The following is a 69,945-nucleotide window of genomic DNA, read 5'->3' as shown; positions in this document are numbered from 1 at the left end:
TATCATGGCCTTTATGTTCATCCATTGTACACAGATAACAGATACACTGCTGATCGGTACGACAGTAAACCTCCAGCAGTTTGTCATGATGAGAGCAGATCTTCTCCTGTAGTTGTGCGGTGGCTTTGACCAGCTTGTGCTTCTTGAAACCAGGAAATTCATAGTGAGGTTGGAGGTGAGTGTCACAGTAAGAGGCCAGACACACCAGACAGGACATGAGGGCTTTCTGCTTTCTGGTCCCAGTGCAGAAATCACACACCACATCTCCAGGTCCAGCATAGCACAGAGCAGGAGGGGGAGCAGCCTGGAGTCCTGTCTTCCTCAGTTTCTCCACCACCTCAGCCAACATGTTATTTTTCCTCAGATTAGGCCTTGAAGTGAAGGTCTCTCTGCACTGAGGACAGCTATAGACCCCTTTCAGAACATCCTGATCCCAGCAGCCCTCAATACAGCTCCTACAGTAACTGTGTCCACAGGGAATAACCACCGGCTCCTTCAGTAGATCCAGACAGACAGAACAACAGAACTGGTCCTGGTCCAGCAGAACTCCCTGTTGAGCCATTTAGACGGTTGTTCACTCTCACACAGACAGACGAGACAGAGACTCAGATCAGTTTCGTTTCCTCAGAAGAGAGTTTGTGGGAAGGGGAGGGACTTCCTGGTTCTGCCAGAGGGGTGGGGTTAGAAGGAGGGAGGGGTTAGAGGAATGGAGGAAGAGAGAGAGGAACTGCATGCAACAGCAAGAGGGAGACAAATAGTTGTGTTCCAAGGTTAGAGCCCTTAACATGGAACAAATGACATAATGAATCTTAAAATGTGAGTTGTTAGAATATATGAAGGGTAACAGTTTCTATGAAGTACGTATGTATCATTATTTTAATGACCTTTATAATGCCTTATAATACACCTATGTGTTGTAATTAATCAATAAGGACTGAGGAGGTGTGGTATATAGTTAATATACAGTACCACAGATAAGGACTGAGGAGGTGTGGTATATAGTTAATATACAGTACCACAGATAAGGCCTGAGGAGGTGTGGTATATAGTTAATATACAGTACCACGGATAAGGACTGAGGAGGTGTGGTATATAGTTAATATACAGTACCACGGATAAGGACTGTTCTTAGAAAAGACACAACGCAGATTGAGAATTATCTAACACTTTCAAAAATACAATCAAACTTTAAAAATAGCCATAAGGGATACAAGATACAGTGGGGCAAAAAATTATTTAGTCAGCCACCATTTGTGCAAGTTCTCCCACTTAAAAAGATGAGAGAGGCCTGTAATTTTCATCATACGTACACTTCAACTATGACAGACAAAATGAGAAAAAAATCCAGAAAATCACATTTAATCACATTTAATGAAGTTATTTGCAAATTATGGTGTAAAATAAGTATTTGGTCAATAACAAAAGTTTGAAGTGTACGTATGATGAAAATTACAGGCCTCAGTATAGTGATAGTGGTAGTGGGGTGGTAGATGTCTAGTCTCCCTTATGGCTCTAATCTGATAGTAGTAGTGGGGTGGTAGATGTCTAGTCTCCCTGTTGGCTCTAATCTGATAGTTGTAGTGGGGTGGTAGATGTCTAGTCTCCCTTATGGCTCTAATCTGATAGTGGTAGTGGGGTGGTAGATGTCTAGTCTCCCTTATGGCTCTAATCTGATAGTGGTAGTGGGGTGGTAGATGTCTCGTCTCCATTATGGCTCTAATCTGATAGTGGTAGTGGGGTGGTAGATGTCTAGTCTCCCTGTTGGCTCTAATCTGATAGTTGTAGTGGGGTGGTAGATGTCTAGTCTCCTTGATGGCTCTAATCTGATAGTTGTAGTGGGTGGTAGATGTCTAGTCTCCCTTATTGCTCTAATCTGTTAGTGGTAGTGGGGTGGTAGATGTCTAGTCTCCCTTATGGCTCTAATCTGATAGTGGTAGTGGGGTGGTAGATGTCTCGTCTCCATTATGGCTCTAATCTGATAGTGGTAGTGGGGTGGTAGATGTCTAGACTCCCTTATGGCTCTAATCTGATAGTGGTAGATGTCTAGTCTCCTTTATGGCTCTAATCTGATAGTTGTAGTGGGGTGGTAGATGTCTAGTCTCCCTTATGGCTCTAATCTGATAGTGGTAGTGGGGTGGTAGATGTCTAGTCTCCTTTATGGCTCTAATCTGATAGTGGTAGTGGGGTGGTAGATGTCTAGTCTCCCTTATGGCTCTAATCTGATAGTGGTAGTGGGGTGGTAGATGTCTCGTCTCCCTTATGGCTCTAATCTGATAGTGGTAGATGTCTAGTCTCCTTTATGGCTCTAATCTGATAGTTGTAGTGGGGTGGAAGATGTCTAGTCTCCCTGTTGGCTCTAATCTGATAGTGGTAGATGTCTAGTCTCCCTTATGGCTCTAATCTGATATGGCTCTTATCTGATACGTCTCTAATCTGATAGTGGTAGATGTCTCTTATTTTTTGGTGCACAAACACTCTTTCATATCTATAAGGTAAATACACTTGATTGTAAAAGTGTTGTATATTTTGGTTTGGTCCATCGCGGGTTTCTGTATTTCTGTTCACCCTTATTGTTCTCTCTTGCCTGACCTTTGTTGGATTCTGTATTTTACATTATAGCCATTAGCATATATATGATTAAATATTATCGGATGTTGGTTGAACAGTCAGGATCTATACATCGACGGAGGGAGGAAGAAGCGCCAAGAGGCGCGGACCCGCCTGAGCGCCTGCGATAGGCTGGGCAAGTTTAAACCACGCCCAGTCTCTACTGTGATAGGCCAACAGACGGGCTTGAACTCCGTCTATCATAATGTGTATCAGAACAATGTTTACGTACATCCTGTCAGTTCTCTGTTCTGCCCTGCGTGGTATTACAGTGAGCCCGTATATACGAACGTTGCATTTGCCATTTATGACTTAGCTAATAAAAAATACATAGTATAAAATCGGTGACTCATTGTTATATTTATCCTGATACCAGATTCGAATTTACGCAACTCTAACATTACCATGAAGAAGATGCCAGACACAGAGACCATGAGTCTGCTGAGTTTGTCAGTGAAGGGCTGGAAGGGCTCCGGCTTGCCAGAGATGGGGTTTACTCTCTCTACTCGGGAGTACTTGGCTTCGAACTGGGGCCGCAGATTCTCCTGGGACAAACACATACACTCCAGTATATCATACCAATAACTCTATTTCTGACTGGTCCAATCATAGATACCCCTGATCCAGTCAATACTAGGACCGTATCCTAACTACAGTACGTGCTCATGACATATCAAATGGATCAACCAGACATTGCTGACTGAGTAATGTCTGAATACTAGTGTTCATACAGTACCAGTCAACAGATTGTACACACCCTAGTCATTCCAGGAGTTTACTTCATAAGGACTATTTTCTACATTGTAGAATAACAGTGAAGACATCAAAAATAACACATATGGAACCATGTACTAACCAAAAAAGTGTTTTTACATTTTTTTTTATTATAAAATAAAAAATATCAAAATATGAAATTAAAAAGCCTAAAATTAAAAAAACATGGAAAGGATATATATATATAAAATATATGTAGCAACTATTCAATGCCTCCTCAAAACTAATGAAATATCTACTTACAATCTACTTACAAGCCCTTAACCAACAATTCAGTTTTAAGAAAATAGAGTTAAGAAAATATTTACTAAATTAAGTAATGTAAAAAAATAAGAACAAGGTAACATGATAAAATATGGTAGGAGTCAATGTGCAGGGGTTTAGGTTCGTTAGGTTGGTTTAACATGATAAAATAACAGATATGGTAGCAGTCAATGTGCAGGGGTTTAGGTTCGTTAGGTTAGTTTAACATGATAAAATAACAGATATGGTAGCAGTCAATGTGCAGGGGTTTAGGTTCGTTAGGTTAGTTTAACATGATAAAATAACAGATATGGTAGGAGTCAATGTGCAGGGGTTTAGGTTCGTTAGGTTGGTTTAACATGATAAAATAACAGATATGGTAGGAGTCAATGTGCAGGGGTTTAGGTTCGTTAGGTTAGTTTAACATGATAAAATAACAGATATTGTAGGAGTCAATGTGCAGGGTTTAGGTTTGTTAGGTTGGTTTGTACATGTAGGTAGGGGGGAAGTGACTTTGCATAGATAATAAACAGTTTGTAGCAGCAGTGTACAAAACACTGCAAACAGCAAACTCAATGATGGTGTTGGAGTCGTGCCACGCAGTTGTGGGTGAACAGGGAGTACAGGAGGGGACTGAGCACGCACCCCTTAGGCTTCAGATTCTTTCAAACAATTAATTATAAGATTTACAACAATGGAGTAGTTAACCGATCCGAATCCTTTTCTAGAAACTACTTCCTCTCCTCTATGTGACAGTTAGTGTGTAGAAACTGAGTATAGAAAAGCTTGTCTGTTCAGATTGCACACTCTTCTCTGTTACTTCCTGCCCGTTTCTATAGAGATGACTTCCTTCAGATAGAACTGAAACGGGATGTGTCACACCCTGCGGTCGTAACCCAAACGGCTCTGAGCTGTACGGCCTTGTGACTAAGTCACACAAAGACAAGCCTGAATCAGCGAAGTAATACGAGCACATAACAAGAGACAATTCTCTAGGGTTAACTCAACATAGCATGTCTAATCTACATATCATTTTGTCCACCATTGCTGCCCATCAGGAAGTCCATGATCCAGTTGCAGAGGGAGGTGTTTAGTCCCAGGCTCCTTAGCTTAGCTTAGCATTCTCATGTAACTGATCCTGTTGTCCAGGTGGGAAAGGGCAGTGTAGAGTGCCATTGGGATTGCGTCATCTGTGGATCTGTTGGGGCGGTATGTGAATTGGAGTGGGTCTAGGGTTTCCAGGATGATGCTGTTGATGTCTGATTTGATTTCAATAGGGGCACCTACAGTGGGGAGAACAATTATTTGATACACTGCAGATTTTGCAGGTTTTCCTACTTACAAAGCATGTAGAGGTCTGTAATTTTTATCATAGGTACACTTCAACTGTGAGAGACGGAATCTAAAACAAAAATCCGGAAATCCCATTGTATGATTTTAAGTAATTAATTTGCATTCTCCAATCACATCCATTAAACTCTTAAGTGTTCTAACCTTTTTTTAACTTGACAAGTCAGTTAAGAACAAATTCTTATTTACAATGACGGCCTACCCCGGACAACGCTGGGACAATTGTGCTCCACCCTATGGGACTCCCAATCACGGCCGGTTGTGATACAGCCTGGATTCAAACCAGGGACTGTAGTGACACCTCTTGTACTGAGATGCAGTGCCTTTGACCACTGTGATACAGCCTGGATTCAAACCAGGGACTGTAGTGACACCTCTTGCACTGAGATGCAGTGCCTTAGACCGCTATGATACAGCCTGGATTCAAACCAGGGACTGTAGTGACACCTATTGTACTGAGATGCAGTGCCTTAGACCCCTGTGATACAGCCTGGATTCAAACCAGGGACTGTAGTGACACCTATTGTACTGAGATGCAGTGCCTTAGGCCCCTGTGATACAGCCTGGATTCAAACCAGGGACTGTAGTGACACCTATTGTACTGAGATGCAGTGCCTTAGGCCCCTGCGCCACTCAGGAGCAGCGATCTAAGACTGAGCCGTTGAGGCGTTGGAAAACCTCCCGGCTCTTTGTGGTTGAATCTGTGTTTGAATTCCACGGAGGGACCTCACAGATACACTATATATACAGCAGTATGTGGACACCCCTTACAGATACACTATATATACAGCAGTATGTGGACACCCCTTACAGATACACTATATATACAGCAGTATGTGGACACCCCTTACAGAAGTGAAACTTCAGAAAAAAACAAAACAATAAAGAAACCAACGACCGAATAGCTTTCTTCAACTACCTGCACACAAACAACGAACAAGATCCCACACAGAAGGAGGGAAAAGGGCTGCCTAAGTATGATGCCCAATCAGAGACAACGATAGACAGCTGTCCCTGATTGGGAACCATACCCGGCCAAAACATAGAAACACAAATCATGTGTAAATATTTGTATGAACAGAACAAGATTCAACAACTGAGACGTAAACTGAACAAGTTCCAAAGACATGTAACAGAAATGGAATAATGTGTCCCTGGACAAAGGGGGGTCAAAATCAAAAGTAACGGTCAGTATCTGGTGTGGCCACCAGCTGCATTAAGTACTGCAGTGCATCTACTCCTCATGGACTGCACCAGATTTCCCAGTTCTTGCTGTGAGATGTTACCCCACTCTTCCACCAAGGCATCTGCAAACCCTCCGGTCCAACAGGTCCCAGACGTGCTCAATGTTATTGTCTTTTTATTTTTATTTCACCTTTATTTAACCAGGTAGGCTAGTTGAGAACAAGTTCTCATTTACAACTGCAACCTGGCCAAGATAAATCATAGCAGTGTGAACAGACAACACAGAGTTACACATGGAGTAAACAATTAACAAGTCAATAACACAGTAGAAAAAAAGAGAGTCTATATACATTGTGTGCAAAAGTTAACACTGGAGTGATAAATGATCAGATGGTCATGTGCAGGTAGAGATACTTGTGTGCAAAAGAGCAGAAAAGTAAATAAACAAAAACAGTATGGGGATGAGTTAGGTAAATTGGGTGGGCTATTTACCGATGTACTATGTACAGCTGCAGCGATCGGTTAGCTGCTCAGATAGCAGATGTTTAAAGTTGGTGAGTGAGATAAAAGTTCCAGTCACAGGCAGCAGAGAACTGGAAGGAAAGGCAGCCAAAGGAGGTGTTGGCTTTAGGGATGATCAGTGAGATACACCTGCTGGAGCGCGTGCTACGGATGGGTGTTGCCGAGAATGAAGCAAGGGCCAACCAACAAGAGCATACAGGTCGCAGTGGTGGGTGGTATAGGGTGCTTTAGTAACAAAACGGATGGCACTATGATAAACTGTATCAGTTTGCTGAGTAGAGTATTGGAAGCCATTTTGTAGATGACATCGCCGAAGTCGAGGATTGGTAGGATAGTCAGTTTGGCGGCGTGAGTGAAGGAGGCTTTGTTGCGAAATAGAAAGCCGATTCTAGATTTGATTTTGGATTGGAGATGTTTGATATGAGTCTGGAAGGAAAGTTTACAGTCTAGCCAGACACCTAGGCACTTATAGATGTCCACATATTCTAGGTCGGAACCATCCAGGGTGGTGATGCTAGTCGGGCGTCGGGTGCAGGCAGGGAACGGTTGAACACTATCTAGAAGACAGAGACATATCATTACATACAGTATAGAACACCATCTAGAAGACATATCATTACATACAGTATAGAACACCATCTAGAAGACATATCATTGCATACAGTATAGAACACCATCTAGAAGACATATCATTGCATACAGTACAAAACACCATCTAGAAGACATGTCATTACATACAGTACAGAGCACCATCTAGAAGACATGTCATTACATACAGTACAGAACACCATCTAGAAGACATATCATTGCATACAGTACAAAACACCATCTAGTAGACATATCATTACATACAGTATAGAACACCATCTAGTAGACATATCATTACATACAGTATAGAACACCATCTAGTAGACATATCATTACATACAGCATAGAACACCATCTAGAAGACATATCATTACATACAGTATAGAACACCATCTAGAAGACATATCATTACATACAGTATAGAACACCATCTAGAAGACAGAGACATATCATTACATACAGTATAGAACACCATCTAGTAGACATATCATTACATACAGTATAGAACACCATCTAGAAGACATATCATTACATACAGCATAGAACACCACAGCATAGAACACCATCTAGAAGACATATCATTACATACAGTATAGAACACCATCTAGAAGACATATCATTACATACAGTATAGAACACCATCTAGTAGACATATCATTACATACAGTATAGAACACCATCTAGAAGACATATCATTACATACAGTATAGAACACCATCTAGAAGACATATCATTACATACAGTATAGAACACCATCTAGTAGACATATCATTACATACAGTATAGAACACCATCTAGAAGACATATCATTACATACAGTATAGAACACCATCTAGTAGACATATCATTACATACAGTATAGAACACCATCTAGTAGACATATCATTACATACAGTGTAGAACACCATCTAGTAGACATATCATTACATACAGTATAGAACACCATCTAGTAGACATATCATTACATACAGTATAGAACACCATCTAGTAGACATATCATTACATACAGTATAGAACACCATCTAGTAGACATATCATTACATACAGTATAGAACACCATCTAGTAGACATATCATTACATACAGTATAGAACACCATCTAGTAGACATATCATTACATACAGTATAGAACACCATCTAGTAGACATATCATTACATACAGTATAGAACACCATCTCGAAGACATATCATTACATACAGTATAGAACACCATCTAGAAGACATATCATTACATACAGTATAGAACACCATCTAGAAGACATATCATTACATACAGTATAGAACACCATCTAGTAGACATATCATTACATACAGTATAGAACACCATCTAGTAGACATATCATTACATACAGTATAGAACACCATCTAGTAGACATATCATTACATACAGTATAGAACACCATCTAGTAGACATATCATTACATACAGTATATCATAGATGTATAGATCCTTTATATTTCCTGTACCTCTTTCCATGACAGTAGCCTTATTACTGGTTTGGGTTACTGCTGCTGGTACAGTGGAGGAATGAGGCATCACAGTACCTGTTACACCACTGTACCACCAGGACCAATTACACACCAATAAACACACTGTAATGTAAAGTGTCACATCATTCTCAATGATCAGTCTGTACATACAGTATTCATTTCACCTACAGTACATTGTATCCATTTCAAGTCCCCCCTCACCCCATTGTAGCTAATTATCTACAACACATTGTACACTTTTACAACCACGTATGAGTTATTATGGACGCTTATAGTTAGTATCACAGCACATCAGTTTAAGACTTTACAACATTCATTAAAAGCATTATAGATATGTACTTCATAGAAACTGTTACCCTTTATATATTCTAACCACTCTATTTAATTTATTCCATATTAAGGGTCCTAACCTAGGAACTAAAATATTGTCTCCTTCTCAACTTTGCCTCTCTCTCTCCCTCCCGTCCTCTAACCCCTCCCTCTCTCACTCCCTCCTTCCCTCCCTCTAACCCCAGCCCTCTGGCAGAACCAGGAAGTCCCTCCCCTTCCCACAAACTCTCTTCTGAGGAAACGAAACTGATCTGAGTCTCTCTGTCGTCTGTCTGTGTGAGAGTGAACAACCGTCCAAATGGCTCAACAGGGAGATCTGCTGGACCAGGACATGTTCTGTTGTTCTGTCTGTCTGGATCTACTGAAGGAGCCGGTCACTGTTCCCTGTGGACACAGTTACTGTAGGAGCTGTATTGAGGGCTGCTGGGATCAGGATGATCTGAAAGGGGTCTATAGCTGTCCTCAGTGCAGAGAGACCTTCACTCCAAGGCCTAATCTGAGGAAAAATAACATGTTGGCTGAGCTGGTGGAGAAACTGAGGAAGACAGGACTCCAGGCTGCTCCCCCTCCTGCTCTGTGCTATGCTGGACCTGGAGATGTGGCGTGTGATTTCTGCACAGGGACCAGAAAGCAGAAAGCCCTCATGTCCTGTCTGGTGTGTCTGGCCTCTTACTGTGAGACTCACCTCCAACCTCACTATGAATTTCCTGCTTTGAAGAAGCACAAGCTGGTCAAAGCCACCGCACAACTACAGGAGAAGATCTGCTCTCATCATGACAAACTGCTGGAGGTTTACTGTCGTACCGATCAGCAGTGTATCTGTCTGCTGTGTACAATGGATGAACATAAAGGCCATGATACAGTGTCAGCTGCAGCAGAGAGGACTGAGAAACAGGTAAGACCAGAACAACTTGTTGGTGGCTGTCTGATAAACAAAGAATTAAAAATACAGTAGGAACTAAATCTGTTTGAACATGAGATCATTATATTATATACAATATGAAATGGATCCACAAATATGAACACAAACCTTGAGTATATAGATATGTTAACCCAGATTCTCCAAATGTATCACCATTTTCTAAAGTCAAACACTATTATCATTCTGAATAGCGTTTTTTGAGTCCAAAGTTCCGTCTCAACCCCTTGATACATGAAATCCTGCCATAAAAACTAGAATCATTCACATAGCAACATAATATAATATTGTAAAGGGACTTCCTCAGGATTGTAGACCTTCCTCTCTATGGGTCCTATGTCACATTACTATACTATTGATCTACTGGACTAATAAAGCTGGATAGCTCATTGAAGAGTGATTCTCCACAGAGGCAGCTGGGGATGAGTCAGCAGAAGGTCCAGCAGAGATTCCAGGAGAGAGAGAAGGAGCTGAAGGAGCTCAAACAGGCTGTGGAGTCTTTCAAGGTGAGTATTGTTGACCAGAGGAGACACACCATTTCACTTCTCTCCTCCAGTCAGAGAGAGAGAGAGAGGGGCCCCTATTCAATCCCACTGACCCCACTGTTGGGAACAGGCTGTCTGGACCCCTTTCAGAGAATAGACTGGTTCATTTAACCAACTGGGCTGCATCATCACATAACTATGAGTAACCATGACGACTCATGTCCCCTATACATTAAAATGGAACTGTCTCTCTCTCAATTGAATTAAATTCATAGGGCTTTATTGGCATGGAAATATATGTTTACATTGCCAAAGCAAGTGAAATAGACAATAAACAAAAGTGAAATAAACAATCAGAAATGAACAGTAAACATTACACTTGGAAGTGATTTGGGGGATGGGAGAGGGTCTATTAGAAGTTAGTAGGACTCTTATTTTCTCAGAAGTACTGAGTTTGGTTGGAGGATTTAGAGGTGTAAACCGTGATTGAACACACTCCAGAACAGTAGGTGGCGCCATGCACCTTTAACGTTGGTTTGTGGACCACACCTCTTAAAGGATAGGGTGCAGCATTTCTACCTTTTGATAAAAAGCACGTTATGTTATGGAAGAGAGAAAACCGTGCATGTATTGTTGACTTGCTGTTATTGAATACAGATCGCCCCGTCAACAATTTGATCGATTATTAACGTTTAAAAATACCTAAAGTTGGATTACAAAAGTAGTTTGAAGTATTTTGGCATAGTTTTAAGCAACTTTTGAAATGTTTTGTCATGACGTTGCGTTTTGGAAAGCTGTTTTTTTTCTGGATCAAAACGGGCTTTATAAATGGACATTTTGGGTAAACATGGACGGAATTAATCGAAAAAAAGGACCAATTGTGATGTTTATGGGACATATTGGAGTGCCAACAAAGAAGCTCGTCAAAGGTAATGCATGTTTTATATTTTATTTCAGCGTTTTGTGTAGCTCCGGCGACGCTAATTCATTTGTTTACATCTCGTTCAGGTGGTTCGGGGGGGTGCATGCTATCAGATAATAGCTTCTCATGCTTTCGCCGAAAAGCATTTTTAAAATCTGACATAATGGCTGGATTCACAACGAGTGTAGCTTTAATTGAGTACCCTGCATGTGTGATTTAATGAAAGTTTGAGTTTTATCGCGTATTATTTGAATTTGGCGCTATGCATTTCCCCAGGCTATTGGCCACACGAGACGCCTCCATATCCCCAAAATAAGATTTGAGGACCTCCATTATAGATAATAAACAATCATGAATAAACATTAAACAACATTTATTTTCAAAAGAATAGAGACATTTCAAATGTTATAATAATTCAAGTGCAAACAGAGTGAGTCGTGCCCCAGACTGAGTCCTGGAGGTGAAATGGAAATGAATGAGGGAGGTAGAAGGTGTGGAGAAGAGTTCAGAACCAGAGAAGTTTATTTGAAGTGTATTTATTTATTTATTATTTATTGTATGTGTTGTGATATTGTTATAAGGATGTTGAAGAGAGGGAAAGATTGAAGTGTCATTGGGGTTGGACAGGGTTGGGAGAGTTTGGAAGGGATTTGGGGGATGGGGAGGGTCTATTAGAAGTTAGTAGGACTCTTTTATTTTCTCAGAAGTACTGAGTTCCGTAGGAGGATTTAGAGGTGTAAACCGTGATTGAACACACTCCACCACAGTAGGTGGCGCCATGCACCTTTAACGTTGGTTTGAGAACCTCCATTATATCATAGAAGAAGAAGTTGGTCTGTGAGGGTTTTGTTGTTCCTGAGGAGGGCTACTATTATTTTTATTTTCAAGTATTTTCAGAATGTATTAAAGCCAAAGCTAAAGCTTCCCTAAACAATTCAATATATCAGTCAATATATTTTCTCTGTGATTTATTTTCTCTCCGTCAACCGTTCCATCGCATCTTAACCGTCTTACCGGGCGGGCACTAGGACCCGGGGGAGGCTGCTGCTGCAGAGGCTGCTGCACCGCTCGTGACTGTCAGTCCTCCTTGTAGCTCATTGGTTAAGCTGTGGCTCGAGACTGTTAACAGTTAACGGACAGGAAACGGCTCTGACAGGACACATTCATGTCGAGGCAGTGATGTGAATGTGTGGTAAGTTAGAATAGAGAGAGAGAGTTTTCACTACTATAGACTTTGGTCATAATCAAAGCTTTGTTAACCAATAGGTTTTTATGTGAGGCTGCCTGTAAGTTACAGTGTAACAGACGTTACTAACGGTAACGGTGTCTTTTAAATTCAACATAAGTTATGTGGCGATGATATCTAGTTAACGTTGTATTTAATGTAGTGTAATGACCTGACTCGATCATAAAGGAACAATTGTCCAGACAGAGGATTGAGTTACGAATTGACGGTTTATTAGCAACTTTACACAGGCTACTGTTTGGCCTGAGCTCACGCCAAATAAATGAAAGATACCCCACAAGCCAATCGGGACCTTCTCTTGTGAAGCCCAGACGTCAGAGAGAGAACAAAGGCTGAAGCTTAACTTCCAATGCCCCGCCCCCTCCACGCCACTCCGCCAACCACCAGGATGCCCGGCATCAGAACATCCCAGGCATTCCTGTGATTGGCAGATAGCAGGTTGATTGGCATGTCGGACCCCGCGAACACTGGGAACTGGTAAGTACAACACAACCAGCTACTAGCCGAACACATAACACACAGCTGTCTGTGCGGGTCGCTACAGTAGTTTTACTATCTGTGCCAGGCTATAAATGACACAGATAATATCTAGTTAACGTTGTATTTAATGTAGTTTTACTATCTGTGCCAGGCTATAAATGACACAGATAATATCTAGCTAACGTTGTATTTAATTGATCACAGCTTTCTGCTGTCCATGTAGAGTTTTTGGTAAAAAACATTACATTTGATTATTTTGTAAACAAAGATTTTTTTCCAATTTTTGCTTATCTTTGTCAAACAGGCTGGACCTCCTCCCAAAGATATGCTTAAAGTTCTGAATGATGATATGAGATATATATGATATACCAAGAGGTGTTCTGTACCTGTCTGTCCAGGAGGGAGGAGAGTAGAGCAGGACCAAGAGGTGTTCTGTACCTGTCTGTCCAGGAGGGAGGAGAGTAGAGCAGGACCAAGAGGTGTTCTGTACCTGTCTGTCCAGGAGGGAGGAGAGTAGAGCAGGACCAAGAGGTGTTCTGTACCTGTCTGTCCAGGAGGGAGGAGAGTAGAGCAGGACCAAGAGGTGTTCTGTACCTGTCTGTCCAGGAGGGAGGAGAGTAGAGCAGGACCAAGAGGTGTTCTGTACCTGTCTGTCCAGGAGGGAGGAGAGTAGAGCAGGACCAAGAGGTGTTCTGTACCTGTCTGTCCAGGAGGGAGGAGAGTAGAGCAGGACCAAGAGGTGTTCTGTACCTGTCTGTCCAGGAGGGAGAACAAGGCCTGGTGGACCTGGAGAGCAGAGTTCTGACTGAACCTGTCTCTCTGCCTCTCTGCCTCTCTGTCTCTCTGTCTCTCTGTCTCTCTGTCTCTCTCTCTGTCTCTCTCTGTCTCTCTCTGTCTCTCTCTGTCTCTCTCTGTCTCTCTCTGTCTCTCTCTGTCTCTCTCGGTCTCTCTCTGTCTCTCTCTGTCTCTCTCTCTCTCCAGCGCTCTGCACAGTCAGCAGTGGAGGACAGTGATCAGATCTTTACTGAGCTGATCCGCTCCATTGAGAGAAGGAGCTCTGAGGTGAAGGAGCTGATCAGAGCCCAAGAGAAGGCTCAAGTGAGTCAAGCTGAAGGACTCCTGGAGCAACTGAAGCAGGAGATCGCTGAGCTGAGGAAGAGAAGCACTGAGCTGGAGCAGCTCTCACACACAGAGGATCACATCCATTTCCTCCAGGTAACTAAACTGTCTTGTTACATGTGATATGAAATTAACTTAATGGGAAATGTCTCTCTGTCCGTCCCCCTCTCTCTCTCTGTCCGTCCCCCTCTCTCTCTCTGTCCGTCCCTCTCTCTCTCTCTGTCCGTCCCTCTCTCTCTGTCTGTCCGTCCCTCTCTCTCTGTCTGTCTGTCTGTCCATCCCTCTCTGTCTGTCTGTCTGTCAGTCCCTCTGTCTCTCCGTCCCTCTGTCTCTGTCTGTCAGTCCCTCTCTGTCGGTCTGTCCGTCCCTCTGTCTGTCTGTCTGTCCGTCCCTCTCTGTCTGTCCGTCCCTCTCTCTCTGTCTGTCTGTCTGTCTGTCTGTCTGTCCGTCCCTCTGTCTGTCCGTCCCTCTGTCTGTCCGTCCCTCTGTCTGTCCGTCCCTCTGTCTGTCCGTCCCTCTGTCTGTCCGTCCCTCTGTCTGTCCGTCCCTCTGTCTGTCCGTCCCTCTGTCTGTCCGTCCCTCTGTCTGTCCGTCCCTCTGTCTGTCCGTCCCTCTGTCTGTCCTGTCCCTCTGTCTGTCCTGTCCCTCTGTCTGTCTGTCCCTCTCTGTCTGTCTGTCCGTCCCCCTCTCTCTCTCTCTGTCCGTCCCCTCTCTCTCTCTCTGTCCGTCCCTCTCTCTCTCTCTCTGTCCGTCCCTCTCTCTCTCTCTCTGTCCGTCCCTCTCTCTCTCTCTCTCTCTCTCTCTGTCCGTCCCTCTCTCTCTCTCTCTCTCTCTGTCCGTCCCCCTCTCTCTCTGTCCGTCCCCCTCTCTCTCTGTCCGTCCCCCTCTCTCTCTCTGTCCGTCCCCTCTCTCTCTCTCTGTCCGTCCCCCTCTCTCTCTCTGTCCGTCCCCCTCTCTCTCTCTGTCCGTCCCCTCTCTCTCTCTCTGTCCGTCCCCCTCTCTCTCTCTGTCCGTCCCCCCCTCTCTCTCTGTCCGTCCCCCTCTCTCTCTCTGTCCGTCCCCCTCTCTCTCTCTCTGTCCTCTCTCTCTGTCCGTCCCCCTCTCTCTCTCTCTCTGTCCGTCCCCCTCTCTCTCTCTGTCCGTCCCCCTCTCTCTCTCTGTCCGTCCCCTCTCTCTCTGTCCGTCCCCTCTCTCTCTGTCCGTCCCCCTCTCTCTCTGTCCGTCCCCCTCTCTCTCTCTGTCCGTCCCCCTCTGTCCGTCCCTCTCTCTCTGTCCGTCTCTCTCTCTCTCTCTGTCCGTCTCTCTCTGTCCCCCTCTCTCTCTCTGTCCGTCCCCCTCTCTCTCTCTCTGTCCCTCTCTCTCTCTCTGTCCGTCCTCTCTCTGTCCTCTCTCTGTCCGTCCCCCTCTCTCTCTCTGTCCGTCCCCTCTCTCTCTCTCTCTCTCTCTATGTCCGTCTCTCTCTCTCTCTCTCTCTCTCTCTCTCTCTCTCTCTCTCTCTCTGTCCGTCCCTCTCTCTCTCTTTGTCCGTCCCTCTCTCTCTCTCTGTCCGTCCCTCTCGCTCTCTTTGTCCGTCCCTCTCTCTCTCTCTCTCTCTCTCTCCAGAGGTATCAGTGTCTCTCTCTCTCTCTCTCCAGAGGTATCAGTCTCTCTCTCTCTCTCTCTCCAGAGGTATCAGTCTCTCTCTCTCTCTCTCTCCAGAGGTATCAGTCTCTCTCTCTCTCTCTCTCTCTCTCCAGAGGTATCAGTCTCTCTCTCTCTCTCTCCAGAGGTATCAGTCTCTCTCCAGTATCAGTGTATCTTCAGACTTACCCAGCATCGTTGTCCGTCCTCTTCAGTACTTTGGAGATGTGAGTCAGACTGTGTCTGAACTGAGAGAGAAACTAGAAGACTTCCTTAAAGGAGAATGGACCAAGATCTCCACTACAGGTGTGTTGAAAACAATAAGAACATCAACTTTAGACCATTGAAAGTTCCCTACTAGTCATATACATGTGGAATATGGTCTGATGATAACATTCCCTCTCTCTGTCAATGTGTTTGTGTGTCTGTAGTGAATGTAGTGGATGTTGTACTGCCTCCAGAGCCCAAGACCAGAGAACAGTTGTTACAATGTGAGTCTCTTTATTGTGAAGTAACTAACAGTCTCTTTTTACTGACACTCCTAACAATCCCTCTAGAAATATATAGCAATAGTAGATCTAATCAAAGACTGGGTCTCTATCTGACTCCTCATATTTCTCTGATTTGATCTCTGCTGTGCTCTAATCAAAGACAGGGGAGATACAGTATCTGACTTAACTTATTGTTCTGACTCCCCTCGTTGGTCTCTGCTCTTCTCCCAGATTCCTGTCAGCTCACACTGGACCCAAACACAGCACGCACACACCTCTCTCTGTCTGAAGGGAACAGAAAGGTGACCAGTACAGACCAAGTCCAACCATATCCTGACCATCCAGACAGATTCACCTACTGGTGGCAGGTTCTGTGTAGAGAGGGTCTGTCTGGACGCTGTTACTGGGAGGTGGAGAGGACTGGTGGTGTTGCTACAGCAGTCTCATATAAAGACATCAGCAGAACAGAGAGAGATGGTAGATTTGGATACAATAACAAGTCCTGGAGTTTAAAGTGCTCTAGTGATGGTTATTGTTTCAGACACAATAATGTTGAGACTAAAGTATCAGGCCCTCAGTCCTCCAGAGTAGGAGTGTACCTGGATCACAAGGCAGGTACTCTGTCCTTCTACAGTGTCTCTGACACAATGACCCTCCTCCACAGAGTCCAGACCACATTCACTCAGCCCCTCTATCCTGGGTTTGGTCTCACTGGTTCTGCTGAGCTGGTTAAACTGTAAACTGATTTGTTATTAATTAAAATTCAATGCAATGTTTTAATCTTGTACATTTCCATGAATCATGATGTCTGGTGTTGATGTATATTGGTTGTCATTCAGAACCATTGATATGTTTTCTCAGTTGGTTCTCTGTCTCTATGTAATTCTCCTCAGTATCATTGATCAGCTTGTTGGCTCGGTCCTAATTGATGTGTTCTCTGTCACCTGGAGCTGCATGGAAAATGGTCCAGGAACTAAAGGACAATTCAGGACTAGTCAGCCCACTACAAGCTGGTATCACTTCCTTTCTACTAAACTATATGGTCTGGTTTCCCAGACACAGATGAATCCTAGTCCTGGACTAAACAGTATGTTCAATGTAGATGTCCAGGAAACCGGCCCTAAATGTGTCATCTTTCATCCTCCCATACTGCTCAGTCCAGCAACATTAAACCTGTCCAGCAGGTGGTGCTGTTGACCAAACAATAAAACCAGCAGATATCTTGACTTGCCACTCAGTATATCAGTAATGTTCAGAATAGTACTTTAATATCATTGGAGATTGATGGTCTTTTTAATCCACTATCCAGAGTCAGGAACAGATGAAGTTAGGTCTGCTACTGTTCAGTGATTAAATATGATTTATGGTGATGGGAAATAATAAAAAACACTCAACTTCATCTAGTAATAGTTTTCCTTTGTTATTTATTCCAAGGTGTGTCTTTAACTTGTAAATGTATTGTGTGGAGGTGAGCTAGTGGTGTGGCTGATAGAATAGAATGAAGAGGGAGGAGGGGAGGAAGAGGGGAGGAGTGAAGGGCTGTTCAAGAAACCAGATGAGGAAGAGGAAGATGTTCAGGGGAATTACTGTCTCTGTTCCAAATGGTTCCCTATTCCCTACGTAGTGCACTACGGTGCTTCTGACCAGGTCTAAAGTAGTGTTCTACGTAGGGAATAGGGTGTAGATTTATTACAATATCATGCTTTAGTGTTTGGCACAAAAATATATTAGATCTCCACCCCCCACTTCCTGTCTGTCATCCCCCAGTTCTGTTAAGACTTCCTCTCATTGAACTGGGCCTCATTCTAAATGGTCACTTTGTATTGATAGTCCATACTGGTCTTTACTATGGTTCTACATACAGTACCTGTATTGATAGTCCATACTGGTCTTTACTATGGTTCTACATACAGTACCTGTATTGATAGTCCATACTGGTCTTTACTATGGTTCTACATACAGTATCTGTATTGATAGTCCATACTGGTCTTTACTATGGTTCTACATACAGTACCTGTATTGATAGTCCATACTGGTCTTTACTATGGTTCTACATACAGTACCTGTATTGATAGTCCATACTGGTCTTTACTATGGTTCTACATACAGTACCTGTATTGATAGTCCATACTGGTCTTTACTATGGTTCTACATACAGTACCTGTATTGATAGTCCATACTGGTCTTTACTATGGTTCTACATACAGTACCTGTATTGATAGTCCATACTGGTCTTTACTATGGTTCTACATACAGTATCTGTATTGATAGTCCATACTGGTCTTTACTATGGTTCTACATACAGTACCTGTATTGATAGTCCATACTGGTCTTTACTATGGTTCTACATACAGTACCTGTATTGATAGTCCATACTGGTCTTTACTATGGTTCTACATACAGTACCTGTATTGATAGTCCATACTGGTCTTTACTATGGTTCTACATACAGTACCTGTATTGATAGTCCATACTGGTCTTTACTATGGTTCTACATACAGTACCTGTATTGATAGTCCATACTGGTCTTTACTATGGTTCTACATACAGTATCTGTATTGATAGTCCATACTGGTCTTTACTATGGTTCTACATACAGTACCTGTATTGATAGTCCATACTGGTCTTTACTATGGTTCTACATACAGTATCTGTATTGATTTTTTATTATAGTTTTTATTTAACACAACATTAAACAACACTATAAACACACATACAGTACAACAATTACATATTACATTAAAAACACAAACATCTTGACTAAAAACAGCTGGCCTAAAAACAATAACACTCTTCTATGATATATACATCGATCAAGTGTTTAAACTCCACCAATGAAACTCGATCATCACATTTTAAAATGTTCAGGAGAGAATTCCAGAACCTCGTTGCTTAGTAACTGAAACTATTTCCACCAGGACCTGTTCTACTTCTTGGTTCTGTTAGAAGCAAATCAGAATGGGACCGTAATTTATATTTATTTACTGACCTGACTAAAAAATAACTATGGCATTTTACCCAATATAAATCAGTGTATACCAGTGTTTAAACCTACAATATGGCCTTATAAATCAGTGTATACCAGTGTTTAAACCTACAATATGACCTTATAAATCAGTGTTTAAACCTACAATATGGCCTTATAAATCAGTGTTTAAACCTACAATATGACCTTATAAATCAGTGTTTAAACCTACAATATGACCTTATAAATCAGTGTTTAAACCTACAATATGGCCTTATAAATCAGTGTATACCAGTGTTTAAACCTACAATATGACCTTATAAATCGGTGTTTAAACCTACAATATGACCTTATAAATCAGTGTATACCAGTGTTTAAACCTACAATATGGCCTTATAAATCAGTGTATACCAGTGTTTAAACCTACAATATGGCCTTATAAATCAGTGTTTAAACCTACAATATGGCCTTATAAATCAGTGTATACCAGTGTTTAAGCCTACAATATGACCTTATAAATCCGTGTATACCAGTGTTTAAGCCTACAATATGACCTTATAAATCCGTGTATACCAGTGTTTAAGCCTACAATATGGCCTTATAAATCAGTGTATACCAGTGTTTAAACCTACAATATGACCTTATAAATCAGTGTTTAAACCTACAATATGGCCTTATAAATCAGTGTTTAAACCTACAATATGACCTTATAAATCAGTGTTTAAACCTACAATATGACCTTATAAATCAGTGTATACCAGTGTTTAAGCCTACAATATGACCTTATAAATCCGTGTATACCAGTGTTTAAACCTACAATATGACCTTATAAATCAGTGTATACCAGTGTTTAAACCTACAATATGGCCTTATAAATCAGTGTATACCAGTGTTTAAACCTACAATATGGCCTTATAAATCAGTGTTTAAACCTACAATATGGCCTTATAAATCAGTGTTTAAACCTACAATATGGCCTTATAAATCAGTGTTTAAACCTACAATATGACCTTATAAATCAGTGTTTAAGCCTACAATATGGCCTATGGCCTTATAAATCAGTGTATACCAGTGTTTAAACCTACGCAAGGTAGATGACCACCAGCCAACAGCGCTGTAGAGATCACAATGATGTGTTAGACGTTTCTGATTGGTAATGAACCTGAGGGCTGCATGATACACTGAATCAAGTTCTCTCAGGGTCGTGGTTGAGGCCTGCATATATATAACATCACTACAATCTACAACCGCCAGTAATGTACATCCTACCAGCTCCTTCCTGGCCTCCAGAGAACAACAAGCCTGATGCCAGTAATGTACATCATACCAGCTCCTTCCTGGCCTCCAGAGAACAACAAGCCTGATGCCGGTAATGTACATCCTACCAGCTCCTTCCTGGCCTCCAGAGAACAACAAGCCTGATGCCAGTACTGTACATCCTACCAGCTCCTTCCTGGCCTCCAGAGAACAACAGGCCTGATGCCAGTACTGTACATCCTACCAGCTCCTTCCTGGCCTCCAGAGAACAACAAGCCTGATGCCGGTAATGTACATCCTACCAGCTCCTTCCTGGCCTCCAGAGAACAACAGGCCTGATGCCAGTACTGTACATCATACCAGCTCCTTCCTGGCCTCCAGAGAACAACAAGCCTGATGCCAGTACTGTACATCCTACCAGCTCCTTCCTGGCCTCCAGAGAACAACAGGCCTGATGCCAGTACTGTACATCCTACCAGCTCCTTCCTGGCCTCCAGAGAACAACAAGCCTGATGCCGGTAATGTACATCCTACCAGCTCCTTCCTGGCCTCCAGAGAACAACAAGCCTGATGCCGGTAATGTACATCCTACCAGCTCCTTCCTGGCCTCCAGAGAAAAACAAGCCTGATGCCGGTAATAAAAACCTATTTTCAGCTTGAGCTTCCTGATCAAGTTCTCCACATGAACAGTGAAGCTCAGCTTGTCATCAACCCACACACCCAAATAGTTGTACACTTTGACTTGCTGTATAATATGTCCAGCCATTGTAGAAATGACATGATTAGTAACATGCCTGGCATCTGAAATTCAGAACCAGCTTCAAATCATTCAGATTCAGTTGTATGATGTTAAATGCTCTTTGGGCATTTTCAAAAGATAAAGATAAACTACTACCACTTGAATACAGAACAGTATCATCTGTATAAAAATGAACATCCGCTGTTTCAATAAGATCCCCAGTGTTGTTGATATACAAAAGGAACAACATTGGGCCCAAAATAGAACCTTGCAGAACACATGAACACAACTCTAAGAACTCAGATTTACAACCATTCTCCATTACACATTGTGTATGATTTGATAGGTAATTTATTAACCAATCTTGATCAGGACCTGTAATTCCACAACATTTTAACCTTTGCACTAACACAGCATGGTCCACAGTGTCAAAAGCCTTCAACAAATCAATAAAGACATTCTTGTCAAGAGCACAGTGGATGGCATTTAAAACCGCCCATGTAGCTGAAACAGTGCTGTGGCCAGACCTAACGCCTGACGGTATCCATGTAAAACCGTCTATGTTGCTGAAACAGTGCTGTGTCCAGACCTAAAGCCTGACTGCATCCAACTTCAACAAGCATTTCTCAACGGCTGGCCATGCCTTCCGCCTAGCTACTCCAACCTCAGCCAACAGCTCCGCCCCCACCGCAGCTTCTCGCCCAAGCCCTTCCAGGTTCTCCTTTACCCAAATCCAGATAGCAGATGTTCTGAAAGAGCTGCAAAACCTGGACCCGTACAAATCAGCTGGGCTTGACAATCTGGACCCTCTATTTCTGAAACTATCCGCCGCCATTGTCGCAACCCCTATTACCAGCCTGTTCAACCTCTCTTTCATATCGTCTGAGATCCCCAAGGATTGGAAAGCTGCCGCAGTCATCCCCCTCTTCAAAGGGGGAGACACCCTGGACCCAAACTGTTACAGACCTATATCCATCCTGCCCTGCCTATCTAAGGTCTTCGAAAGCCAAGTCAACAAACAGGTCACTGACCATCTCGAATCCCACCGTACCTTCTCCGCTGTGCAATCTGGTTTCCGAGCCGGTGACGGGTGCACCTCAGCCACACTCAAGGTACTAAACGATATCATAACCGCCATCGATAAAAGACAGTACTGTGCAGCCGTCTTCATCGACCTTGCCAAGGCTTTCGACTCTGTCAATCACCATATTCTTATCGGCAGACTCAGTAGCCTCGGTTTTCGGATGACTGCCTTGCCTGGTTCACCAATTACTTTGCAGACAGAGTTCAGTGTGTCAAATCGGAGGGCATGCTGTCCGGTCCTCTGGCAGTCTCTATGGGGGTGCCACAGGGTTCAATTCTCGGGCCGACTCTTTTCTCTGTATATATCAATGATGTTGCTCTTGCTGCGGGCGATTCCCTGATCCACCTCTACGCAGACGACACCATTCTATATACTTCCGGCCCGTCCTTGCACACTGTGCTATCTAACCTCCAAACGAGCTTCAATGCCATACAACACTCCTTCCGTGGCCTCCAACTGCTCTTAAACGCTAGTAAAACCAAATGCATGCTTTTCAACCGATCGCTGCCTGCACCCGCATGCCCGACGAGCATCACCACACTGGATGGTTCCGACCTTGAATATGTGGACACCTATAAGTACCTAGGTGTCTGGCTAGACTGCAAACTCTCCTTCCAGACCCATATCAAACATCTCCAATCGAAAATCAAATCAAGAGTCGGCTTTCTATTCCGCAACAAAGCCTCCTTCACTCACGCCGCCAAACTTACCCTAGTAAAACTGACTATCCTACCGATCCTCGACTTCGGCGATGTCATCTACAAAATTGCCTCCAACACTCTACTCAGCAAACTGGATGCAGTTTATCACAGTGCCATCCGTTTTGTCACTAAAGCACCTTATACCACCCACCACTGCGACTTGTATGCTCTAGTCGGCTGGCCCTCGCTACATATTTGTCGCCAGACCCACTGGCTCCAGGTCATCTACAAGTCCATGCTAGGTAAAGCTCCGCCTTATCTCAGTTTACTGGTCACGATGGCAACACCCATCCGTAGCACGCGCTCCAGCAGGTGTATCTCACTGATCATCCCTAAAGCCAACACCTCATTTGGCCGCCTTTCGTTCCAGTACTCTGCTGCCTGTGACTGGAACGAATTGCAAAAATCCCTGAAGTTGGAGACTTTTACCCCCTCACCAACTTCAAACGTGCTATCTGAGCAGCTAACCGATCGCTGCAGCTGTACATAGTCTATTGGTAAATAGCCCACCCATTTTCACCTACCTCATCCCCACACTGTTTTTATTTATTTACTTTTCTGCTCTTTTGCACACCAGTATCTCTACCTGTACATGACCATCTGATCATTTATCACTCCAGTGCTAATCTGCAAAATTGTAATTATTCGCCTACCTCCTCATGCCTTTTGCACACAATGTATATAGACTCGCCTTTTTTTGTACTGTGTTATTGACTTGTTAATTGTTTACTCCATGTGTAACTCTGTGTTGTCTGTTCACACTGCTAAGCTTTATCTTGGCCAGGTCGCAGTTGCAAATGAGAACTTGTTCTCAACTAACCTACCTGGTTAAATAAAGGTAAAATAAAAAATTATCTGATAGTGGTAGATGTCTAGTCTCCTTTATAGCTCTAATCTAATCGTGGTAGTGGGGTGGTAGATGTCTAGTCTCCCTTATGGCTCTAATCTGATAGTGGTGGTAGATGTCTAGTCTCCCTTATGGCTCTAATCTGATAGTGGTGGTAGATGTCTAGTCTTCCTTATGGCTCTAATCTGATAGTGGTAGTGGGTGGTAGATGTCTAGTCTCCCTTATGGCTCTAATCTGATAGTGGTAGATGTCTTTTCAAAATTACGGCTCTAATCTGATAGGGGGTGGTAGATTCCTAGTCTCCCTTCCGGCTCTAATCTGATAGTAGTAGTGGGGTGGTAGATGTCTAGTCTCCCTGTTGGCTCTAATCTGATAGTGGTAGTGGGGTGGTAGATGTCTATTCTCCCTGTTGGCTCTAATCTGATAGTGGTAGTGGGGTGGTAGATGTCTAGTCTCCCTGTTGGCTCTAATCTGATAGTGGTAGTGGGGTGGTAGATGTCTAGTCTCCCTTACGGCTCTAATCTGATAGATGTCGTGGGGTGGTAGATGTCTAGTCTCCCTTATGGCTCTAATCTGATAGTGGTAGTGGGGTGGTAGATGTCTAGTCTCCCTTACGGCTCTAATCTGATAGATGTCGTGGGGTGGTAGATGTCTAGGGTCCCTTATGGCTCTAATCTGATAGTGGTAGATGTCTTTTCAAAATTACGGCTCTAATCTGATAGGGGGGTGGTAGATTCCTAGTCTCCCTTCCGGCTCTAATCTGATAGTAGTAGTGGGGTGGTAGATGTCTAGTCTCCTTTATAGCTCTAATCTAATAGTGGTAGTGGGTTGGTAGATGTCTAGTCTCCCTTATGGCTCTAATCTGATAGTTGTAGTGGGTTGGTAGATGTCTAGTCTCCCTTCCGGCTCTAATCTGATAGTGGTAGTGGGGTGGTAGATGTCTAGTCTCCCTGTTGGCTCTAATCTGATAGTGGTAGTGGGGTGGTAGATGTCTATTATCCCTTGTGGCTCTAATCTGATAGTGGTAGTGGGGTGGTAGATGTCTAGTCTCCTTTATGGCTCTAATCTGATTGTGGTAGATGTCTATTCTCCCTTAAGGCTCTTATCTGATAGTGGTAGATGTCTAGTCTCCCTTCCGGCTCTAATCTGATAGTGGTAGTGGGGTGGTAGATGTCTAGTCTCCTTTATGGCTCTAAACTGATAGTGGTAGATGTCTAGTCTCCCTTCCGGCTCTAATCTGATAGTTGTAGTGGGTTGGTAGATGTCTAGTCTCCCTTCCGGCTCTAATCTGATAGTGGTACGGGTCCTGTGTGGCTCAGTCGGTAGAGCATGGCGCTTGCAACGCCAAGCGTCCTGGGTTCGATTCCCGCTAGGGCCACCCATATGTAAAAGTAGTGGCCCCAGCCGACTTGTAAGTCGCTTTGGACAAAAGCGTCTGCTAAATGGGATATATTGGTAGTGGGGTGGTGGATATCTATACTCCCTTGTTGCTCTAATCTGATTGTGGTAGATGTCTAGTCTCCCTTACGGCTCTAATCTGATAGATGTCGTGGGGTGGTAGATGTCTAGTCTCCCTTATGGCTCTAATCTGATAGTGGTGGTAGATGTCTAGTCTCCCTTATGGCTCTAATATGATAGTAGTAGTGGGTGGTAGATGTCTAGTCTCCCTTATGTGGGTGGTAGATGTCTAGTCTCCCTTATGGTAGATGGGGTGGTAGATGTCTAGTCTCCCTTATGGCTCTAATCTGATAGTGGTATATGTCTAGTCTCCCTTATGGCTCTAATCTAATAGTGGTAGTGGGTTGGTAGATATCTAGTCTCCCTTATGGCTCTAATCTGATAGTGGTAGTGGGGTGGTAGATGTCTAGTCTCCTTTATAGCTCTAATCTAATAGTGGTAGTGGGTTGGTAGATATCTAGTCTCCCTTATGGCTCTAATCTGATAGTGGTAGTGGGGTGGTAGATGTCTAGTCTCCCTGTTGGCTCTAATCTGATAGTGGTAGTGGGGTGGTAGATGCCTAGTCTCCCTGTTGGTTCTAATCTGATAGTGGTAGTGGGGTGGTAGATGTCTAGTCTCCCTTATGGCTCTAATCTGATAGTGGTAGTGGGGTGGTAGATGTCTAGTCTCCCTGTTGGCTCTAATCTGATAGTGGTAGTGGGGTGGTAGATGCCTAGACTCCCTGTTGGCTCTAATCTGATAGTGGTAGTGGGGTGGTAGATGTCTAGTCTCCCTGTTGGCTCTAATCTGATAGTGGTAGTGGGGTGGTAGATGTCTAGTCTCCCTGTTGGCTCTAATCTGATAGTGGTAGTGGGGTGGTAGATGCCTAGTCTCCCTGTTGGCTCTAATCTGATAGTGGTAGTGGGGTGGTAGATGTCTAGTCTCCCTGTTGGCTCTAATCTGATAGTGGTAGATGTCTAGTCTCCCTGTTGGCTCTAATCTGATAGTGGTAGTGGGGTGGTAGATGTCTAGTCTCCCTGTTGGCTCTAATCTGATAGTGGTAGTGGGGTGGTAGATGTCTAGTCTCCCTTATGGCTCTAATCTGATAGTGGTAGATGTCTTTTCAAAATTACGGCTCTAATCTGATAGGGGGGTGGTAGATTCCTAGTCTCCCTTCCGGCTCTAATCTGATAGTAGTAGTGGGGTGGTAGATGTCTAGTCTCCTTTATAGCTCTAATCTAATAGTGGTAGTGGGTTGGTAGATGTCTAGTCTCCCTTATGGCTCTAATCTGATAGTTGTAGTGGGTTGGTAGATGTCTAGTCTCCCTTCCGGCTCTAATCTGATAGTGGTAGTGGGGTGGTAGATGTCTAGTCTCCCTGTTGGCTCTAATCTGATAGTGGTAGTGGGGTGGTAGATGTCTATTATCCCTTGTGGCTCTAATCTGATAGTGGTAGTGGGGTGGTAGATGTCTAGTCTCCTTTATGGCTCTAATCTGATTGTGGTAGATGTCTATTCTCCCTTAAGGCTCTAATCTGATAGTTGTAGTGGGTTGGTAGATGTCTAGTCTCCCTTCCGGCTCTAATCTGATAGTGGTAGTGGGGTGGTGGATATCTATACTCCCTTGTTGCTCTAATCTGATTGTGGTAGATGTCTAGTCTCCCTTACGGCTCTAATCTGATAGATGTCGTGGGGTGGTAGATGTCTAGTCTCCCTTATGGCTCTAATCTGATAGTGGTGGTAGATGTCTAGTCTCCCTTATGGCTCTAATATGATAGTAGTAGTGGGTGGTAGATGTCTAGTCTCCCTTATGGCTCTAATCTGATAGTGGTAGATGTCTTGTCAAAATTACGGCTCTAATCTGATAGGGGGGTGGTAGATTCCTAGTCTCCCTTATGGCTCTAATCTGATAGTTGTAGTGGGGTGGTAGATGTCTATTCTCCCTTCTGGCTCTAATCTGATAGTGGTAGTGGGGTGGTAGATGTCTAGTCTCCCTTATGGCTCTAATCTGATAGTGGTAGTGGGGTGGTAGATGTCTAGTCTCCCTTATGGCTCTAATCTGATAGTGGTAGTGGGGTGGTAGATGTCTAGTCTCCCTTATGGCTCTAATCTGATAGTGGTATATGTCTAGTCTCCCTTATGGCTCTAATCTAATAGTGGTAGTGGGTTGGTAGATATCTAGTCTCCCTTATGGCTCTAATCTGATAGTGGTAGTGGGGTGGTAGATGTCTAGTCTCCTTTATAGCTCTAATCTAATAGTGGTAGTGGGTTGGTAGATATCTAGTCTCCCTTATGGCTCTAATCTGATAGTGGTAGTGGGGTGGTAGATGTCTAGTCTCCCTGTTGGCTCTAATCTGATAGTGGTAGTGGGGTGGTAGATGCCTAGTCTCCCTGTTGGTTCTAATCTGATAGTGGTAGTGGGTTGGTAGATATCTAGTCTCCCTTATGGCTCTAATCTGATAGTGGTAGTGGGGTGGTAGATGTCTAGTCTCCCTGTTGGCTCTAATCTGATAGTGGTAGTGGGGTGGTAGATGCCTAGACTCCCTGTTGGCTCTAATCTGATAGTGGTAGTGGGGTGGTAGATGTCTAGTCTCCCTGTTGGCTCTAATCTGATAGTGGTAGTGGGGTGGTAGATGTCTAGTCTCCCTGTTGGCTCTAATCTGATAGTGGTAGTGGGGTGGTAGATGCCTAGTCTCCCTGTTGGCTCTAATCTGATAGTGGTAGTGGGGTGGTAGATGCCTAGACTCCCTGTTGGCTCTAATCTGATAGTGGTAGTGGGGTGGTAGATGTCTAGTCTCCCTGTTGGCTCTAATCTGATAGTGGTAGTGGGGTGGTAGATGCCTAGTCTCCCTGTTGGCTCTAATCTGATAGTGGTAGTGGGGTGGTAGATGTCTAGTCTCCATTATGGCTCTAATCTGATAGTGGTAGTGGGGTGGTAGATGTCTAGTCTCCCTTATGGCTCTAATCTGATAGTTGTAGTGGGGTGGTAGATGTCTAGTCTCCCTTATGGCTCTAATCTGATAGTGGTAGTGGGGTGGTAGATGTCTAGTCTCCCTTATGGCTCTAATCTGATAGTGGTAGTGGGGTGGTAGATGTCTAGTCTCCATTATGGCTCTAATCTGATAGTGGTAGTGGGGTGGTAGATGTCTAGTCTCCCTTCTGGCTCTAATCTGATAGTGGTAGTGGGGTGGTAGATGTCTAGTCTCCCTGTTGGCTCTAATCTGATAGTGGTAGTGGGGTGGTAGATGTCTAGTCTCCCTGTTGGCTCTAATCTGATAGTGGTAGTGGGGTGGTAGATGTCTAGTCTCCCTTCTGGCTCTAATCTGATAGTGGTAGTGGGGTGGTAGATGTCTAGTCTCCCTTCTGGCTCTAATCTGATAGTGGTAGTGGGGTGGTAGATGTCTAGTCTCCCTTCTGGCTCTAATCTGATAGTGGTAGTGGGGTGGTAGATGTCTAGTCTCCCTTATGGCTCTAATCTGATAGTGGTAGTGGGGTGGTAGATGTCTAGTCTCCTTATGGCTCTAATCTGATAGTGGTAGTGGGGTGGTAGATGTCTAGTCTCTCTTATGGCTCTAATCTGATAGTGGTAGTGGGGTGGTAGATGTCTAGTCTCCCTTATGGCTCTAATCTGATAGTGGTAGTGGGGTGGTAGATGTCTAGTCTCCTTATGGCTCTAATCTGATAGTGGTAGTGGGGTGGTAGATGTCTAGTCTCCCTTATGGCTCTAATCTGATAGTGGTAGTGGGGTGGTAGATGTCTAGTCTCCCTTATGGCTCTAATCTGATAGTGGTAGTGGGGTGGTAGATGTCTAGTCTCCCTTATGGCTCTAATCTGATAGTGGTAGTGGGGTGGTAGATGTCTAGTCTCCCTTATGGCTCTAATCTGATAGTGGTAGTGGGGTGGTAGATGTCTAGTCTCCCTTCTGGCTCTAATCTGATAGTGGTAGTGGGGTGGTAGATGTCTAGTCTCCCTTATGGCTCTAATCTGATAGTGGTAGTGGGGTGGTAGATGTCTAGTCTCCCTTCTGGCTCTAATCTGATAGTGGTAGTGGGGTGGTAGATGTCTAGTCTCCCTTATGGCTCTAATCTGATAGTGGTAGTGGGGTGGTAGATGTCTAGTCTCCTTATGGCTCTAATCTGATAGTGGTAGTGGGGTGGTAGATGTCTAGTCTCCCTTATGGCTCTAATCTGATAGTGGTAGTGGGGTGGTAGATGTCTAGTCTCCCTTATGGCTCTAATCTGATAGTGGTAGTGGGGTGGTAGATGTCTAGTCTCCCTTATGGCTCTAATCTGATAGTGGTAGTGGGGTGGTAGATGTCTAGTCTCCTTATGGCTCTAATCTGATAGTGGTAGTGGGGTGGTAGATGTCTAGTCTCCCTTATGGCTCTAATCTGATAGTGGTAAATGTCTAGTCTCCTTATGGCTCTAATCTGATAGTGGTAGTGGGGTGGTAGATGTCTAGTCTCCTTCTGGCTCTAATCTGATAGTGGTAGTGGGGTGGTAGATGTCTAGTCTCCCTTATGGCTCTAATCTGATAGTGGTAGTGGGGTGGTAGATGTCTAGTCTCCCTTATGGCTCTAATCTGATAGTGGTAAATGTCTAGTCTCCCTTATGGCTCTAATCTGATAGTGGTAGTGGGGTGGTAGATGTCTAGTCTCCCTTATGGCTCTAATCTGATAGTGGTAGTGGGGTGGTAGATGTCTAGTCTCCCTTATGGGGTGGTAAGATGTCTAGTCTCCCTTATGGCTCTAATCTGATAGTGGTAGTGGGGTGGTAGATGTCTAGTCTCCCTTATGGCTCTAATCTGATAGTGGTAGTGGGGTGGTAGATGTCTAGTCTCCATTATGGCTCTAATCTGATAGTTGTAGTGGGGTGGTAGATGTCTAGTCTCCCTTATGGCTCTAATCTGATAGTGGTAGTGGGGTGGTAGATGTCTAGTCTCCATTATGGCTCTAATCTGATAGTGGTAGTGGGGTGGTAGATGTCTAGTCTCCTTTATGGCTCTAATCTGATAGTGGTAGTGGGGTGGTAGATGTCTAGTCTCCCTTATGGCTCTAATCTGATAGTGGTAGTGGGGTGGTAGATGTCTAGTCTCCCTGTTGGCTCTAATCTGATAGTGGTAGTGGGGTGGTAGATGTCTAGTCTCCCTGTTGGCTCTAATCTGATAGTGGTAGTGGGGTGGTAGATGTCTAGTCTCCCTGTTGGCTCTAATCTGATAGTGGTAGTGGGGTGGTAGATGTCTAGTCTCCCTGTTGGCTCTAATCTGATAGTGGTAGTGGGGTGGTAGATGTCTAGTCTCCCTTATGGCTCTAATCTGATAGTGGTAGTGGGGTGGTAGATGTCTAGTCTCCCTTCTGGCTCTAATCTGATAGTGGTAGTGGGGTGGTAGATGTCTAGTCTCCCTTATGGCTCTAATCTGATAGTGGTAGTGGGGTGGTAGATGTCTAGTCTCCCTTCTGGCTCTAATCTGATAGTGGTAGTGGGGTGGTAGATGTCTAGTCTCCCTGTTGGCTCTAATCTGATAGTGGTAGTGGGGTGGTAGATGTCTAGTCTCCCTGTTGGCTCTAATCTGATAGTGGTAGTGGGGTGGTAGATGTCTAGTCTCCCTTATGGCTCTAATCTGATAGTGGTAGTGGGGTGGTAGATGCCTAGTCTCCCTGTTGGCTCTAATCTGATAGTGGTAGTGGGGTGGTAGATGTCTAGTCTCCCTTATGGCTCTAATCTGATAGTGGTAGTGGGGTGGTAGATGTCTAGTCTCCCTTCTGGCTCTAATCTGATAGTGGTAGTGGGGTGGTAGATGTCTAGTCTCCCTTCTGGCTCTAATCTGATAGTGGTAGTGGGGTGGTAGATGTCTAGTCTCCCTTATGGCTCTAATCTGATAGTGGTAGTGGGGTGGTAGATGTCTAGTCTCCCTTATGGCTCTAATCTGATAGTGGTAGTGGGGTGGTAGATGTCTAGTCTCCCTTATGGCTCTAATCTGATAGTGGTAGTGGGGTGGTAGATGTCTAGTCTCCCTTATGGCTCTAATCTGATAGTGGTAGTGGGGTGGTAGATGTCTAGTCTCCCTTATGGCTCTAATCTGATAGTGGTAGTGGGGTGGTAGATGTCTAGTCTCCCTTATGGCTCTAATCTGATAGTGGTAGTGGGGTGGTAGATGTCTAGTCTCCCTTATGGCTCTAATCTGATAGTGGTAGTGGGGTGGTAGATGTCTAGTCTCCCTTATGGCTCTAATCTGATAGTGGTAGTGGGGTGGTAGATGTCTAGTCTCCCTTATGGCTCTAATCTGATAGTGGTAGTGGGGTGGTAGATGTCTAGTCTCCCTTCTGGCTCTAATCTGATAGTGGTAGTGGGGTGGTAGATGTCTAGTCTCCCTTATGGCTCTAATCTGATAGTGGTAGTGGGGTGGTAGATGTCTAGTCTCCCTTATGGCTCTAATCTGATAGTGGTAGTGGGGTGGTAGATGTCTAGTCTCCCTTATGGCTCTAATCTGATAGTGGTAGTGGGGTGGTAGATGTCTAGTCTCCCTTATGGCTCTAATCTGATAGTGGTAGTGGGGTGGTAGATGTCTAGTCTCCCTTATGGCTCTAATCTGATAGTGGTAGTGGGGTGGTAGATGTCTAGTCTCCCTTCTGGCTCTAATCTGATAGTGGTAGTGGGGTGGTAGATGTCTAGTCTCCTTATGGCTCTAATCTGATAGTGGTAGTGGGGTGGTAGATGTCTAGTCTCCCTGATGGCTCTAATCTGATAGTGGTAGTGGGGTGGTAGATGTCTAGTCTCCCTTATGGCTCTAATCTGATAGTGGTAGTGGGGTGGTAGATGTCTAGTCTCCCTTATGGCTCTAATCTGATAGTGGTAGTGGGGTGGTAGATGTCTAGTCTCCCTTATGGCTCTAATCTGATAGTGGTAGTGGGGTGGTAGATGTCTAGTCTCCCTTATGGCTCTAATCTGATAGTGGTAGTGGGGTGGTAGATGTCTAGTCTCCCTTATGGCTCTAATCTGATAGTGGTAGTGGGGTGGTAGATGTCTATTCTCCCTTATGGCTCTAATCTGATAGTGGTAGTGGGGTGGTAGATGTCTAGTCTCCCTTATGGCTCTAATCTGATAGTGGTAGTGGGGTGGTAGATGTCTAGTCTCCCTTATGGCTCTAATCTGATAGTGGTAGTGGGGTGGTAGATGTCTAGTCTCCCTTATGGCTCTAATCTGATAGTGGTAGTGGGGTGGTAGATGTCTAGTCTCCCTTATGGCTCTAATCTGATAGTGGTAAATGTCTAGTCTCCCTTATGGCTCTAATCTGATAGTGGTAGTGGGGTGGTAGATGTCTAGTCTCCCTTATGGCTCTAATCTGATAGTGGTAGTGGGGTGGTAGATGTCTAGTCTCCCTTATGGCTCTAATCTGATAGTGGTAGTGGGGTGGTAGATGTCTAGTCTCCCTTATGGCTCTAATCTGATAGTGGTAAATGTCTAGTCTCCCTTATGACTCTAATCTGATAGTGGTAGTGGGGTGGTAGATGTCTAGTCTCCCTTCTGGCTCTAATCTGATAGTGGTAGTGGGGTGGTAGATGTCTAGTCTCCCTTATGGCTCTAATCTGATAGTGGTAAATGTCTAGTCTCCCTTATGGCTCTAATCTGATAGTGGTAGTGGGGTGGTAGATGTCTAGTCTCCCTTCTGGCTCTAATCTGATAGTGGTAGTGGGGTGGTAGATGTCTAGTCTCCTTTATGGCTCTAATCTGATAGTTGTAGTGGGGTGGTAGATGTCTAGTCTCCCTTATGGCTCTAATCTGATAGTGGTAGTGGGGTGGTAGATGTCTAGTCTCCATTATGGCTCTAATCTGATAGTGGTAGTGGGGTGGTAGATGTCTAGTCTCCTTTATGGCTCTAATCTGATAGTGGTAGTGGGGTGGTAGATGTCTAGTCTCCCTTATGGCTCTAATCTGATAGTGGTAGTGGGGTGGTAGATGTCTAGTCTCCCTTCTGGCTCTAATCTGATAGTTGTAGTGGGGTGGAAGATGTCTAGTCTCCCTTATGGCTCTAATCTGATAGTGGTAGTGGGGTGGTAGATGTCTAGTCTCCCTTATGGCTCTAATCTGATAGTTGTAGTGGGGTGGTAGATGTCTAGTCTCCCTTCTGGCTCTAATCTGATAGTTGTAGTGGGGTGGTAGATGTCTAGTCTCCCTTATGGCTCTAATCTGATAGTGGTAGTGGGGTGGTAGATGTCTAGTCTCCCTTATGGCTCTAATCTGATAGTGGTAGTGGGGTGGTAGATGTCTAGTCTCCCTTATGGCTCTAATCTGATAGTGGTAGTGGGGTGGTAGATGCCTAGTCTCCATTATGGCTCTAATCTGATAGTGGTAGTGGGGTGGTAGTTGTCTAGTCTCCCTTATGGCTCTAATCTGATAGTGGTAGTGGGGTGGTAGATGTCTAGTCTCCCTGTTGGCTCTAATCTGATAGTGGTAGTGGGGTGGTAGATGCCTAGACTCCCTGTTGGCTCTAATCTGATAGTGGTAGTGGGGTGGTAGATGTCTAGTCTCCCTGTTGGCTCTAATCTGATAGTGGTAGTGGGGTGGTAGATGTCTAGTCTCCCTGTTGGCTCTAATCTGATAGTGGTAGTGGGGTGGTAGATGTCTAGTCTCCCTTATGGCTCTAATCTGATAGTGGTAGTGGGGTGGTAGATGTCTAGTCTCCCTTCTGGCTCTAATCTGATAGTGGTAGTGGGGTGGTAGATGTCTAGTCTCCCTTATGGCTCTAATCTGATAGTGGTAGTGGGGTGGTAGATGTCTAGTCTCCCTTCTGGCTCTAATCTGATAGTGGTAGTGGGGTGGTAGATGTCTAGTCTCCCTGTTGGCTCTAATCTGATAGTGGTAGTGGGGTGGTAGATGCCTAGACTCCCTGTTGGCTCTAATCTGATAGTGGTAGTGGGGTGGTAGATGTCTAGTCTCCCTGTTGGCTCTAATCTGATAGTGGTAGTGGGGTGGTAGATGTCTAGTCTCCCTGTTGGCTCTAATCTGATAGTGGTAGTGGGGTGGTAGATGTCTAGTCTCCCTTATGGCTCTAATCTGATAGTGGTAGTGGGGTGGTAGATGTCTAGTCTCCCTTCTGGCTCTAATCTGATAGTGGTAGTGGGGTGGTAGATGTCTAGTCTCCCTTCTGGCTCTAATCTGATAGTGGTAGTGGGGTGGTAGATGTCTAGTCTCCCTGATGGCTCTAATCTGATAGTGGTAGTGGGGTGGTAGATGTCTAGTCTCCCTTATGGCTCTAATCTGATAGTGGTAGTGGGGTGGTAGATGTCTAGTCTCCCTTATGGCTCTAATCTGATAGTGGTAGTGGGGTGGTAGATGTCTAGTCTCCCTTCTGGCTCTAATCTGATAGTGGTAGTGGGGTGGTAGATGTCTATTCTCCCTTATGGCTCTAATCTGATAGTGGTAGTGGGGTGGTAGATGTCTAGTCTCCCTGATGGCTCTAATCTGATAGTGGTAGTGGGGTGGTAGATGTCTAGTCTCCCTTATGGCTCTAATCTGATAGTGGTAGTGGGGTGGTAGATGTCTAGTCTCCCTTATGGCTCTAATCTGATAGTGGTAGTGGGGTGGTAGATGTCTAGTCTCCCTTCTGGCTCTAATCTGATAGTGGTAGTGGGGTGGTAGATGTCTAGTCTCCCTTATGGCTCTAATCTGATAGTGGTAGTGGGGTGGTAGATGTCTAGTCTCCCTTATGGCTCTAATCTGATAGTGGTAAATGTCTAGTCTCCCTTATGGCTCTAATCTGATAGTGGTAGTGGGGTGATGATGTCTAGTCTCCCTTCTGGCTCTAATCTGATAGTGGTAGTGGGGTGGTAGATGTCTAGTCTCCCTTATGGCTCTAATCTGATAGTGGTAGTGGGGTGGTAGATGTCTAGTCTCCCTTATGGCTCTAATCTGATAGTGGTAAATGTCTAGTCTCCCTTATGGCTCTAATCTGATAGTGGTAGTGGGGTGGTAGATGTCTAGTCTCCCTTCTGGCTCTAATCTGATAGTGGTAGTGGGGTGGTAGATGTCTAGTCTCCCTTATGGCTCTAATCTGATAGTGGTAAATGTCTAGTCTCCCTTATGGCTCTAATCTGATAGTGGTAGTGGGGTGGTAGATGTCTAGTCTCCCTTCTGGCTCTAATCTGATAGTGGTAGTGGGGTGGTAGATGTCTAGTCTCCTTTATGGCTCTAATCTGATAGTTGTAGTGGGGTGGTAGATGTCTAGTCTCCCTTATGGCTCTAATCTGATAGTGGTAGTGGGGTGGTAGATGTCTAGTCTCCATTATGGCTCTAATCTGATAGTGGTAGTGGGGTGGTAGATGTCTAGTCTCCTTTATGGCTCTAATCTGATAGTGGTAGTGGGGTGGTAGATGTCTAGTCTCCTTATGGCTCTAATCTGATAGTGGTAGTGGGGTGGTAGATGTCTAGTCTCCCTTCTGGCTCTAATCTGATAGTTGTAGTGGGGTGGTAGATGTCTAGTCTCCCTTATGGCTCTAATCTGATAGTGGTAGTGGGGTGGTAGATGTCTAGTCTCCCTTATGGCTCTAATCTGATAGTTGTAGTGGGGTGGTAGATGTCTAGTCTCCCTTATGGCTCTAATCTGATAGTTGTAGTGGGGTGGTAGATGTCTAGTCTCCCTTATGGCTCTAATCTGATAGTGGTAGTGGGGTGGTAGATGTCTAGTCTCCCTTATGGCTCTAATCTGATAGTGGTAGTGGGGTGGTAGATGTCTAGTCTCCCTTATGGCTCTAATCTGATAGTGGTAGTGGGGTGGTAGATGCCTAGTCTCCATTATGGCTCTAATCTGATAGTGGTAGTGGGGTGGTAGATGTCTAGTCTCCCTTATGGCTCTAATCTGATAGTGGTAGTGGGGTGGTAGATGTCTAGTCTCCCTGTTGGCTCTAATCTGATAGTGGTAGTGGGGTGGTAGATGCCTAGACTCCCTGTTGGCTCTAATCTGATAGTGGTAGTGGGGTGGTAGATGTCTAGTCTCCCTGTTGGCTCTAATCTGATAGTGGTAGTGGGGTGGTAGATGTCTAGTCTCCCTGTTGGCTCTAATCTGATAGTGGTAGTGGGGTGGTAGATGTCTAGTCTCCCTTATGGCTCTAATCTGATAGTGGTAGTGGGGTGGTAGATGTCTAGTCTCCCTTCTGGCTCTAATCTGATAGTGGTAGTGGGGTGGTAGATGTCTAGTCTCCCTTATGGCTCTAATCTGATAGTGGTAGTGGGGTGGTAGATGTCTAGTCTCCCTGATGGCTCTAATCTGATAGTGGTAGTGGGGTGGTAGATGTCTAGTCTCCCTTATGGCTCTAATCTGATAGTGGTAGTGGGGTGGTAGATGTCTAGTCTCCCTTATGGCTCTAATCTGATAGTGGTAGTGGGGTGGTAGATGTCTAGTCTCCCTTATGGCTCTAATCTGATAGTGGTAGTGGGGTGGTAGATGTCTAGTCTCCCTTCTGGCTCTAATCTGATAGTGGTAGTGGGGTGGTAGATGTCTAGTCTCCTTATGGCTCTAATCTGATAGTGGTAGTGGGGTGGTAGATGTCTAGTCTCCCTGATGGCTCTAATCTGATAGTGGTAGTGGGGTGGTAGATGTCTAGTCTCCTTATGGCTCTAATCTGATAGTGGTAGTGGGGTGGTAGATGTCTAGTCTCCCTTATGGCTCTAATCTGATAGTGGTAGTGGGGTGGTAGATGTCTAGTCTCCCTTCTGGCTCTAATCTGATAGTGGTAGTGGGGTGGTAGATGTCTAGTCTCCCTTATGGCTCTAATCTGATAGTGGTAGTGGGGTGGTAGATGTCTAGTCTCCCTTATGGCTCTAATCTGATAGTGGTAGTGGGGTGGTAGATGTCTAGTCTCCCTTATGGCTCTAATCTGATAGTGGTAGTGGGGTGGTAGATGTCTAGTCTCCCTGTTGGCTCTAATCTGATAGTGGTAGTGGGGTGGTAGATGTCTAGTCTCCCTGTTGGCTCTAATCTGATAGTGGTAGTGGGGTGGTAGATGTCTAGTCTCCCTTATGGCTCTAATCTGATAGTGGTAGTGGGGTGGTAGATGTCTAGTCTCCCTTATGGCTCTAATCTGATAGTGGTAGTGGGGTGGTAGATGTCTAGTCTCCCTGTTGGCTCTAATCTGATAGTGGTAGTGGGGTGGTAGATGTCTAGTCTCCCTTATGGCTCTAATCTGATAGTGGTAGTGGGTGGTAGATGTCTAGTCTCCCTTATGGCTCTAATCTGATAGTGGTAGTGGGGTGGTAGATGTCTAGTCTCCATTATGGCTCTAATCTGATAGTGGTAGTGGGGTGGTAGATGTCTAGTCTCCATTATGGCTCTAATCTGATAGTGGTAGTGGGGTGGTAGATGTCTAGTCTCCATTATGGCTCTAATCTGATAGTGGTAGTGGGGTGGTAGATGTCTAGTCTCCCTTATGGCTCTAATCTGATAGTGGTAGTGGGGTGGTAGATGTCTAGTCTCCCTTATGGCTCTAATCTGATAGTGGTAGTGGGGTGGTAGATGTCTAGTCTCCCTTCTGGCTCTAATCTGATAGTGGTAGTGGGGTGGTAGATGTCTAGTCTCCCTTATGGCTCTAATCTGATAGTGGTAGTGGGGTGGTAGATGTCTAGTCTCCCTTATGGCTCTAATCTGATAGTGGTAGTGGGGTGGTAGATGTCTAGTCTCCCTTATGGCTCTAATCTGATAGTGGTAGTGGGGTGGTAGATGTCTAGTCTCCCTGTTGGCTCTAATCTGATAGTGGTAGTGGGGTGGTAGATGTCTAGTCTCCCTTATGGCTCTAATCTGATAGTGGTAGTGGGTGGTAGATGTCTAGTCTCCCTTATGGCTCTAATCTGATAGTGGTAGTGGGGTGGTAGATGTCTAGTCTCCCTTATGGCTCTAATCTGATAGTGGTAGTGGGGTGGTAGATGTCTAGTCTCCTTATGGCTCTAATCTGATAGTGGTAGTGGGTGGTAGATGTCTAGTCTCCCTTATGGCTCTAATCTGATAGTGGTAGTGGGGTGGTAGATGTCTAGTCTCCCTTATGGCTCTAATCTGATAGTGGTAGTGGGGTGGTAGATGTCTAGTCTCCATTATGGCTCTAATCTTATAGTGGTAGTGGGGTGGTAGATGTCTAGTCTCCATTATGGCTCTAATCTGATAGTGGTAGTGGGGTGGTAGATGTCTAGTCTCCCTTATGGCTCTAATCTGATAGTGGTAGTGGGGTGGTAGATGTCTAGTCTCCATTATGGCTCTAATCTGATAGTGGGGTGGTAGATGCCTAGTCTCCCTTCCGGCTCTAATCTGATAGTGGTAGTGGGGTGGTAGATGTCTAGTCTCCCTTATGGCTCTAATCTGATAGTGGTAGTGGGGTGGTAGATGTCTAGACTCCCTTATGGCTCTAATCTGATAGTGGTAGTGGGGTGGTAGATGTCTAGTCTCCATTATGGCTCTAATCTGATAGTGGTAGTGGGGTGGTAGATGTCTAGTCTCCCTGTTGGCTCTAATCTGATAGTGGTAGTGGGGTGGTAGATGTCTAGTCTCCTTTATAGCTCTAATCTAATAGTGGTAGTGGGGTGGTAGATGCCGAGTCTCCCTTATGGCTCTAATCTGATAGTTGTAGTGGGGTGGTAGATGTCTAGACTCCCTTCTGGCTCTAATCTGATAGTGGTAGTGGGGTGGTAGATGTCTAGACTCCCTTCTGGCTCTAATCTGATAGTGGTAGTGGGGTGGTAGATGTCTAGTCTCCCTTATGGCTCTAATCTGATAGTGGTAGTGGGGTGGTAGATGTCTAGTCTCCCTTCTGGCTCTAATCTGATAGTGGTAGTGGGGTGGTAGATGTCTAGTCTCCCTTATGGCTCTAATCTGATAGTTGTAGTGGGGTGGTAGATGTCTAGTCTCCCTTATGGCTCTAATCTGATAGTGGTAGTGGGGTGGTAGATGTCTAGTCTCCCTGATGGCTCTAATCTGATAGTTGTAGTGGGGTGGTAGATACCTAGTCTCCCTTATGGCTCTAATCTGATATGGCTCTTATCTGATACGTCTCTAATCTGATAGTGGTAGTGGGGTGGTAGATGTCTAGTCTCTCTTATGGCTCTAATCTGATAGTGGTAGTGGGGTGGTAGATGTCTAGTCTCCCTTATGGCTCTAATCTGATAGTGGTAGATGTCTAGTCTCCCTGATGGCTCTAATCTGATAGTTGTAGTGGGGTGGTAGATACCTAGTCTCCCTTATGGCTCTAATCTGATATGGCTCTTATCTGATACGTCTCTAATCTGGTAGTGGGGTGGTAGATGTCTAGTCTCCCTGATGGCTCTAATCTGATAGTTGTAGTGGGGTGGTAGATGTCTAGTCTCCCTTATGGCTCTAATCTGATATGGCTCTTATCTGTTACGTCTCTAATCTGATAGTGGTAGATGTCTCTTATTTTTTGGTGTACAAACACTTTTTCATATCTATAAGGTAAATACACTTGATTGTAAAAGTGTATTTCTGTTCACCCTTATTGTTCTCTCTTGCCTGACCTTTGTTGGATTCTGTATTTTACATTATAGCCATTAGCATATATATGATTAAATATTATCTGATGTTGGTTGAACAGTCAGGATCTATACATCGACGGAGGGAGGAAGAAGCGCCAAGAGGCGCGGACCCGCCTGAGCGCCTGCGATAGGCTGGGCAAGTTTAAACCACGCCCAGTCTCTACTGTGATAGGCCAACAGACGGGCTTGAACTCCGTCTATCATAATGTGTATCAGAACAATGTTTACGTACATCCTGTCAGTTCTCTGTTCTGCCCTGCGTGGTATTACAGTGAGCCCGTATATACGAACGTTGCATTTGCCATTTATGACTTAGCTAATAAAAAATACATAGTATAAAATCGGTGACTCATTGTTATATTTATCCTGATACCAGATTCGAATTTACGCAACTCTAACATTACCATGAAGAAGATGCCAGACACAGAGACCATGAGTCTGCTGAGTTTGTCAGTGAAGGGCTGGAAGGGCTCCGGCTTGCCAGAGATGGGGTTTACTCTCTCTACTCGGGAGTACTTGGCTTCGAACTGGGGCCGCAGATTCTCCTGGGACAAACACATACACTCCAGTATATCATACCAATAACTGATATTTCTGACTGGTCCAATCATAGATACCCCTGATCCAGTCAATACTAGGACCGTATCCTAACTACAGTACGTGCTCATGACATATCAAATGGATCAACCAGACATTGCTGACTGAGTAATGTCTGAATACTAGTGTTCATACAGTACCAGTCAACAGATTGTACACACCCTAGTCATTCCAGGAGTTTACTTTATAAGGACTATTTTCTACTTTGTAGAATAACAGTGAAGACATCAAAAATAACACATATGGAACCATGTACTAACCAAAAAAGTGTTAATACATTTATTTATTTATTATAAAATAAAAAATATCAAAATATGAAATTAAAAAGCCTAAAATTAAAAAAACATGGAAAGAATATATATATATATATAAAATATATGTAGCAACCATTCAATGCCTCCTCAAAACTAATGAAATATCTACTTACAATCTACTTACAAGCCCTTAACCAATAATTCAGTTTTAAGAAAATAGAGTTAAGAAAATATTTACTAAATTAAGTAATGTAAAAAAATAAGAACAAGGTAACATGATAAAATATGGTAGGAGTCCATGTGCAGGGGTTTAGGTTCGTTAGGTTAGTTTAACATGATAAAATAACAGATATGGTAGGAGTCAATGTGCAGGGGTTTAGGTTCGTTAGGTTAGTTTAACATGATAAAATAACAGATATGGTAGGAGTCAATGTGCAGGGGTTTAGGTTCGTTAGGTTAGTTTAACAGGATAAAATAACAGATATGGTAGGAGTCAATGTGCAGGGGTTTAGGTTTGTTAGATTGGTTTGTACATGTAGGTAGGGGGGGGAAGTGACTTTGCATAGATAATAAACAGTTTGTAGCAGCAGTGTACAAAACACTGCAAACAGCAAACTTAATGATGGTGTTGGAGTCGTGCCACGCAGTTGTGGGTGAACAGGGAGTACAGGAGGGGACTGAGCACGCACCCCTTAGGCTTCAGATTCTTTCAAACAATTAATTATAAGATTTACAACAATGGAGTAGTTAACCGATCCGAATCCTTTTCTAGAAACTACTTCCTCTCCTCTATATGACAGTTAGTGTGTAGAAACTGAGTATAGAAAAGCTTGTCTGTTCAGATTGCACACTCTTCTCTGTTACTTCCTGCCCGTTTCTATAGAGATGACTTCCTTCAGATAGAACTGAAACGGGATGTTTCACACCCTGCGGTCGTAACCCAAACGGCTCTGAGCTGTACGGCCTTGTGACTAAGTCACACAAAGACAAGCCTGAATCAGCGAAGTAATACGAGCACATAACAAGAGACAATTCTCTAAGGTTAACTCAACATAGCATGTCTAATCTACATATCATTTTGTCCACCATTGCTGCCCATCAGGAAGTCCATGATCCAGTTGCAGAGGGAGGTGTTTAGTCCCAGGCTCCTTAGCTTAGCATTCTCATGTAACTGATCCTGTTGTCCAGGTGGGAAAGGGCAGTGTAGAGTGCCATTGGGATTGCGTCATCTGTGGATCTGTTGGGGCGGTATGTGAATTGGAGTGGGTCTAGGGTTTCCAGGATGATGCTGTTGATGTCTGATTTGATTTCAATAGGGGCACCTACAGTGGGGAGAACAATTATTTGATACACTGCAGATTTTGCAGGTTTTCCTACTTACAAAGCATGTAGAGGTCTGTAATTTTTATCATAGGTACACTTCAACTGTGAGAGACGGAATCTAAAACAAAAATCAAGAAAATCACATTGTATGATTTTAAGTAATTAATTTGCATTCTCCAATCACAGCCATTAAACTCTAAGTGTTTTAACCTTTTTTTTTTAATTAGACAAGTCAGTTAAGAACAAATTCTTATTTACAATGACGGCCTACCCCGGACAATGCTGGGACAATTGTGCTCCACCCTATGGGACTCCCAATCACGGCCGGTTGTGATACAGCCTGGATTCAAACCAGGGACTGTAGTGACACCTCTTGCACTGAGATGCAGTGCCTTAGGCCCCTGTGATACAGCCTGGATTCAAACCAGGGACTGTAGTGACACCTATTGTACTGAGATGCAGTGCCTTAGGCCCCTGTGATACAGCCTGGATTCAAACCAGGGACTGTAGTGACACCTCTTGTACTGAGATGCAGTGCCTTAGACCCCTGTGATACAGCCTGGATTCAAACCAGGGACTGTAGTGACACCTATTGTACTGAGATGCAGTGCCTTAGGCCCCTGCGCCACTCAGGAGCAGCGATCTAAGACTGAGCCGTTGAGGCGTTGGAAAACCTCCCTGGTCTTTGTGGTTGAATCTGTGTTTGAATTCCACGGAGGGACCTTACAGATACACTATATATACAGCAGTATGTGGACACCCCTTACAGATACACTATATATACAGCAGTATGTGGACACCCCTTACAGATACACTATATATATAGCAGTATGTGGACACCCCTTACAGATACACTATATATACAGCAGTATGTGGACACCCCTTACAGATACACTATATATACAGCAGTATGTGGACACCTCTTACAGATACACTATATATACAGCAGTATGTGGACACCCCTTACAGATACACTATATATACAGCAGTATGTGGACACCCCTTACAGATACACTATATATACAGCAGTATGTGGACACCCCTTACAGATACACTATATATACAGCAGTATGTGGACACCCCTTACAGATACACTATATATACAGCAGTATGTGGACACCCCTTACAGATACACTATATATACAGCAGTATGTGGACACCCCTTACAGATACACTATATATACAGCAGTATGTGGACACCCCTTACAGATACACTATATATACAGCAGTATGTGGACACCCCTTACAGATACACTATATATACAGCAGTATGTGGACCCCCCTTACAGATACACTATATATATATATAGCAGTATGTGGACACCCCTTCAATTGAGTAGATTTGACTATTTCAGCTACACCCATTCCTGTCGTGTATAACACCGAGCACCTAGTCATGCAATCTCCAAACCCTGGCAGTACAACGGCCTTACTGAAGAGCACAGTGACTTTCAACGTGGTGCTGTCGTAGGATGCCACCTTTCCAACATGTCAGTTCGTAAAATGTCTGCCCAGCTAGAACTTGTAACGGGTGTCGTCAGAAGGATGAGACCGAGGCGCAGCGTTCTTTGAGTTCCACATCATTTATTATCGAAGTGAAACTTCAGAAAAAAACAAAACAATAAAGAAACCAACGACCGAATAGCTTTCTTCAACTACCTGAACACAAACAAAGAACAAGATCCCACACAGAAGGAGGGAAAAGGGCTGCCTAAGTATGATGCCCAATCAGAGACAACGATAGACAGCTGTCCCTGATTGGGAACCATACCCGGCCAAAACATAGAAACACAAATCATGTGTAAATATTTGTATGAACAGAACAAGATTCAACAACTGAGACATAAACTGAACAAGTTCCAAAGACATGTGAGTAACAGAAATTGAATGATGTGTCCCTGAACAAAGGGGGGGGGGGGTCAAAATCAAAAGTAACGGTCAGTATCTGGTGTGGCCACCAGCTGCATTAAGTACTGCAGTGCATCTACTCCTCATGGACTGCACCAGATTTTCCAGTTCTTGCTGTGAGATGTTACCCCACTCTTCCACCAAGGCATCTGCAAACCCTCCGGTCCAACAGGTCCCAGACGTGCTCAATGTTATTGTCTTTTTATTTTTATTTCACCTTTATTTAACCAGGTAGGCTAGTTGAGAACAAGTTCTCATTTACAACTGCAACCTGGCCAAGATAAATCATAGCAGTGTGAACAGACAACACAGAGTTACACATGGAGTAAACAATTAACAAGTCAATAACACAGTAGAAAAAAAGAGAGTCTATATACATTGTGTGCAAAAGGCATGAGGAGGTAGGCGAATAATTACAATTTAGCAGATTAACACTGGAGTGATAAATGATCAGATGGTCATGTACAGGTAGAGATACTTGTGTGCAAAAGAGCAGAAAAGTAAATAAACAAAAACAGTATGGGGATGAGGTAGGTAAATTGGGTGGGCTATTTACCGATGTACTATGTACAGCTGCAGCGATCGGTTAGCTGCTCAGATAGCAGATGTTTAAAGTTGGTGAGTGAGATAAAAGTTCCAGTCACAGGCAGCAGAGAACTGGAAGGAAAGGCAGCCAAATGAGGTGTTGGCTTTAGGGATGATCAGTGAGATACACCTGCTGGAGCGCGTGCTACGGATGGGTGTTGCCGAGAATGAAGCAAGGGCCAACCAACAAGAGCATACAGGTCGCAGTTGTGGGTGGTATAGGGTGCTTTAGTAACAAAACGGATGGCACTATGATAAACTGTATCAGTTTGCTGAGTAGAGTATTGGAAGCCATTTTGTAGATGACATCGCCGAAGTCGAGGATTGGTAGGATAGTCAGTTTGGCGGCGTGAGTGAAGGAGGCTTTGTTGCGAAACAGAAAGCCGATTCTAGATTTGATTTTGGATTGGAGATGTTTGATATGAGTCTGGAAGGAAAGTTTTCAGTCTAGCCAGACACCTAGGCATTTATAGATGTCCACATATTCTAGGTCGGAACCATCCAGGGTGGTGATGCAAGTCGGGTGTCGGGTGCAGGCAGCGAACGGTTGAACACTATCTAGAAGACAGAGACATATCATTACATACAGTATAGAACACCATCTAGTAGACATATCATTACATACAGTATAGAACACCATCTAGTAGACATATCATTACATACATATAGAACACCATCGAGTAGACATATCATTACATACAGTATAGAACACCATCTAGTAGACATATCATTACATACAGTATAGAACACCATCTAGTAGACATATCATTACATACAGTATAGAACACCATCTAGTAGACATATCATTACATACAGTATAGAACACCATCTAGAAGACATATCATTACATACAGTATAGAACACCACCTAGTAGACATATCATTACATACAGTATAGAACACCATCTAGTAGACATATCATTACATACAGTATAGAACACCATCTAGAAGACATATCATTACATACAGTATAGAACACCATCTAGTAGACATATCATTACATACAGTATAGAACACCATCTAGAAGACATATCATTACATACAGTATAGAAAACCATCTAGAAGACATATCATTACATACAGTATAGAACACCATCTAGTAGACATATCATTACATACAGTATAGGACACCATCTAGAAGACATATCATTACATACAGTATAGAACACCATCTAGTAGACATATCATTACATACAGTATAGAACACCATCTAGAAGACATATCATTACATACAGTATAGAACACCATCTAGTAGACATCATTACATACAGTATAGAACACCATCTAGAAGACATATCATTACATACAGTATAGAACACCATCTAGAAGACATATCATTACATACAGCATAGAACACCATCTAGTAGACATATCATTACATACAGTATAGAACACCATCTAGTAGACATATCATTACATACAGTATAGGACACCATCTAGAAGACATATCATTACATACAGTATAGAACACCATCTAGAAGACATATCATTACATACAGTATAGAACACCATCTAGTAGACATATCATTACATACAGTATAGAACACCATCTAGTAGACATATCATTACATACAGTATAGAACACCATCTAGTAGACATATCATTACATACAGTATAGAACACCATCTAGTAGACATATCATTACATACAGTATAGAACACCATCTAGTAGACATATCATTACATACAGTATAGAACACCATCTAGTAGACATATCATTACATACAGTATAGAACACCATCTAGTAGACATATCATTACATACAGTATAGAACACCATCTAGTAGACATATCATTACATACAGTATAGAACACCATCTAGAAGACATATCATTACATACAGTATAGAACACCATCTAGTAGACATATCATTACATACAGTATAGAACACCATCTAGTAGACATATCATTACATACAGTATATCATAGATGTATAGATCCTTTATATTTCCTGTACCTCTTTCCATGACAGTAGCCTTATTACTGGTTTGGGTTACTGCTGCTGGTACAGTGGAGGAATGAGGCATCACAGTACCTGTTACACCACTGTACCACCAGGACCAATTACACACCAATAAACACACTGTAATGTAAAGTGTCACATCATTCTCAATGATCAGTCTGTACATACAGTATTCATTTCACCTACAGTACATTGTATCCATTTCAAGTCCCCCCTCCCCCCATTGTAGCTAATTATCTACAACACATTGTACACTTTTACAACCACGTATGAGTTATTATGGACGCTTATAGTTAGTATCACAGCACATCAGTTTAAGACTTTACAACATTCATTAAAAGCATTATAGATATGTACTTCATAGAAACTGTTACCCTTTATATATTCTAACCACTCTATTTAATTTATTCTATATTAAGGGTCCTAACCTAGGAACTAAAATATTGTCTCCTTCTCAACTTTGCCTCTCTCTCTCCCTCCCGTCCTCTAACCCCTCCCTCTCTCACTCCTTCCTTCCCTCCCTCTAACCCCAGCCCTCTGGCAGAACCAGGAAGTCCCTCCCCTTCCCTCAAACTCTCTTCTGAGGAAACGAAACTGATCTGAGTCTCTCTGTCGTCTGTCTGTGTGAGAGTGAACAACCGTCCAAATGGCTCAACAGGGAGATCTGCTGGACCAGGACCAGTTCTGTTGTTCTGTCTGTCTGGATCTACTGAAGGAGCCGGTCACTATTCCCTGTGGACACAGTTACTGTAGGAGCTGTATTGAGGGCTGCTGGGATCAGGATGTTCTGAAAGGGGTCTATAGCTGTCCTCAGTGCAGAGAGACCTTCACTCCAAGGCCTAATCTGAGGAAAAATAACATGTTGGCTGAAGTGGTGGAGAAACTGAGGAAGACAGGACTCCAGGCTGCTCCCCCTCCTGCTCTCTGCTATGCTGGACCTGGAGATGTGGCGTGTGATTTCTGCACTGGGACCAGAAAGCAGAAAGCCCTCATGTCCTGTCTGGCGTGTCTGGCCTCTTACTGTGACACTCACCTCCAACCTCACTATGAATTTCCTGGTTTCAAGAAGCACAAGCTGGTCAAAGCCACCGCACAACTACAGGAGAAGATCTGTTCTCATCATGACAAACTGCTGGAGGTTTACTGTCGTACCGATCAGCAGTGTATCTGTTATCTGTGTACAATGGATGAACATAAAGGCCATGATACAGTGTCGGCTGCAGCAGAGAGGACTGAGAAACAGGTAAGACCAGAACAACTTGTTGGTGGCTGTCTGATAAACAAAGAATTAAAGATACAGTAGGAACTAAATCTGTTTGAATATGAGATCATTCAAATGAAATGGATCCACAGCAGAACAACTATGAACACAAACCCTGAGTATATAGATATGTTAACCCAGATTCTCCAAATGCATCACCATTTTCTAAAGTCAAACACTATTATCATTCTGAATAGCGTTTTTTGAGTCCAAAGTTCAGCCTCAACACCTTGATACATGAAATCCTGCCATAAAAACTATAATCATTCACATAGCAACATAATATAATATTGTAAAGGGACTTCCTCAGGATTGTAGACCTTCCTCTCTATGGGTCCTATGTCACATTACTATACTATTGATCTACTGGACTAATAAAGCTTGATAGCTCATTGAAGAGTGATTCTCCACAGAGGCAGCTGGGAATGAGTCAGCAGAAGGTCCAGCAGAGATTCCAGGAGAGAGAGAAGGAGCTGAAGGAGCTCCAACAAGCTGTGGAGTCTTTCAAGGTGAGTATTGTTGACCAGAGGAGACACACCATTTCACTTCTCTCCTCCAGTCAGAGAGAGAGAGAGAGGGGCCCCTATTCAATCCCACTGACCCCACTGTTCGGAACAGGCTGTCTGGACCCCTTTCAGAGAATAGACTGGTTCATGTAACCAACTGGCCTGCCTCATCACATAACCATGAGTAACCATGACGACTCATGTCCCCTATACATTAAAATGGAACTGTCTCTCTCTCAATTCAATTTAAAGGTCTTTATTGGCATGGAAATATATGTTTATATTGCCAAAGCAAGTGAAATAGACAATAAACAAAAGTGAAATATACAATCAGAAATGAACAGTAAACATTACACTTGGAAGTGATTTAGGGGATGGGGAGGGTCTATTAGAAGTTAGTAGGACTCTTTTATTTTCTCAGAAGTACTGAGTTCGGTAGGAGGATTTAGAGGTGTAAACCGTGATTGAACACACTCCACCACAGTAGGTGGCGCCATGCACCTTTAACGTTGGTTTGAGGACCTCCATTATATCATAGAAGAAGTTGGTCTGTGAGGGTTTTAATGTTGGTTTGTGGACCACACCTCTTAAAGGATAGGGTGCAGCATTTCTACTTTTTGATAAAAAGCATGTGGGTTTTGTTGTTCAACTTCCTGCTACTCATGCCAGGAATATAGTATATGCATATGATTAGTATATGTGGATAGAAAACACTCTGAAGTTTCTAAAACTGGTTCAATCATGTCTGTGACTATAACAGAACTTATGTAGCAGGCAAAAGCCCAAGGAAAAACTGTTCAGAAAAACAAAAATCCCTCTGGCAGTTCCCTGAATTGTCTTTGTCAAGGGAAATTAGATAGCGCCCAGTTTACAGTTCCTACAACTTCCACAGGATGTCACCAGTCTTTGGGTTGAAGTTAATCATTGGTGAAACGAAGAAGAGGCAGAGGTTACACTGTGGATTATGTTATGGAAGAGAGAAAACCGTGCATGTATTGTTGACTTGCTGTTATTGAATACAGATCGCCCCGTCAACAATTTGATCGATTATTAACGTTTAAAAATACCTAAAGTTGGATTACAAAAGTAGTTTGAAATATTTTGGCATAGTTTTAAGCAACTTTTGAAATGTTTTGTCATGACGTTGCGTTTTGGAAAGCTGTTTTTTTCTGGATCAAAACGGGCTTTATAAATGGACATTTGGGGTAAACATGGACAGAATTAATCGAAAAACATGACCAATTGTGATGTTTATGGGACATATTGGAGTGCCAACAAAGAAGCTCGTCAAAGGTAATGCATGTTTTATATTTTATTTCAGCGTTTTGTGTAGCGCCGGCGACGCTAATTCATTTGTTTACATCTCGTTCAGGTGGTTCAGGGGGGTGCATGCTATCAGATAATAGCTTCTCATGCTTTCGCCGAAAAGCATTTTTAAAATCTGACATAATGGCTGGATTCACAACGAGTGTAGCTTTAATTGAGTACCCTGCATGTGTGATTTAATGAAAGTTTGAGTTTTATCGCGTATTATTTGAATTTGGCGCTATGCATTTCCCCAGGCTATTGGCCACACGAGACGCCTCCATATCCCCAAAATAAGATTTGAGGACCTCCATTATAGATAATAAACAATCATGAATAAACATTAAACAACATTTATTTTCAAAAGAATAGAGACATTTCAAATGTTATAATTCAAGTGCAAACAGAGTGAGTCGTGCCCCAGACTGAGTCCTGGAGGTGAAATGGAAATGAATGAGGGAGGTAGAAGGTGTGGAGAAGAGTTCAGAACCAGAGAAGTTTATTTGAAGTGTATTTATTTATTTATTATTTATTGTATGTGTTGTGATATTGTTATAAGGATGTTGAAGAGAGGGAAAGATTGAAGTGTCATTGGGGTTGGACAGGGTTGGGAGAGTTTGGAAGGGATTTGGGGGATGGGGGAGGGTCTATTAGAAGTTAGTAGGACTCTTTTATTTTCTCAGAAGTACTGAGTTCCGTTGGAGGATTTAGAGGTGTAAACCGTGATTGAACACACTCCACCACAGTAGGTGGCGCCATGCACCTTTAACGTTGGTTTGAGGACCTCCATTATATCATAGAAGAAGAAGCTGGTCTGTGAGGGTTTTATTGTCCTGAGGAGGGCAACTATTATTTTTATTTTCAAGTATTTTCAGATTGTATTAAAGCCAAAGCTAAAGCTTCCCTAAACAATTCAATATATCAGTCAATATATTTTCTCTGTGATTTATTTTCTCTCCGTCAACCGTTCCATCGCATCTTAACCGTCTTACCGGGCGGGCACTAGGACCCGGGGGAGGCTGCTGCTGCAGAGGCTGCTGCACCGCTCGTGACTGTCAGTCCTCCTTGTAGCTCATTGGTTAAGCTGTGGCTCGAGACTGTTAACAGTTAACGGACAGGAAACGGCTCTGACAGGACACATTCATGTCGAGGCAGTGATGTGAATGTGTGGTAAATTAGAATAGAGAGAGAGAGTTTTCACTACTATAGACTTTGGTCATAATCAAAGCTTTGTTAACCAATAGGGTTTTATGTGAGGCTGCCTGTAAGTTACAGTGTAACAGACGTTACTAACGGTAACGGTGTCTTTTAAATTCGACATAAGTTATGTGGCGATGATATCTAGTTAACGTTGTATTTAATGTAGTGTAATGACCTGACTCGATCATAAAGGAACAATTGTCCAGACAGAGGATTGAGTTACGAATTGACGGTTTATTAGCAACTTTACACAGGCTACTGTTTGGCCTGAGCTCACGCCAAATAAATGAAAGATACCCCACAAGCCAATCGGGACCTTCTCTTGTGAAGCCCAGACGTCAGAGAGAGAACAAAGGCTGAAGCTTAACTTCCAATGCCCCGCCCCCTCCACGCCACTCCGCCAACCACCAGGATGCCCGGCATCAGAACATCCCAGGCATTCCTGTGATTGGCAGATAGCAGGTTGATTGGCATGTCGGACCCCGCGAACACTGGGAACTGGTAAGTACAACACAACCAGCTACTAGCCGAACACATAACACACAGCTGTCTGTGCGGGTCGCTACAGTAGTTTTACTATCTGTGCCAGGCTATAAATGACACAGATAATATCTAGTTAACGTTGTATTTAATGTAGTTTTACTATCTGTGCCAGGCTATCAATGACACAGATAATATCTAGCTAACGTTGTATTTAATTGATCACAGCTTTCTGCTGTCCATGTAGAGTTTTTGGTAAAAAACATTACATTTGATTATTTTGTAAGCAAAAATTGGAAAAAAATCTTTGTTTATCTTTGTCAAACAGGCTGGACCTCCTCCCAAAGATATGCTTAAAGTTCTGAATGATGAAATGAGATATATATGATATACCAAGAGGTGTTCTGTACCTGTCTGTCCAGGAGGGAGGAGAGTAGAGCAGGACCAAGAGGTGTTCTGTACCTGTCTGTCCAGGAGGGAGGAGAGTAGAGCAGGACCAAGAGGTGTTCTGTACCTGTCTGTCCAGGAGGGAGGAGAGTAGAGCAGGACCAAGAGGTGTTCTGTACCTGTCTGTCCAGGAGGGAGGAGAGTAGAGCAGGACCAAGAGGTGTTCTGTACCTGTCTGTCCAGGGGGGAGGAGAGTAGAGCAGGACCAAGAGGTGTTCTGTACCTGTCTGTCCAGGAGGGAGGAGAGTAGAGCAGGACCAAGAGGTGTTCTGTACCTGTCTGTCCAGGAGGGAGGACAAGGCCTGGTGGACCTGGAGAGCAGAGTTCTGACTGAACCTGTCTCTCTCTGTCTCTCTCTCTGTCTCTCTCTCCAGCGCTCTGCACAGTCAGCAGTGGAGGACAGTGATCAGATCTTTACTGAGCTGATCCGCTCCATTGAGAGAAGGAGCTCTGAGGTGAAGGAGCTGATCAGAGCCCAAGAGAAGGCTCAAGTGAGTCAAGCTGAAGGACTCCTGGAGCAACTGAAGCAGGAGATCGCTGAGCTGAGGAAGAGAAGCACTGAGCTGGAGCAGCTCTCACACACAGAGGATCACATCCATTTCCTCCAGGTAACTAAACTGTCTTGTTACATGTGGTATGAAATTAACTTCATGGGAAATGTCTCTCTGTCCGTCTCTCTCTCTCTCTCTGTCCGTCCCTCTCTCTCTCTCTGTCCGTCCCTCTCTCTCTCTCTGTCCGTCCCCCTCTCTCTCTCTGTCCGTCCCCCTCTCTCTCTCTCTGTCCGCCCCCCTCTCTCTCTCTCTGTCCGCCCCTCTCTCTCTCTCTCTGTCCGCCCCTCTCTCTCTCTCTCTGTCCGCCCCTCTCTCTCTCTCTCTGTCCGTCCCCCTCTCTCTCTCTCTGTCCCCCCCTCTCTCTCTCTGTCCGCCCCCTCTCTCTCTCTCTCTGTCCGTCCCCTCTCTCTCTCTCTGTCCGCCCCTCTCTCTCTCTCTGTCCGCCCTCTCTCTCTCTCTGTCCCCCCTCTCTCTCTCTCTGTCCGCCCCCTCTCTCTCTCTCTGTCCGCCCCCTCTCTCTCTCTCTGTCCGCCCCTCTCTCTCTCTCTGTCCGCCCCTCCCCTCTCTCTCTCTCTCTCTGTCCGCCCCTCTCTCTCTCTCTCTCTGTCCGCCCCCTCTCTCTCTCTCTCTGTCCGCCCCCCTCTCTCTCTCTCTGTCCTCTGTCCCCCCCTCTCTCTCTCTCTGTCCGCCCCCTCTCTCTCTCTCTGTCCGCCCCCCCTCTCTCTCTCTCTCTGTCCCCCTCTCTCTCTCTCTGTCCGCCCCCCCCTCTCTCTCTCTCTGTCCGCCCCTCTCTCTCTCTCTCTGTCCCGCCCCTCTCTCTCTCTCTCTGTCCGCCCCCCTCTCTCTCTGTCCGCCCCTCTCTCTCTCTCTCTGTCCGCCCCTCTCTCTCTCTCTGTCCGCCCCTCTCTCTCTCTCTCTCTGTCCGCCCCTCTCTCTCTCTCTCTCTCTGTCCGTCCCTCTCTCTCTCTCTCTCTGTCCGTCCCTCTCTCTCGTCCGTCCCTCTCTCTGTCTGCCTGTCCGTCCCTATCTCTCTGTCTGCCTGTCCGTCCCTATCTCTCTGTCTGCCTGTCCGTCCCTATCTCTCTGTTTGTCTGTCCGTCCGTCCCTCTGTCTGTCTGTCCGTCCCTCTGTCTGTCTGTCCGTCCCTCTGTCTGTCTGTCCGTCCCTCTCTCTCTCTCTGTCTGTCCGTCCCTCTCTCTCTCTCTGTCTGTCTGTCCGTCCCTCTCTCTCTGTCTCTCTCTGTCTGCCTGTCCCTCTCTCTCTGTCTCTCTCTGTCTGCCTGTCCATCCCTCTCTCTCTGTCTGTCCGTCCCTCTGTCTGTCCGTCCCTATCTCTCTCTCTCTCTGTCCGTCCCCCTCTCTCTCTCTCTCTGTCCGTCCCCCTCTCTCTCTCTCTCTGTCCGTCCCCCTCTCTCTCTCTCTCTCTGTCCGTCCCCCTCTCTCTCTCTCTCTCTGTCCGTCCCCTCCCTCTCTCTCTCTCTCTGTCCGTCCCCCCTCTCTCTCTCTCTCTGTCCGTGTCCCTCTCTCTCTCTCTCTGTCCGTGTCCCTCTCTCTCTCTCTCTGTCCGTGTCCCTCTCTCTCTCTCTCTGTCCGTGTCCCTCTCTCTCTCTCTCTGTCCGTGTCCCTCTCTCTCTCTCTCTGTCCGTGTCCCCTCTCTCTCTCTCTGTCCGTGTCTCCCTCTCTCTCTCTCTCTGTCCGTGTCCCTCTCTCTCTCTCTCTGTCCGTGTCCCTCTCTCTCTCTCTCTGTCCGTGTCCCCTCTCTCTCTCTCTGTCCGTGTCCCTCTCTCTCTCTCTCTGTCCGTGTCCCCTCTCTCTCTCTCTGTCCGTGTCCCTCTCTCTCTCTCTCTGTCCGTGTCCCTCTCTCTCTCTCTCTGTCCGTGTCCCTCTCTCTCTCTCTCTCTGTCCGTGTCCCTCTCTCTCTCTCTCTCTGTCCGTGTCCCTCTCTCTCTCTCTCTGTCCGTGTCCCTCTCTCTCTCTCTCTGTCCGTGTCCCTCTCTCTCTCTCTGTCCGTGTCCCTCTCTCTCTCTCTCTGTCCGTGTCCCTCTCTCTCTCTCTCTGTCCGTGTCCCTCTCTGTCCGTGTCCCTCTCTCTCTCTCTCTGTCCGTGTCCCTCTCTCTCTCTCTCTGTCCGTGTCCCTCTCTCTCTCTCTCTGTCCGTGTCCCTCTCTCTCTCTCTGTCCGTGTCCCTCTCTCTCTCTCTGTCCGTGTCCCTCTCTCTCTCTCTGTCCGTGTCCCTCTCTCTCTCTCTCTGTCCGTGTCCCTCTCTCTCTCTCTCTGTCCGTGTCCCTCTCTCTCTCTCTCTGTCCGTGTCCCTCTCTCTCTCTCTCTCTGTCCGTGTCCCTCTCTCTCTCTCTCTCTGTCCGTGTCCCTCTCTCTCTCTCTCTCTGTCCGTGTCCCTCTCTCTCTCTCTCTCTGTCCGTGTCCCTCTCTCTCTCTCTCTCTGTCCGTGTCTCTCTCTCTCTCTCTCTCTGTCCGTGTCCCTCTCTCTCTCTCTCTGTCCGTGTCCCTCTCTCTCTCTGTCCGTGTCCCTCTCTCTCTCTGTCCGTGTCTCTCTCTCTCTCTGTCCGTGTCCCTCTCTCTCTCTCTCTGTCCGTGTCCCTCTCTCTGTCCGTGTCCCTCTCTCTGTCCGTGTCCCTCTCTCTGTCCGTGTCCCTCTCTCTGTCCGTGTCCGTGTCTCTCTGTCCGTGTCTCTCTCTCTCTCTCTGTCCGTGTCCCTCTCTCTCTCTCTGTCCGTGTCCCTCTCTCTCTCTCTGTCCGTGTCCCTCTCTCTCTCTCTGTCCGTGTCCCTCTCTCTCTCTCTGTCCGTCCCTCTCTCTCTGTCCCTCTCTCTGTCCCTCTCTCTGTCCGTCCCTCTCTCTCTCTCTCTCTCTGTCCGTCCCTCTCTCTCTCTGTCCGTCCCTCTCTCTCTCTCTCTCTGTCCGTCCCTCTCTCTCTCTCTCTCTCTCTCTCTCTCTGTCCCTCTCTCTGTCCGCCCCTCTCTCTCTCTCTCTGTCCCTCTCTCTCTCTCTCTCTGTCCGTCCCCTCTCTCTCTGTCCGTCCCTCTCTCTCTCTGTCCGTCCCTCTCTCTCTCTCTCTGTCCGTCCCTCTCTCTCTGTCCCTCTCTCTGTCCGCCCCTCTCTCTCTCTCTCTGTCCCTCTCTCTCTCTCTGTCCGTCTCTCTCTCTCTCTCTCTCTCTCTGTCCGTCCCTCTCTCTCGTCCGTCCCTCTCTCTCGTCCGTCCCTCTCTCTCTGTCTGTCTGTCCGTCCCTCTCTCTCTGTCTGTCTGTCCGTCCCTCTGTCTGTCCGTCCCTCTGTCTGTCCGTCCCTCTCTCTCTGTCTGTCTGTCCGTCCCTCTCTCTCTGTCTGTCTGTCCGTCCCTCTCTCTCTGTCTGTCTGTCCGTCTCTGTCTGTCTGTCCGTCTCTGTCTGTCTGTCCGTCCCTCTCTCTCTGTCTGTCTGTCTGTCCGTCCCTCTCTGTCTGTCTGTCTGTCCGTCCCTCCTCTCTGTCTGTCCGTCCCTCTGTCTGTCCGTCCCTCTGTCTCTGTCTGTCTGTCCGTCCCTCTCTCTCTGTCTGTCTGTCTGTCTGCCTGTCCGTCCCTCTCTCTCTGTCTGCCTGTCCGTCCCTCTCTCTCTGTCTGCCTGTCCGTCCCTCTCTCTCTGTCTGCCTGTCCGTCCCTCTCTCTCTGTCTGTCTGTCCGTCCCTCTCTCTGTCTGTCTGTCCGTCCCTCTCTCTCTCTCTGTCTGTCTGTCCGTCCCTCTCTCTCTCTGTCTGTCTGTCCGTCCCTCTCTCTCTGTCTGTCTGTCCGTCCCTCTCTCTCTGTCTGTCTGTCCGTCCCTCTCTCTCTGTCTGTCTGTCCATCCCTCTCTCTCTTTTTGTCTGTCCGTCCCTCTGTCCGTCCCTCTGTCCGTCCCTCTGTCCGTCCCTCTGTCTGTCCGTCCCTCTGTCTGTCCGTCCCTATCTCTCTCTCTGTCCCTCTCTCTCTCTCTGTCCCTCTCTCTCTCTCTGTCCCTCTCTCTCTCTCTGTCCCCCTCTCTCTGTCTGTCTGTCCCCTCTCTCTCTGTCTGTCCCCCTCTCTCTCTGTCCCTCTCTCTCTCTCTGTCCCTCTCTCTCTCTCTGTCCCTCTCTCTCTGTCTGTCTGTCTGTCTGCCTGTCCGTCCCTCTCTCTCTGTCTGCCTGTCCGTCCCTCTCTCTCTGTCTGCCTGTCCGTCCCTCTCTCTCTGTCTGTCTGTCCGTCCCTCTCTCTGTCTGTCTGTCCGTCCCTCTCTCTCTCTGTCTGTCTGTCCGTCCCTCTCTCTCTGTCTGTCTGTCCGTCCCTCTCTCTCTGTCTGTCTGTCCGTCCCTCTCTCTCTGTCTGTCTGTCCATCCCTCTCTCTCTTTTTGTCTGTCCGTCCCTCTGTCCGTCCCTCTGTCCGTCCCTCTGTCTGTCCGTCCCTCTGTCTGTCCGTCCCTATCTCTCTCTCTGTCCCTCTCTCTCTCTCTGTCCCTCTCTCTCTCTCTGTCCCTCTCTCTCTCTCTGTCCCTCTCTCTCTCTCTGTCCCTCTCTCTCTCTCTGTCCCTCTCTCTCTCTGTCTGTCCCTCTCTCTCTCTCTGTCCCTCTCTCTCTCTCTGTCCCTCTCTCTCTCTCTGTCCCTCTCTCTCTCTCTGTCCCTCTCTCTCTCTCTGTCTGTCCTCTCTCTCTGTCCCTCTCTCTCTCTCTGTCCCTCTCTCTCTCTCTGTCCCTGTCTCTCTCTCTGTCCCTGTCTCTCTCTCTGTCCCTCTCCCTCTCTCTGTCCCTCTCCCTCTCTCTGTCCCTCTCTCTCTCTGTCCCTCTCTCTCTCTCTGTCCCTCTCTCTGTCCCTCTCTCTCTCTCTGTCCCTCTCTCTGTCCCTCTCTCTGTCCCTCTCTCTGTCCCTCTCCCTCTCTCTGTCCCTCTCCCTCTCTCTGTCCCTCTCCCTCTCTCTGTCCCTCTCTCTGTCCCTCTCTCTCTCTCTGTCCCTCTCCCTCTCTCTGTCCCTCTCCCTCTCTCTGTCCCTCTCCCTCTCTCTGTCCCTCTCTCTCTCTCTGTCCCTCTCTCTCTCTCTGTCCCTCTCTCTCTCTCTGTCCCTCTCTCTCTCTCTGTCCCTCTCCCTCTCTCTGTCTCTCTCTCTGTCCGTCCCCCTCTCTCTGTCCGTCCCCCTCTCTCTCTCTGTCCGTCCCCCTCTCTCTCTCTGTCCGTCCCCCTCTCTCTCTCTGTCCGTCCCCCTCTCTCTCTGTCCGTCTCCCCCTCTCTCTCTGTCCGTCCCCCTCTCTCTCTCTCTGTCCGTCCCCCTCTCTCTCTCTCTGTCCGTCCCCCTCCTCTCTCTCTCTGTCCGTCCCCTCTCTCTCTCTCTGTCCGTCCCCTCTCTCTCTCCGTCTCTGTCCGTCCCCCCTCTCTCTCTCTCTGTCCGTCCCCCTCTCTCTCTGTCTGTCCGTCCCCCTCTCTCTCTCTCTGTCCGTCCCCTCTCTCTCTGTCTGTCCGTCCCCACTCTCTCTCTCTCTGTCCGTCCCCCTCTCTCTCTCTCTGTCCGTCCCCCTCTCTCTCTCTCTGTCCGTCCCCCTCTCTCTCTCTCTGTCCGTCCCTCTCTCTCTCTCTCTCTCTCTCTAGAGTTGTCAGTCTCCGTCCCTCTCTCTCTCTGTCCCTCTCTCTCTCTGTCCGTCCCTCTCTCTCTCTGTCCGTCCCCTCTCTCTCTCTGTCTGTCCCCCTCTCTCTCTCTGTCCGTCCCCCTCTCTCTCTCTGTCCGTCCCCCTCTCTCTCTCTCTCTCTCTCTCTCCAGAGTTGTCAGTCTCCGTCCCTCTCTCTCTGTCCGTCCCTCTCTCTCTCTGTCCGTCCCTCTCTCTCTGTCCGTCCTCTCCTCTCTCTCTGTCCGTCCCTCTCTCTCTCTCTGTCCGTCCCCCCTCTCTCTCTCTGTCCGTCCCCTCTCTCTCTCTGTCCGTCCCTCTCTCTCTCTCTGTCCGTCCCCCTCTCTCTCTCTGTCCGTCCCCCTCTCTCTCTCTGTCCGTCCCCCTCTCTCTCTCTCTGTCCGTCCCCCTCTCTCTCTCTCTGTCCGTCCCCCCCTCTCTCTCTCTGTCCGTCCCCCTCTCTCTCTCTGTCCGTCCCCCTCTCTCTCTGTCCTCTGTCCGTCCCCCTCTCTCTCTCTGTCCGTCCCCTCTCTCTCTCTCTGTCCGTCCCCCCTCTCTCTCTCTGTCCGTCCCCTCTCTCTCTCTCTGTCCGTCCCCCTCTCTCTCTCTCTGTCCGTCCCCCCCTCTCTCTCTGTCCGTCCCCCTCTCTCTCTCTCTGTCCGTCCCCTCTCTCTCTCTCTCTCTGTCCGTCCCCCTCTCTCTCTCTCTCTGTCCTTCCCCCTCTCTCTCTCTCTCTCTGTCCGTCCCCCTCTCTCTCTCTCTCTCTCTCTGTCCGTCCCCCCCTCTCTCTCTCTCTCTCTGTCCGTCTCTCTCTCTCTCTCTCTCTGTCCGCCCCTCTCTCTCTCTCTCTCTCTGTCCGTCCCCCTCTCTCTCTCTCTCTCTCTCTCCCCCCCGCCCTCTCTCTCTCTCTCTCTCTGTCCGTCCCCCTCTCTCTCTCTCTCTCTCTGTCCGTCCCTCTCTCTCTCTCTGTCCGTCCTCTCTCTCTCTCTGTCCGTCCCCTCTCTCTCTCTCTCTCTGTCCGTCCCCCTCTCTCTCTCTGTCCGTCCCTCTCTCTCTCTCTGTCCGTCCCCCTCTCTCTCTCTCTGTCCGTCCCCCTCTCTCTCTCTCTCTGTCCGTCCCCCTCTCTCTCTCTCTCTGTCCGTCTCCCCCCCTCTCTCTCTTTCTCTCTCTCTGTCCCTCCAGAGGTATCAGTCTCTCTCTCTCTCTCTCTCTCTCTCTCTCTCCAGAGGTATCAGTCTCTCTCTCTCTCTCTCTCTCCAGAGGTATCAGTCTCTCTCTCTCTCTCTCTCTCTCCAGAGGTATCAGTCTCTCTCTCTCTCTCTCTCTCTCCAGAGGTATCAGTCTCTCTCCAGTATCAGTGTATCTTCAGACTTACCCAGCATCATTGTCCGTCCTCTTCAGTCCTTTGGAGATGTGAGTCAGACTGTGTCTGAACTGAGAGAGAAACTAGAAGACTTCCTTAAAGGAGAATGGACCAAGATCTCCACTACAGGTGTGTTGAAAACAATAAGAACATCAACTTTAGACCATTGAAAGTTCCCTACTAGTCATATACATGTGGAATATGGTCTGATGATAACATTCCCTCTCTCTGTCAATGTGTTTGTGTGTCTGTAGTGAATATAGTGGATGTTGTACTGCCTCCAGAGCCCAAGACCAGAGAACAGTTGTTACAATGTGAGTCTCTTTATTGTGAAGTAACTAACAGTCTCTTTTTACTGACACTCCTAACAATCCCTCTAGAAATATATAGCAATAGTAGATCTAATCAAAGACTGGGTCTCTATCTGACTCATCATATTTCTCTGATTTGATCTCTGCTGTGCTCTAATCAAAGACAGGGGAGATACAGTATCTGACTTAACTTATTGTTCTGACTCCCCTCATTGGTCTCTGCTCTTCTCCCAGATTCCTGTCAGCTCACACTGGACCCAAACACAGCATACACAGACCTCTCTCTGTCTGAAGGGAACAGAAAGGTGACCTGTACACGCCAAGTCCAACCATATCCTGACCATCCAGACAGATTCACCTACTGGTGGCAGGTTCTGTGTAGAGAGGGTCTGTCTGGACGCTGTTACTGGGAGGTGGAGTGGACTGGTGATGTTGTTCATACAGCAGTCTCATATAAAGACATCAGCAGAACAGGGACATATAGTGGATTTGGAGACAATAACAAGTCCTGGAGTTTAAAGTGCTCTAGAGGTGGTTATTGTTTCATACACAATAATGTTGAGACTAAAGTATCAGGCCCTCAGTCCTCCAGAGTAGGAGTGTACCTGGATCACAAGGCAGGTACTCTGTCCTTCTACAGTGTCTCTGACACAATGACCCTCCTCCAGAGTCCAGACCACATTCACTCAGCCCCTCTATCCTGGGTTTGGTCTCTATGATTATAATTATACTGCTGAGCTGGTTAAACTGTAAACTGATTGTTATTAATTAAAATTCAATACAATGTTTTAATCCTGTACATTTCCATGAATCATGATGTCTGGTGTTGATGTATATTGGTTATATTGGTTGTCATCTTTTTATGAGAAGGAATTACAGGTTCCGTTGGGTAAAGACAAAGTCTTTTACGTGGAGGAGATTCTAGATCAAAAGAGAGAAAAGGGTCAAAAATGTGCTGGTCCGCTGGAAAAACTGGCCCCAAAAGTTCAACAGTTGGGTATTAGAGCAGGACGTGGTGGAAGCATCAGGGGTGAATTTAAACACACATGCATGAAACAATACATCATCATTCATGTACACAGGAGTGCATCATGGAACACAGCGGCTTCTACCTGACTCCCCCCAGTAATGCGCCCACACATATATATTGTAATAATCAGAGTTCGAATTATACAACCAATTTTCCACAGCCTAAAGAGTTATCAGTGGCCTGGGAAGTAGGTCTCAGCGAGATTACATACCCCCATAGCTGGTATAATATCAAAGATAAGGATCGTGATTTTTATTGCAAAAAGTTATCGGAACCTGCGAAACTTATTAAGGTTAAAAAAGGGTTCTATAGAACCGTCGACAGGATCGTCTCCGAGTTGAATGAACTCCTAACACTGAATTATATATTTTATATACATAGTACAAATAAATGAAAAAGGGTTATGGAACACCGACATCTCGACCGTTATGTCTCATACTATGTTGATCAAGTGGGTAATGGGTTACCCGGCTATTATGGATCCCCAACCATGTACGGTTCGGGGATAGGAGGTATATTTCGTAACCTCTTTAGGATGGTTTTACCGTTTATGAAGAGAGGCCTCAGCATAGCCAAACCGCATTTAAAATCAGCAGCAAAAAATATAGTAAGTGAGGTTGTAGCCAATGCTATGACCAGAAGGGCGTCACCAGACGTCGAGCGTCAAGAAGGCTCGGGGCTGATGATGTTGTCTCGAAGACCCAAAAAGAGACCTCCGGGTAAAAAACGGATGTCAATGGTCACGTCAAACGTTTCAAGAATGCCACAAATTGCTTAATTTTTAAAATAAAATTGATTGAATTAAATCATAGCTATTCAAAAGTCATCCAAAATTCTAACCACCCAGAGAGATCGGGAATATGGAAAGGTCCGGAGGCGTTCAGGGGTGTAAATGGGTTATCATCATTCATTTCTTAGGGATACAGGGTTGTTGGGGCATCTTTAGGGGTGCTGTATCTCGTTGAAGGTTTTTGTTTTAAAGAGTGAATCTGTTGACGAGGCTTATAGTTGGGTACACCCGAGAGGGGAATGTTGAGGATGGCCAGGGCCTTAAGAAACTGAAGCCACCCTGGAGGTCTGTCATCAGCAACCTTGTGGGCTGATGTGGTACTTTCAAGCAAGTCAAGCATATGTGAACCCTTGACAACAGAACCCTGAAGGATAAACTCTCCTTTGTCGTTCCAAGTAGCTGCCCCATTTGAGTCTTATCTTGTTCATAATGTATCTAACATTTTTCCTGTTACGTGCCGGAACATGGGTTAACAAGTCATGCATAACTTTATCTTCAACAGGCATTTGATCTTCAGACGGTAAGCTCACAGGTACAGGCATTACAGGGGCTCGTCATCTTTTAAAGGGTCCGGTAGGGAAATAGTGAAATGGCCGGTCTCTCTCTCCCCTTGTTTCACCAAGGACAAGTACCTTTGCAAGAGGTTTGTTTATTTTTGGACCTTATCATAGGGGTTCAATCCTTTTTGATTCAAAATATCCTTCATGGCCGTATCCAAATCATTTTTCGCTGTTTGTCTGATATTTTCGGGACCCTGCACTTGTTTTTTAAGTCTATCCAACTTTTGTTGTGGCACCAGATACATTTTATTGGCCATCACCCTCTTTGTTCAACCCCACGTCTGGCAGCAATAAGGCTGGTGATGAAGGGCACGGCTGTACTTAGTAAAGATAGAATACGTTAACTATTCATAAAAATATTAAAAAATCGCAAATAAAATGAAATAAATATATTTGCTCTCAAGCTTAGCCTTTTGTTAACAACACTGTCATCTCAGATTTTCAAAATATGCTATTGAATTATAGCTAAACAAGCATTTGTGTAAGAGTATTGATAGCTAGCATAGCTATAAGCCTAGAATTCAGTCGGCAACATTTTCACAAAAACAAGAAAAGCATTCAAATAAAATCATTTACCTTTGAAGAACTTCAGATGTTTTCAATGAGGAGACTCTCAGTTAGATAGCAAATGTTCCGTTTTTCAAAGAAGATTATTTGTGTAGTACAAATCGTTCCGTTTTGTCCATCACGTTTGGGTAAAAAAAAAAAACGAAAATTAAGTCATTACAACGCAAACCTTTTCCCAAATTAACTCCATAATATCGACAGAAACATGGCAAATGTTGTTTAGAATCAATCCTCAAGGTGTTTTTCACATATCTATCGATGATAAATCATTCGTGGCAGTTGGCTTTCTCCTCTGAAGCAAATGCAAACGCGCATGGAGCTGGAGATTACGCAATAATTTCGGAGGAGGACACCGGGCGGACACCTGGTAAATGTGGTCTCTTATAGTCAATCTTCCAATGATATGCCTACAAATACGTCACAATGCTGCAGACACCTTGGGGAAACGACAGAAAGAGCAGGCTCATTCCTTGCGCATTCACAGCCATATAAGGAGACATTGGAACACAGCGCATTCAAAATCTGGACCATTTCCTGTACGAAATTTCATCTTGGTTTCGCCTGTAGCATTAGTTCTCGGGCACTCACAGATAATATCTTTGCAGTTTTGGAAACGTCAGAGTGTTTTCTTTCCAAAGCTGTCAATTACATGCATAGTCGAGCATCTTTTCGTGACAAAATATCTTGTTTAAAACGGGAACGATTTTTATCCAAAAATTAAAAGAGCGCCCCCTATCTCGAAGAAGTTAATGACATGCTGTGGCTTGTAGCCATTTGCTTGCATCTCAAGAAGGCCTTGATGTACTCTTTAAAAAGAGTGTCTGATTTCTTGGAAAAGTTCCACACTTCAAAGATTTTGGCCACACGATACCCCATCTCTAAAGCCTTAGAGTATTCAACTGTGACCCACACCCCTGTCAGGGCTCTTTCTTGATCTGAGTGATCACATGGGGTTTGTTGTTTGTTTTCACTGCAGGTGCGACAAATGGGAAAGAAAAGTTTTCCTTGAGGGCCCTTGTAAGGCAACACTGGTATAAACAAACCCCTAGGAGGGTAGACAGTTGCTTTGATGAGACCAAAATAGTTTTGAGGTAAGTCAAAATCATGATGAATAATTTCCGGATGCCCCATAGGATAGCATGAGGAAGGCTTACAAGAATTTGTGAAATCAATGGGCTTTTAATACAAGAGTATAGCAAGCCAGAGTGGTCCGCGGAACACACACTTTTTCAGAGCACTGGCTCTGATTTATACACATACAGCATATGAGTCCATCCCACATGCAAATGAAGTTACTTCCCTCAGTCCATCTGCCATCATTACATCCCAATCTGTGCATCCTGCTTGTTCAGCTCGATAACTCCCATATCTGCTTTCAGTCAAGTTATAATGGTGACAGGACCTCTTCATGTCCCAAAAATAATACATGCCTATCTTATGCTATGGGCCCCCTTACGTTCAGCCTGGTGTGTTCTTTGGTATGTCTGTCCTTATTAGGACTCCTAGACTATGTGTCTCTGACATTCCTTCAGCATCTTTATGTCCTAAAAATATATGGGCTATGTCTGTAGTCCATTAGTTGGTCATTTGGCTGACCCCCTCCTTTGTATGTCCCTCTGACCTTGGTATGTCCAGTTGTCCTAGGCGCCTATGTGTCGCCTTCTCTTCGTGTGGTCTGTTTAATGTTCAGCTGTCCCATACTCTCATGGCCTCCTCTGGCCTCCTGTCCTATACAATAGACAATGCATTTTACCAGAATGGCAAATGCACTCTAAGTGTATCCTTCTCTTGTGTTACAGTATTATGTTCCTGCCTATATGTACATCTTTCTCCCACAAAACCCTCCTCTGGTGCTTATTTAGCACCAAAAATTACACTAAAAGGACATATAGGGTGGAGCATAATACCAACAGTTGATTAACAAAAAATAAAACTAACAAATCACCTAGACCAAACATCTCCAAACAATAACATAGATAGGAGTAAAAGATCCAATTAGAAACATTTAAAGAAAACCGAACTAGACCAAACATCTCTAGTATTTCATAAGAGTAAAAGATCTAATTCGGTATAGAAACAATAAAAATAATACATTACATTTTGATGAAGCATAAGCTTGTAGTTTGCCCACACATCCAGAAACGATCAGCTATTCCTTAATCCTGATTCTTTAACATTTCAAGATATAATGTTACTTGTGTGATATTACCACATTTTACCTTTGTGTTTTACAATCATTACTTTATCAAATTGACTAACTCCTGCAGTTTCTAACACCCAAATAGTTTATTCAATGATTAACTATAGTGTTTCCCACATCCATCCCATTATCTCCAATTTACTATAGTGTTTCCTACATCCATCCCATTATCTCCAATTAACTATAGTGTTTCCCACATCCATCCCATTATCTCCAATTTACTATAGTGTTTCCCACATCCATCCCATTATCTCCAATTAACTATAGTGTTTCCCACATCCATCCCATTATCTCCAATTTACTATAGTGTTTCCCACATCCATCCCATTATCTCCAATTTACTATAGTGTTTCCCACATCCATCCCATTATCTCCAATTAACTATAGTGTTTCCCACATCCATCCCATTATCTCCAATTAACTATAGTGTTTCCCACATCCATCCCATTATCTCCAATAAACTATAGTGTTTCCCACATCCATCCCATTATCTCCAATTTACTATAGTGTTTCCCACATCCATCCCATTATCTCCAATTAACTATAGTGTTTCCCACATCCATCCCATTATCTCCAATTTACTATAGTGTTTCCCACATCCATCCCATTATCTCCAATTAACTATAGTGTTTCCCACATCCATCCCATTATCTCCAATTTACTATAGTGTTTCCCACATCCATCCCATTATCTCCAATTTACTATAGTGTTTCCCACATCCATCCCATTATCTCCAATTTACTATAGTGTTTCGCACATCCATCCCATTATCTCCAATTTACTATATTGTTTCCCACATCCATCCCATTATCTCCAATTAACTATAGTGTTTCCCACATCCATCCCATTATCTCCAATTAACTATAGTGTTTCCCACATCCATCCCATTATCTCCAATTAACTATAGTGTTTCCCACATCCATCCCATTATCTCCAATTTACTATAGTGTTTCCCACATCCATCCCATTATCTCCAATTTACTATAGTGTTTCCCACATCCATCCCATTATCCAATTAACTATAGTGTTTCCCACATCCATCCCATTATCTCCAATTTACTATAGTGTTTCGCACATCCATCCCATTATCTCCAATTTACTATAGTGTTTCCCACATCCATCCCATTATCTCCAATTTACTATAGTGTTTCCCACATCCATCCCATTATCTCCAATTAACTATAGTGTTTCCCACATCCATCCCATTATCTCCAATTAACTATAGTGTTTCGCACATCCATCCCATTATCTCCAATTTACTATAGTGTTTCCCACATCCATCCCATTATCTCCAATTTACTATAGTGTTTCCCACATCCATCCCATTATCTCCAATTTACAATATTGTTTCCCACATCCATCCCATTATCTCCAATTAACTATAGTGTTTCCCACATCCATCCCATTATCTCCAATTAACTATAGTGTTTCCCACATCCATCCCATTATCTCCAATTAACTATAGTGTTTCCCACATCCATCCCATTATCTCCAATTTACTATAGTGTTTCCCACATCCATCCCATTATCTCCAATTTACTATAGTGTTTCCCATCCATCCCATTATCTCCCATTATCTCCAATTAACTATAGTGTTTCCCACATCCATCCCATTATCTCCAATTTACTATAGTGTTTCCCACATCCATCCCATTATCTCCAATTTACTATAGTGTTTCCCACATCCATCCCATTATCTCCAATTTACTATAGTGTTTCCCACATCCATCCCATTATCTCCAATTAACTATAGTGTTTCCCACATCCATCCCATTATCTCCAATTAACTATAGTGTTTCCCACATCCATCCCATTATCTCCAATTTACTATAGTGTTTCCCACATCCATCCCATTATCTCCAATTTACTATAGTGTTTCCCACATCCATCCCATTATCTCCAATTTACTATAGTGTTTCCCACATCCATCCCATTATCTCCAATTTACTATAGTGTTTCCCACATCCATCCCATTATCTCCAATTTACAATATTGTTTCCCACATCCATCCCATTATCTCCAATTAACTATAGTGTTTCCCACATCCATCCCATTATCTCCAATTAACTATAGTGTTTCCCACATCCATCCCATTATCTCCAATTAACTATAGTGTTTCCCACATCCATCCCATTATCTCCAATTTACTATAGTGTTTCCCACATCCATCCCATTATCTCCAATTTACTATAGTGTTTCCCACATCCATCCCATTATCTCCAATTTACTATAGTGTTTCCCACATCCATCCCATTATCTCCAATTTACTATAGTGTTTCCCACATCCATCCCATTATCTCCAATTTACTATAGTGTTTCCCACATCCATCCCATTATCTCCAATTTACTATAGTGTTTCCCACATCCATCCCATTATCTCCAATTAACTATAGTGTTTCCCACATCCATCCCATTATCTCCAATTAACTATAGTGTTTCCCACATCCATCCCATTATCTCCAATTAACTATAGTGTTTCCCACATCCATCCCATTATCTCCAATTTACTATAGTGTTTCCCACATCCATCCCATTATCTCCAATTTACTATAGTGTTTCCCACATCCATCCCATTATCTCCAATTAACTATAGTGTTTCCCACATCCATCCCATTATCTCCAATTTACTATAGTGTTTCGCACATCCATCCCATTATCTCCAATTTACTATAGTGTTTCCCACATCCATCCCATTATCTCCAATTAACTATAGTGTTTCCCACATCCATCCCATTATCTCCAATTTACTATAGTGTTTCCCACATCCATCCCATTATCTCCAATTAACTATAGTGTTTCCCACATCCATCCCATTATCTCCAATTTACTATAGTGTTTCCCACATCCATCCCATTATCTCCAATTTACTATAGTGTTTCCACATCCATCCCATTATCTCCAATTAACTATAGTGTTTCCCACATCCATCCCATTATCTCCAATTTACTATAGTGTTTCCCACATCCATCCCATTATCTCCAATTTACTATAGTGTTTCCCACATCCATCCCATTATCTCCAATTTACTATAGTGTTTCCCACATCCATCCCATTATCTCCAATTTACTATAGTGTTTCCCACATCCATCCCATTATCTCCAATTAACTATAGTGTTTCCCACATCCATCCCATTATCTCCAATTTACTATAGTGTTTCCCACATCCATCCCATTATCTCCAATTTACTATAGTGTTTCCCACATCCATCCCATTATCTCCAATTTACTATAGTGTTTCCCACATCCATCCCATTATCTCCAATTAACTATAGTGTTTCCCACATCCATCCCATTATCTCCAATTAACTATAGTGTTTGCCACATCCATCCCATTATCTCCAATTTACTATAGTGTTTGCCACATCCATCCCATTATCTCCAATTTACTATAGTGTTTCCCACATCCATCCCATTATCTCCAATTAACTATAGTGTTTCCCACATCCACCCCATTATCTCCAATTAACTATAGTGTTTCCCACATCCATCCCATTATCTCCAATTAACTATAGTGTTTCCCACATCCATCCCATTATCTCCAATTAACTATAGTGTTTCCCACATCCATCCCATTATCTCCAGCTGTAGAAACATTCAGTTATTCCCCCTTTTATTTTATTTTTACAATAGTAAACCCATCATTATGAGGATCATTCAATTCAGTTCTTATGTTGCACATTCGTGTTCTCCCAACATATTTTTATTTAATTCACTTCTGCCTTTAGTGTAACCTATTGCCAAACTGCATTCTATGTTACACAAAGGAATGTAGTATTTTCTCTGAGTATTGAACATTTGACATTTAACATATTCTTCAAATGATGCAGGTTCAGGTACTATCAAAAGATCAGACAAAGGTGATTTTCTACACAAAATACAATTGTCCATCCTATGTTTATTTCTGCTGCATACTTAGCCCATTCGTACCACTCATTCTTCACTACTTCTTCTCGTGTGGTGTCCTTGAGTGGTTCAGATTCTGAGATAGATGTCGTTTTTGCAATATTCTTGTCTTGAGGTATATCATTAGAGTTTGTCAAAAAGTTCCAAATGTCAGTAAAGAACCCTCCTGGTTCTGATGCTTTCTGGCTACCACAGGCTCTTCCTGTTTAGGTATTGGCGTAAGACCAATTCTAATGACTGAGGTGCTACTCCCTTCGGTCAATCTTCTTCTCGTTATTTCAACTATTAATTCTTCACCTTCAACTGGTTCAATCTGATTCATGGTGAGCACCCACTCGTCTATTTCTTTGGTTAACGTCAGGTCACATCCTTTTGAGTCCCAAATGACTTCTCCCTTCGTTTGATGATGTGTCCATCCACCGGATGCAATCTCCGGTAAGGGTTTGATCCGTTTGTCTTCTGTTCTCCTGTTTCAGTTATGTGTTGAGGTGGAACAGAGATTCTTACCTTGGCAGTCTTTTTAGATTGTTTGACTGGTTCCTCGCTTCTCTTCCTGTTTCCACCCTACATCTTGATTGTGCGTGAGTCTGTTGTTGCTATACTAGCGTTCACTGTTACTTCTGTTATGTCAATGTCATTGTTCTTCTGTGGTTCCAACTTCAAGTGTCTGTTAAGGAGACAATTCAATAGCTGAAAAGTCAATTTTGGGGAAATCCCCATTTTCTTCAGCTTGCTGGACTTTTCCTCCTCTTTCTGGGGTCTCTCCTTCTGTTCCTTGTGTGGCCTCTCCTACTCTTTCTTCCCCGAGGCTCCCTCCTCAGGCCGGACTGGGCTTCCATCTGGAAGGGTGTCAATTTTAGGGAAGAGATGTTCCCATTCTGTAGGTGATACTTCGGGGTCCCACTGTGGAGGGCTTCTGTCAAAGAGGTCTGCCCCAACAGGTATATCATCAGGAGTAGCAGACATGTTACCCCCCCCCCCATTTCTGGGCTTTCTGGACATACTGGAGGAAGCTTTGGTTGTTTGTCTCTTTTCTTTTCAGCCTCTTTTCCCCTGGTGCTTCTTCTGAGTGCGTTAGTTGATGCACTCGTTGTATCTTGGCTTGTATCTGGTCTGCCATTTTCTTGATTCCTCCCCGGCACTTTGATAGTTTCTGCTGCTCCTGCTCCCTCCGGGCTCCCGCCTGGTGAATCAGCATCCTCTGTGTCCTCATCTCTGTATGGTTGTGTCCTTCTCTCCTCGGCTGATCCCAGTTTCTTCGGAACACTCAAACGTAGACTAGATCTCCTGGTATCACTGGGAGAGGTCCTTCTGGTCCCCTTGGA

The 69,945-nt window shown here is 44.7% G+C and overlaps 2 protein-coding genes and 1 pseudogene across 4 annotated transcripts in view; 2 read left to right on the top strand and 1 right to left on the bottom strand.

Moving 5' to 3' along the window:
• The window catches only part of LOC135536151 (E3 ubiquitin/ISG15 ligase TRIM25-like), a 13,747-nt gene extending 13,131 nt beyond the window's left edge, over positions 1 to 616 (bottom strand). For 2 of the 3 annotated variants that reach the window (XM_064962543.1, XM_064962541.1), the window contains exon 1: positions 1 to 616. This exon is cut by the window's left edge and continues 35 nt beyond it. In XM_064962543.1, the coding sequence (XP_064818615.1) occupies positions 1 to 562 (562 nt within the window). In that variant the 5' untranslated portion in view covers positions 563 to 616. The other variant, XM_064962542.1, reaches the window with a different exon arrangement.
• An 8,678-nt stretch (positions 617 to 9,294) lies between these two features.
• LOC135536167 (tripartite motif-containing protein 16-like) lies at positions 9,295 to 60,362 on the top strand (annotated as a pseudogene).
• On the top strand, positions 10,430 to 17,155 carry LOC135536166 (tripartite motif-containing protein 16-like). The gene is made up of 4 exons (XM_064962550.1): positions 10,430 to 10,513; positions 15,720 to 16,185; positions 16,311 to 16,370; positions 16,602 to 17,155. Exons 1-4 carry the CDS (start codon positions 10,430 to 10,432, stop codon positions 17,108 to 17,110), a joined length of 1,119 nt encoding a protein of 372 aa, XP_064818622.1. The 3' UTR covers positions 17,111 to 17,155.
• Positions 60,363 to 69,945: the final 9,583 nt, after the last annotated feature.

The sequence above is a fragment of the Oncorhynchus masou genome, unplaced genomic scaffold (assembly GCF_036934945.1).
Source record: "Oncorhynchus masou masou isolate Uvic2021 unplaced genomic scaffold, UVic_Omas_1.1 unplaced_scaffold_564, whole genome shotgun sequence".
NCBI classification, from domain to species: Eukaryota; Metazoa; Chordata; class Actinopteri; order Salmoniformes; family Salmonidae; genus Oncorhynchus; species Oncorhynchus masou.
This window is presented reverse-complemented; position numbering and strand designations above follow the sequence as displayed.

Coding starts and splice junctions, on each gene's coding strand:
- LOC135536166 (XM_064962550.1), top strand. CDS start 10,430: ATGAGTCAGCAGAAGGTCCAGCAGAGATTCCAGGAGAGAGAGAAGGAG. Junction 10,514..15,719: donor AGGCTGTGGAGTCTTTCAAG/GTGAGTATTGTT, acceptor GTCCGTCTCTCT/CTCTCTCTCTCTCTCTCTCT. Junction 16,371..16,601: donor CAGAGAACAGTTGTTACAAT/GTGAGTCTCTTT, acceptor CTCTTCTCCCAG/ATTCCTGTCAGCTCACACTG.